This window comes from Schistocerca serialis, chromosome 1, assembly GCF_023864345.2.
Source record: "Schistocerca serialis cubense isolate TAMUIC-IGC-003099 chromosome 1, iqSchSeri2.2, whole genome shotgun sequence".
Classification (NCBI taxonomy): domain Eukaryota; kingdom Metazoa; phylum Arthropoda; class Insecta; order Orthoptera; family Acrididae; genus Schistocerca; species Schistocerca serialis.
Window position 1 is genome coordinate 758,698,649 of NC_064638.1, and position 72,089 is coordinate 758,770,737.

Below are 72,089 nucleotides of genomic sequence, written 5' to 3' on the forward strand. Positions count from 1 at the left end.
TTAGTGGCCAGGGCAGGTAACCGGAACACTAATGGCCACAAGGCAGAAAACTCCGCTGGTGCGCTTGAATTATAGTCAACCAATATAGTTGATTGTACCGCATGGCGGCTAAATTTCAGCAATAGAAACACTTGCTGTTGCTCACAGGAAAACCTCACCAATAGCGAACCACCGAAATAAACCACACAACATTAATGGACGTGCTTGGGTAGTTGAAGCCACTACTCAACTTTGACGTCCTGGGTCGGTGAACCACGAAGCTCGTAGCAATCGGACAGCTCCACACACGTTCCGAAACTGTGCAGGGACCGCCAGTGGACCCAGCCGACTGCACCACGTGGAGATAACTTCCCTGGTTCGCAGCAACCGACCGACTCACTGCCAGTACGCCGTCAACATTTAAAACAAGTTGTCAGTGGAAATGACACCAACTACACCCACAACCAGACAAACACTTGCACGAAGACCTGAACGATACCCAACAGTAACTAAGCACACACGAAGATAAATCGGGAGTCGATGCGCGCACACACACACACACACACACACACACACACACACACACAGAGAGAGAGAGAGAGAGAGAGAGAGAGAGAGAGAGAGAGGACTCATGAACGATCGGCGAGCCAAAACGCGTCGTCCGCTGGACGACCGACGATCCACCAAAACCGTGGCCTGGCTCAAGTGATGGGTGGCGGCAATGGTCGGGCGAGCCATGTCGACGCAGACTTCACTGCTGCTCCAACCCGACTGCACTAGTGCCGCATTGCAACTCCTCGACTGGCAGGCCCGGACTGCGCTCCAGAAGCGTTCCAACTGACTGGCAGACCCGAAGTCGCGACCGGAACTCCTTCCGACAGATAACGACCGGCAAGTGATAGCAGTCGAGCAAAGATACTACGAGAGGGGATATATCGATACGCGCTGCTAGCGCACTTCACGGTCAGGCAAAGCAGCAACTCAGTGACAGTAGTAATTTAAATTAACGTAGTGAGGTGGAAGTACGTTGAAAACAGGGTGTAAAATACATGATGACGGGTCGGAGCGTGTGTGGAGCTGTCACATTTTGGTATATCATACAGTCTTTTGAATTTTATCATTAACAAAACCGAAATTACATTGTTCGCCCAAAATACAAAAATTGCCTTCGATCACGTCAGTGGCATGCTTACTACTTCACTCTGCGTTAATAACAATATTCCAAGGGTTCACAATTTTTCTTCACAAATGAGTTTCTGTTAATTTCGATAATTATTTCATAAATGAAACGAGAAATAAACATAGTTAACAGTACTAGATTGCGTAATTAATAATAGAAATTTTAAGTGTGCCAAATAATTCGTAATGTCAAATGTTCCTAAAAAAATTATTTGAACTCTGCATTCAGAGCTAGTCTTATCGATTGTAAACATCGAAAATAAAGTAATCCCTTTTCATAAATTTTAGCTTGAAATATAGCATATTGTGTACAAAATTATATGAAAGTTTTCAGAAAAGCAGCTGAGATAATATTGACCTGTCCAAAGGTCGAAAAATAATACTGGTATCGACAATTACTGTTGAGGAAAAGTAATGCTAGAGGAGGATGTCCCTTTACATGCTATGGATAATAATGGAAACGAGTCTAAAGGAGACATAGAAGCCAGCTGCCGACACGTTGACACCTTCCATATTGCATCAAAGAGATCACAGATTGCGTCCCCTACTTGCGCAGGGATCACTATCACTAGCGACTCATCTCCCGCTCCACAAGGTACTGCGGAGAGGTTGACGTTTAACACGGGAAAATAGAGAACACTCTCTTGATTACGACCTGATACCACAACCTCTGTTACACTTTATAAGCCGGCCGGGGTGGCTGAGCGGTTCTAGGCGCTCCAGTCTGGAACCGCGCGACTGCTACGGTCGCAGGTTCGAATCCTGCCTCGGGCATGGATGTGTGTGATGTCCTTACGTTAGTTAGGTTTAAGTAGTTCGAAGTACTAGGGGGCTGATGACCTCAGAAGTTAAGTCCCATAGTGCTCAGAGTCATTTGAACTATTTTGAACACTATAAAATAACACTTCTTGAGCCTATAATATTCTTGCCACGTCTGCAGCTGGATCATGAAGTCATCTCTTGACACAGTATTTCCGCAATCCACCTGGCGGCCGTTTTCAGCTGAGTATGCTGTCGCACGAACTCGCCTGTGCTGAATTCACACTGAGAGCGGCAGCTTCTTTATACACCAATTAATATCAACAGCGCTTGAGTGAGAAATCGTCGTAAATGCCTTCTAGCGTAAGTGAACATACAGTGTCCCCACAATGGTGGAAGGTGGCTAAATCGATTAATCGCTATCCAAAAACTATTGCGATGGCTGAATAAAAGACCGTCGTTTTTTAATGTCTGATAAAACACGGTTTCAAATCTAACTTAAAGGATGACCGTCTCTCTGTTTATAAGATGGTGTCTTAAAACATAGTTCCAATAGCGAGACACGGGGGGAAACAATTTGTGTTTCTTCATACAGCATCTTAAGTCCTTCGGTAAGACAGTGCTCTGCCACCGCAGATTTCTCAGGCTGAGACAGACGTGTGTGGCTCAACAGATTGGTCCTGAGTGGTACGAATTCTTTGACCAGTATAAGCTTCCCCACAATGGCAAGGGATTTTGCACACACCGGGCTTCCTTAATCTCAAGTCATCCTTTACTGAGCCGAGGAGGGCTCTAGTCCTATAATTTCTTGCGCACGCCCTGTTGGCCTTCCGCAACGTACGAGGGCTGTCCAGAAAGTAAGTTACGATCGGTCGCGAAATTGAAACCACAGTGAAAACCAAGAACGTTCTATTTGCGACATTTAGGTACACCATCCACCTACTTCTCTAGATAGTCGCCGCTCCAGCTTCCAGTTTTATCGTAGTGTTGTATCAACTTTCCAATATCCTCGTCATAGAAAGCAGCCGCCTGTGCTTTCGGCCAGTTAATTGCACTGGTCTGCAGCTCGTTGTCTGTGGAAAATTTTGCCTTCATAGCCAGCGGTTCTTGCGAGCAGAGATGAGACTCAGGGGGAGCCAATTACAGACTGTATTATGGGTGATCAAACACTTCTCATTGGAAACGCTGCAGGAGCGTCTTCATTGCCCCTGCAGTGTGCGGCCGAGAAATGGCATGAAGAAGGAACTGCTCGACAGTTGTGTTATGTAGGATGCATGACACAGGCGAAACCTCTAACCAGGCCCTCATACTTGGCGGGAGACGCTATTCCCTACGCATCTTCACGTGCTCTCTGTTCACTCAAAACAGAAAAGAGCGACGCGACTCGATCGACGGGCACACTAGAGACACTGCCCAACACATCTGTGCAAAGCTTTACCGGATTTTCCCAGTGGTTTACATTTCGCGACCGATCGTAACTTACTTTCCGGACAGCCCTCGTACAAAGGAGCAGCCGCTCGCAGTCTGAATTCATCTCCGGCGTGTTGGTGGCAACAACATACTCGCCTGCCAGGTGATCCACGGAAATAGTGTGTCAAGATGACTCCATGATCCGGCTGCAGACACGAGAAAAATATTGTCAGTTATTACGCCGGAAATGCCTAGATAGTCACTTTTTCAGCTTAATTCACGTTCTTATTCCAATATTTGTGCGCTCGTCGCTTTTTGGCAGAGTTGTTAACATCATCAGGGACCTATCTATTATTTATGCATCAATTTTTATGTAACCCTCCCAGAAACGGTCCGATTCCGGAATTCGGGGAGGCGACCTACCCCGGATCGAATCCTTCCTCGAGAATTAACGACGTCGACTAGTGAGACGGCCAGACTGGATGTGGCTTTTAGGCGGTTTCCCACATCGAACGAGGAAGGTACCGGGCTGTTTCCCACCTACGGTCCAGATACGCGCTACGCAAACATTTACAAAAATCTCATAATTTAACAAGAGATTTACTCTAGATGCAGACAGATAGGGCACACGAATTTCGTCGAGGAGGGTGGCGGTGGGGGAGGCTGGGGGAGGGGGGGTTGGGGATTGGTGGCGTCAGCGAGGGCATCCGTCCACCCACTGTTACTAACGTTTTGAAAATCCATAAACAATATTGACTCCGAAGAGAATGGCAATAGGCCACGAGGAAGAAGAAGAAGAAGAAAAAGAAAAAGAAGATTGGATCAAATGGCTCTGAGCACTATGGGACTTAACATCTGAGGTCATCAGTCCCCTAGACTTACACTCCTGGAAATTGAAATAAGAACACCGTGAATTCATTGTCCCAGGAAGGGGAAACTTTATTGACACATTCCTGGGGTCAGATACATCACATGATCACACTGACAGAACCACAGGCACATAGACACAGGCAACAGAGCATGCACAATGTCGGCACTAGTGCAGTGTATATCCACCTTTCGCAGCAATGCAGGCTGCTATTCTCCCACGGAGACGATCGTAGAGATGCTGGATGTAGTCCTGTGGAACGGCTTGCCATGCCATTTCCACCTGGCGCCTCAGCTGGACCAGCGTTCGTGCTGGACGTGCAGACCGCGTGAGACGACGCTTCATCCAGTCCCAAACATGCTCAATGGGGGACAGATCCGGAGATCTTGCTGGCCAGGGTAGTTGACTTACACCTTCTAGAGCACGTTGGGTGGCACGGGATACATGCGGACGTGCATTGTCCTGTTGGAACAGCAAGTTCCCTTGCCGGTCTAGGAATGGTAGAACGATGGGTTCGATGACGGTTTGGATGTACCGTGCACTATTTAGTGTCCCCTCGACGATCACCAGTGGTGTACGGCCAGTGTAGGAGATCGCTCCCCACACCATGATGCCGGGTGTTGGCCCTGTGTGCCTCGGTCATATGCAGTCCTGATTGTGGCGCTCACCTGCACGGCGCCAAACACGCATACGACCATCATTGGCACCAAGGCAGAAGCGACTCTCATCGCTGAAGACGACACATTCGTCCCTCCATTCACGCCTGTCGCGACACCACTGGAGGCGGGCTGCACGATGTTGGGGCGTGAGCGGAAGACGGCCTAACGGTGTGCGGGACCGTAGCCCAGCTTCATGGAGACGGTTGCGAATGGTCCTCGCCGATACCCCAGGAGCAACAGTGTCCCTAATTTGCTGGGAAGTGGCGGTGCGGTCCCCTACGGCACTGCGTAGGATCCTACGGTCTTGGCGTGCATCCGTGCGTCGCTGCGGTCCGGTCCCAGGTCGACGGGCACGTGCACCTTCCGCCGACCACTGGCGACAACATCGATGTACTGTGGAGACCTCACGCCCCACGTGTTGAGCAATTCGGCGGTACGTCCACCCGGCCTCCCGCATGCCCACTATACGCCCACGCTCAAAGTCCGTCAATTGCACATACGGTTCACGTCCACGCTGTCGCGGCATGCTACCAGTGTTAAAGACTGCGATGGAGCTCCGTATGCCACGGCAAACTGGCTGACACTGACGGCGGCGGTGCACAAATGCTGCGCAGCTAGCGCCATTCGACGGCCAACACCGCGGTTCCTGGTGTGTCCGCTGTGCCGTGCGTGTGATCATTGCTTGTACAGCCCTCTCGCAGTGTCCGGAGCAAGTATGGTGGGTCTGACACACCGGTTTCAATGTGTTCTTTTTTCAATTTCCAGGAGTGTAGAACTACCTAAACCTAACTAACATAAGGACAGCACACACATCCATGCCCGAGGCAGGATTCGAACCTGCGACCGTAGCAGCAGCGTGGTTCCGGACTGAAGTGCCTAGAACCGCTCGGTCACAACGGCTGGCTGAAGAAGGAGAATTGTACGACAAATTCTCGTGAAGTGCGAAAGCACGTCAGTGAGTTTATGTCCCGAAATGTTATAGCCATACCTAGATACATCAGCTTATACACTGTCCAGTCACATTAATGTGACCACCTCTAAAAAGCCGAAATAACAACATTTTATGGCGTGGACCGCTAAAAGACGTGCAGTAAAAGAGTCATCGAAGTTCTGGAACATACCGATAGGGATTCGGGGCCATGACGATTCCAGTGCTGTGGGCAGCAGGCATGGCGCGTACAGCCCGATCAAGGTGGTCCCACAGATTCTCGATTGAGTTTCAATCCGGAGAGCTTCGTGGCCAGCGGAGTACAGTAAAGTAATACTAGCACGCTTCGAATCCTGTGCGGACACTGTGAACTGCGAGACATGTTGCATTGCCCTGCTGATAGATGCCATCATGCCGAGGGAAAAACAAACGGCATGATCCCAAAGGACAGATGCATGCTTGTGTTGATTCATTGTGCCATCCAGAATGACGAGATTACCCATTTCATGCCACGAAAACATTCCCCAGAGAACAGAGCTCTCTGTCTCGGTATGAACCCTTCCGACGATTGTTGTAAGGTGTTTGCTTTCAGACGTTTCACGCCATACACGCCAACGGCCGTCTTTCGGATGTAACGTATAACGTGATTTGTCTGAAAAGGCCAGCTGTCGCCACTCTGTGGACGTCCTTTTGTAGTACTGACGGAGAAATTCCAGAGGAAAGACTGTTGGTAGTCCATTGGTTCATCCGGGCTGTCAACTGCTCTACAGTTGCACGTCTATTTGTCTGTACATATCTCCGCAGCCATCTTTCACCCCTGTCATCTAAGGCCCAGGTTGCACCATTTTCGACTCCGCACCAGACTGGATTACCCCCACTTCACGCTGCATGGTATACTTCGACAACGACAGGAGACGAACAGTTTGATCACGAGTTGATCATGGGAAAAACATCGAATAACTAACGAAAGAATAACCTTCTGCCACTCGGAGCATGGAATATCAGAAGTTTCAACGTGGTAAGAAAGCTAGAAAATCTGAAAAGGGAAATCCTAAGGTCCAATGTAGACACAGCAGGGGTCAGTGAAGTGAAATAGCAAGAAGACTAAGATTCGTGGTCAGATGAGAACAGGGTAAATATCATCAGCAGCAGAAAATGGTATAACAGGAGTAGAATTCGTTATGAATAGAAAGTAGAGCAGAGGGTTGCTTACTGTAAACAGTTCAGTGATAGGGCTGTCCCCATCAGAATCGACAGCAAACTAACACCGACAACGATAGTTGAGGGATACATGGCGACGTCGCAAGCGGAAGATGAAACGACAGACAGAGCATATGACGATACTGAATGGATAATTCAGGATGTAAAGGGGGTTGAAAATTTAATAGTCAAGGGGTGTTGATGCAGATGGAGGGGAAGGTACAGAAGAAATAATTACGAGAGAATATGGGCTTTCTTTCAGGAATGGGAGAGGAGAAAGACTAATTGAATTCTGCAATAAATGTGCGCAAGTAGTAGCGAGTACGCTGTTCAAAAATCACAAGAAGAGGAGCTACAATTGGAAAAGGCCGGGAAATATGGGAAAATTCCAACTAGATTACAACGTGGTAAGGCAGAGATACCGAAATCTGGATTCTAAGGCATACCCAGGATCAGATATGGACTCAGATCACTATTCAGGGTGATGCAGAGCAGGCTAAGGTTTAAGAGACTAGTCAGGAAGAATCATTGTGCAAGTAAGTAGGATATGAAGATTACAAAGGAATGAAGAGACACGCTTGAAGTTCTTCAACGCTATAGATACTGCGATAAGGAGTAGCTCAGTAGGCAGTTCAGTTGAAGAGGAATGAACGTCTTTATAAAGGACAATGAAGGAAATTGGTAGGAAAAGCATAATACAAACACGGTAACTGCGAAGAAACTGATGGATGAAAGAAGGAAGTACAAAAATATTCAGAAAAATTTAGGAATGCAGAGAGACAATTCATTTAGAAATGAAATAAATAGGGAGTGCGGAGGAACTAAGGCGAAATGGGTGGATGAAAAATGTGTAAAAATTAAAAAAAAGTGTCGGAAGGAGAGACTCAAAACTATCTCGTGTGAAATTAAAGGCAAGTGGGATAACATTAAGTGCGCAACGGGAATTCCGCTGTTAAAAGCAGAGGAGAGAGCGTATAAGTGGAGAGTGTGCATTGAAAGCCTCTTTTAAGGGGAAGACTTGTCTGATAATGTGACAGAAGAAAAAACAGTAGTCGATTTAGAAGGGACAGGGGATCCAGTATTAGAAGATTTAAGATCAAATAAGGCAGAAGAGATAGATAACATTTCATCAGAATTTCTAAAATCATTCTGGGAAGTGGCAACAAAACGACTATTCACGTTGGTGTGTACAATGTATGAGTCTGGCGATATACTCTCTGACTTTTGGAAGAACATCATCCAAACAATTCCGAAGATTACAAGAGGTAATAAGTGCGTGAATTATCGCACAATCAGCTTAACAGCTCATGCATCCAAGCTGCTGACGAGAATCATACACAGTAGAATGGAAACGAAAATTGAGGTCTGTTGGATGACGACGTGTTTGGCTCCAAGAAAGGCAAAGGCGCCAGACAGGCAGTTTTGACGTCGTAGCTGATAACTGAAGAAAGATTAAAGAAAAGTCAAGACACGTTCGTAGGGTTTGTCGACCTGGACAAAGCTTTCGACAATGTCAAATAGTGCAAGAAGTTCGGAATTCTGAGTAAGATAGCAGTAAGCTGCAGGGAAAGACGGGTAATATACAATATGTACAAGAGCCAGTAAGAGTGGTAGACCAAGATCGAAGTGCTCGTAATAAAAAGGATGCAAGACACCGATGAAGCCTTTAGCCCCTGCTGTTCAATCTATACCTCGTAGAGCCGGCCGGTGTGCCGTGCGGTTCTAAGTGCTTCAGTTTGGAACCGCGTGACCGCTACGGTCGCAGGTTCGAATCCTGCCTCGGGCATGGATGTGTGTGATGTCCTTAGGTTAGTTAGGTTTAAGTAGTTCTAAGTTCTAGGGGACTTATGACCTCAGATGTTAAGTCCCATAGTGCTCAGAGCCATTTGAACCATTTATACCTCGTAGAAGCAATGACGGAAATAAAAGAAAGGTTGAAGAGTGAAATTAAATGTTATGGTGAAAGGATATCGATGTCAAGATAAGCTGATGACATTGCTATTCTCAGTGAAAATGAAAACGATTTACAGGATCTGTTCGATGGGATGAACAATCTAATGAGTACAGAAAATGGATTGAGAGTAAATCGAAGACAGACGAAAGTAACGAGGAGTGTCAGAAATGAGAGCAGCGGGAAACTTAACATCAGAATTGGTAATCGTGAAGGAATTCCGTTACCTAGACAGCAAATAATCCACGACGTACGAAGCAAGGAGGACATCAAAAACTTACCAGCACTGGCAGAAAGGACATTCCTGCCAAGAGAAGAGGAAGAACTTTCTGAGAATGTACTTCTGGAGCACAGCATTGTGTGATAGTGAAACATGTATTATGGGAAAACCGTGTATGAAAAGAATCGAGGCAGGTAAGGAATGAAAAGGTTCTCTGCAGAATAGGCGAGAGAAAGAGTGTATGGAAACCACCGGCAAGGAGAAGAGACAGGATGGTTCGGCATCTGTTAAGACATCACAGAATAGCTTTCATGGTACTAGAGGGAGCTGCTATAGACGGTGAAAACTGTAGATGAAGATCTTGGAATACATACAGCAAATAATTGAGGACGTAGGTTGCAAGTGGTACTCTGAGATGAAGAGGTTAGCACAGGAGAGGAATTCATGGCGGGCCACATCAAACAAGTCAGAAGACTGATGACTCAAAAAAAACAAAAAAAAAAAAAAAAAAAAAAAAAAAAAAAAGGCGACCTATCACGTTTGATTCAAAAACTGACGATCAGTCCCTCTTGGACGTCAGATAAACAGCTCCGTTTCCGCGTTACAACAAGTGCGCCGTTTTCCGCGTTCTCCCGACAAGCTCCGTATACCATCCACTGCTAGTGCAGCAGTCTGTGAGTGGCTATTGCACGATGAAGTCGAACATAGGCACTTTGAAATCGAAAATAGGCGGTGTTCATGTTAATCTGACTGGACCGGGTATAAACAATTTAAACTGTTGGCCAACAGTTGCTACTCCATCCAGCAATGTGCTGCGCTTGAATTTCGCAATCGTTCATCATGTCAACTGACAGAGAGCAGAAGCCGTTATCGGCCAAAACGTATTACAACAAAAGGTAAGATTTTTACATTGTTTCAAATGCTAAAAACAAGGCAAATTTTGTTTCTTATTTATAAGAGTCCCTAGTAACAACTAATCATAGTCAATATTGAATAATGAAAACATGTGTCCTCGGACACCGGAAGAAAGCAAAGACAGATGCGCGACGCGGGAGCGGCAGTTTCAAAGGTGGCGCCACCTGACGTCACCAGTGCTGCCGCGGGCAGTAGCTCCGCTAGCTGCCCGAGTCGACATACGCGCGCGCGCGCGCGCGCGTCGCATTGGGCCTATCTGATTGGCTGCTGATGATGTCATCATGCCTATATAAGTGAGAAACCTATATAAGTGAGAAACCGTAGCATCCCCGGTAGTCAGTGAACCCCTGACGACGATGGCGGAGATAGTCATCGAAAGCTCGAGGATTTTATTCGAACTGACGCGGCTTGTAGTTATGAGACTACACATGCACACATTTGCTGGCAGCAGGCGTGCTGTGGATGTGTGTTTCAAGTCTAACACCACACGAATTGATGGCCACCCTGAATGAAGAGAATGATATTCTAGATGCAAATATCATGCTATAGCCATCGGAACATTCAGATTTTAGAGACGCTCCTCCCGAAGACAAAGAGTGTGATACCAGTCATCCGATAGGACCAACAGCTTCGTGGACCTTCAGGGCTTGGCGTGAGTAAAATGTTACCAATAATGAGGGTCAACAATTAAGCACTGACGTAAATGAAGGGACAGATGATATAATTTCTCCAGTACTACGCTCTGAAATGTACAATCGGGCAGTTGTTGTGCTAACAATTATTCCACTACAACCACTTCTCAAATTTCCTCAAAAGTGTATACAAATATAAAAATAAATCACAGTTACCATCCATCCTCTTGTGAAAGCAGAAAAGCACAGAACGTACATGTAGCCAGCCAAAATGGCGACAGGAAGACATTTCACTTTAGAATAATTCTAAAAGTTTTTGATGAAGAAGTTGTTTGTTGTCATTACGTCTTGCAATTACAATTATGCCAAAGAAAATGGGAACCACTTATTCAAGGTTTCTGAAAGAAATATAAAAGGTTCGTCTATGTTTGGTGTCAACGAGCAATACCACTTGCTGACGGAACGTGGCAGCACTAGTAGTGAAGGGAATATAAAGAGTGTCACTTGTCAGGGGGTGGAGGGGGAGCGGGCGGGGGTGGAGGGGGGGGGGGGGCGGACGAGGAAGCAGTGCAGTCGTTGTCGTAATGTTGAAATGTAGTGATTTTTCTGACGTTGAGAAAGGCATGATCATTGGTTTTCTGGCCAAGGATGGAAGCATTTCCGAAATGGCTAACTTCGTAAACTGTTTGCATGATGCCGTGGTTAAAACATACCATGCACGGCAAAACGGCGCTATCCTAAACTGGCGCCAAGTCAACTGTCGTGCACCATGGACCGTACATAAGGAGGATGAACGACATCCGCGGAAATACGTACAGGTGAACAGATGTGCAACTGAGCACCTAGATGAACCAAGGGGATACCCACAGCGTCTCCTCAACGACCACTCAGGAATGCTGCTGCGTATGGACCCCTGCAGCAGGCGCCTGATACATGCACCCATGCTGACGGCTGTCCATCGACTACGAAAGCTGGAGCTGGCACGCGACTTCTGAAACTGGACATCCGCCGAGTGGCGACAGGTGGCCTTTTCAAATGAAGCACTGTTATACTCCATCAGACAAACGGCCTTTGGCGTGTACGGCCTTGCAACAATCGTCGGAAGCGTTCAGGCAGGAGAAGGGAGTTTTATAGTCTGGTGACTGTTTCTGTGGTATTCCCTGATTGATTTCGTCATTCTGGAAGGTGCAATGGATCACCACGAGCGTGCATCTATCGTTGAGGACCATATCCACTCTTATATGCAGCTTGTTTTTTCCTGGGTGCGATAGTATATACATGGGGGAGTTGGAAAAAAAGTTTCTCCTGTCGACTGCGGTCAGAGTTGTGTGTGAAAGGAAAAAAAAGAGAATGTGACTTTAAACATAAGACATTTTATTTTTCTACATAATTTCCAAGTACAGTGAGCCATTTGTCATACCGCTTTATAAAGCCTTCTAGGAAAAAATCAGGGCGTTGCATACAGAAGAAGCGTTGAACGGCTTGTTTGACGTCAGCATTGGTGCCAAAGCGCATTCCGCCGAGAGTCTTCTTCAAAGCAGGAAACAGATGGAAGTCACTTGGTGCGAGATCCGGACTATAAGGCGGATGGTGTAGGCGCTCCCAACCAAGAGTTGCAATATGGTTTTGCGTTGCTGTCGCCGTGTGTGGTCTCGCATTGTCATCCAACAACAGAACGCCAGACCTGAGAAGGCCAGGCCGCTGTTTCCGAATCATCTCTTTCAGTTTCGACAGAGTAGCACAGTACCGCGCAGCATTGGTGGTTGCATCCTCCGGAAAGTCCAGCAGCAAAAGTCCTTTCACGTCCCAGAAAACGGTGAGTAGCACTTTACCTGCAGACGGAGTGCTTTTTAACTTCTTTCGGACAGGTGATGTGGGATGTTTCCACTCCATGGATGCGGCCCTCGATTCGGGAGTGTAATGGTGGACGCACGTTTCGTCCCTCGTCACAATCCGAAACAGAAGGTCATTGCCAGATTCATGGAAACGAACGAGCTGTTCCAGGCTGAACGCGATGCGTTGTTCCATGTGTCGGGGTCAGTTGGCGGGGCACCCATCGTGCTCACACCTCCCTGTATCGAAGAATGTCGTGGATGATCTCGTGACGTCGCTCATGTCCAAGTTCTGCCGCTACTCCATCGATGGTGATGCGCCGGTTCGCTTTAATCATCTCATCCACCTTCCTGACATTTGCATCTGTAGTGGCCGTGCTGACGTCCATCACTGAATTGCTGGCACCATCTCCGCACCATTTGCCTCAACATCACACAAGACCCATTTACCTCAACAAGGTGGTTATGAATTTCTATGTCTGATACTACACGTGCCCATTCACAGCGGATAACAGCTCTCACTTCCGCCTTTGACCACGACTCCAAAACGAACCTTCTCTCCATAGCTCCTGGAAAAGACTGAGCGGCTGGCCTCCGCTTTGCGCAGGCACTGCGACAGCCTCTGCCCAATGGTGTATCGGTGTTTTGCACGTGCTCGTTCACCTGCCGTGTCGTCTTTCGCCCATATCACACAACTCTGTCCACAGTCGACACGGGAAACTTATTTTCCAACTCCACCTCGTACTACGGGGCAACGCAACGTATCACGCAGCTCACATTATACGTTAGTGATTTGTAGAGCACCAGGGTAAGTTTACCGTAGTCCCCCCGCACCAAAAAACACTGGATTAAAACCCAGTTGAGAATCTCTGGGACACCTTGATCGGTCTGTTCGCGCCATGGATCCTCAACTGAAACCTGGCGCAGGTGGCCATGGCTCTGGAGTCGACACAGCTCCACATCCCAGTCAATACCTTCCAGATCCTCAGTCTCTTCATGCACGTCCATGTTGCAAAAGGTGGTTACTCACACTTTTGACAGGTGGTCACATTAATGTGACTGATCGTGTACTATCTCACGTTGAATGACGTATTGAGAGGAATCCATTGAAATTCATCCACCATATCTCAAGAGCTATGAATAGGAATATGTTTACAGACGTTTTGAAATAGTTCTGTGCCTTTGACAAGCGTGCCACGATACGACCTTTGTCGACGGTGCTAAATGAAATTATGTTAATGATGCTGATGAAAGTCTGGTTCCTTCCTTTGGTAGTCACAGCACGAAACGACAGGTCGTCCATGGAGCGGTGGATGCAAGCAGGGGTCCGAAGGAGTCGGTCCTCGGTCCCTTGAAGTACACCCTCTACACTACCGATGAGTCGCGTGTGGTAAATGTAGAACTGGTGCTTTACGTCGACGGTATACTGCTGTTCGCCAGCAGCATAAACGTCCAGACAATGAGACGTCAAGTACAACTCTGGCGTGAGGTCAGTCGCTTAACGGCGCGTGTCGGCGCGGGCCCGCCCGTTGCCAGCGCGTCGTAAGGCACGGAGGCTCGCACTGGGGCGTATCGCTTTCCAGTCGGGTGTGCCGCGGCAGTCCTCACAGGGAAAGTGATGCGTCTCTCATAGCCTCTCCTTCCCAAGTGGCTCTTTCCGCCTTCCCGTGGTGCCAGACGTTAAGCTCGGCATTCTGCCTTGCGACAAAAGGGAGAGCTGCGACCCAACCCGATGCGAAAGCGAAGGGTGCGTGGCACAGGGGGAGCTGTGTCAAGGGACCGAACATCAGTCCCTCTCTGTTCGCAGGGCACAGACCATCAGGTGTCCTGCATGCCGGAGACCTCGTTCGTCGGCGTGGGATCGAGGCGCGATTCGGCAAGTGTGCTTCGCCGCGCCCCTGGGTAACCGGGGCGTGTTCTGCCAAACCCAGGAGGTGGTGACATCGCCTGGGCCAGGTTAGATGGGTCCAGACCGCTGAACGACTGGGTGACCGACCCACCACCTGAGTAGGAGTGGTCCTTAGCTGAGAGGTGGATGCTCGGGCTAGGAAGCGGCGAAGGGCGAGAGGTGCATCCGCCTCTCCGGAGTGCGGGGTGCACTTGCCGAGGAGCGTCGAGTGAAATCGACGACGACGGAGCCACCGATGGGGACCAGTGCGCTGGCAACGGTGCGCTGAACCCTGCAGTTCGAAGAGTGCCCTTGGCCTTGGGGCAAGGCCGGTGGGCGAGCTGCCTCATGTCCCCCCCCCCCCCCCCATGCCAGAGGAGCCGGTCCGGGGCAAGAGACGGGCTCCCATTTCTTATCACTCGTTACTCATCATGGCGGCAACTGAAACGAGTGATTCTTGTGCGTCCAAACGCGCTTCTATTGCGCCTGATCCCTCTCCCCAGGACGAGCTGGGACAGGCAGAAGGTGAATCCGTGACACGAAGACACGGTAGAATTTCACTGCTCCTTGAGCAGAACGTCAAAAACGGCAAAATAAGATAAGCCGTTTTAACAATTATAAAAAATGAACTTACCGCATGGGCCATCGCCCACGCAAAACTTGAAGGCAGAGTGGAGGAGTTAGAAAAAGAAAACAACAGACTGAGAAACCAACCGATCAAGACCTGGGCGGCGGTGGCTGCGCAAGCGCCAACTAAGCCGCACACAACAAAGGAAACAATAGATAAAGCAGCCAAAAGAACAGACACTGCGGTCTTTCTCAGGACACTGCTTGGGCAAGACACCAGTGTTAAGAAAATCCAGGAGCTGTTTACAAAAACTGTTAACCCAGCTAAAGACAAAATTAAAATAAAGAGAATTAAATGGTTCAAATGGCTCTGAGCACTATGGGACTCAACATCTTAGGTCATAAGTCCCCTAGAACTTAGAACTACTTAAACCTAACTAACCTAAGGACATCACACACACCCATGCCCGAGGCAGGATTCGAACCTGCGACCGTAGCAGTCCCGCGCCGGACTGCAGCGCCAGAACCGCTAGACCACCGCGGCCGGCAAAGAGAATTAAACCCAGTAAAAATTCAGTAATTGTGGAAGTAGCCTCAGAGGAAGACAAAGATAAAATATTAAACAATCAGAAACTAAACTCACTGGTTAAATGTGAACCACCAAAGAAAAGGAATCCCTTAGTAATCCTTTATGACGTGCCAACTATAATGACTGATGACGAACTGACAAACACAATGAAAGAGCAAAATTTTGATGATATAAACGAGGAGGAATTTCGAAAGAGCTTCAAATTGAGATTCAAGACGCGGCCTCGAGGGCGTGATGTGGTTCATCACGTTGCTGAGGTCACGGCACCAATGTGGAGGAGAATCACAGCAATGGGCAGACTATATGTAGGATTTCATTCTGTTAACGTCAGAGACTACATCGTGGTACCTCGCTGCCACAATTGTGATGACTTGGATCACATCCTAAGGCTTTGTACCAGGGAGTCGGCCTGCACGAAATGTGGCACAAGTGGACACAACCGCAAAGACTGCAAAGCAGCAGCGGTCTGCATTCCCTGCAAAAACCGCGGGAAAAAGTCATGCGGAGCCTCGGGACGCAATTGCCCAACATACAGAATGTTGGAACAACGATTAATCTCAAAAATCGACTATGGCTGATTACAGCCCACCAAACAGGATGCCAAAGCATAAATCCCCAAGCAAGAGGAGGCGGGACGCTATGAGGGCAACCAGGTTTAAGAACTTCTTGCTGGCGCTTTCGGGTGCCACTAAGACAGAAATAATAGACAAGGCCATACAAACAGAGCCATATATGGTTGATATAAGCATACAAACAGATTTTCCCGTATTGAACACAGATCCCGCCCCTCAACGCCGGGAAACAAACCCGACAATCCATCTGAAGCGGCAAGGGCATCCTATGACTGCAATATCCCAGACAAAACCCAAAGAAAACCGACCCATCCAAGATAGTGCTGTCACAAGTACAAGCCTAAAGTCCACAACGCCGAACACTCCAGTGGTCAGATTGCCACCCGTGGACCCGGTAAGGGTATACCCCAACATCGAGTACACGATGCAACTGGCCAGGCTGGAAGAGCCGATCACCCTGGCCACTGCCTTACGGCATGTGGTCCGTGTAGGACACGAAGAGGGTAAAAAGGTAACCTTCTCGCTAATGGAGGCTGTAGACAGAATACAGCTCAAGTCAGTGAATCTCCCCACTGATTTCGGAGCCCTGCGGGACTTACTGAAAAAAGTTTTCGAGAGACGTGGTGAAAAGTTTGACCTTCAGAACATTTACGAACAGGCCGTACAGGCAAACAGACCAATTGCTTTCGACTGGAATAAGACCTGGCCGGACGACCACATACACACATACTTTCCATGACGACTGAGATAATTGTTGGACAGTTAAATACGCATAACAGTCGACTTGTTATGCAGGAGCTCCGCAAAGAGGTGGAGGAGAGGAGACTGGACGTGCTCTGCCTACAGGAGCCGTACTCCGAAGCTGGGAAAATAGCTTTTGCTGCCACTACTTGGCAAATTGTCAGCAGAGGTGAGGACCCTAGAGCAGCAATAGTAGTAACAAACAAACTCTTGAGGGTAATTACGCTCTCGCAATTTACAACTCGTCACTGCAACGTCGTGGAGCTTCAGTCCCCGATGGGAGAAATCATTCTCATAAATATGTATTTTCAATACGGAGATGAGATAGAACAACACTTAGAACATCTAGCAAGAGCTACCGCGGCGTTGCGGGGTCGAAAGATAATCATAACAGCTGACATCAATGCAAAGTCCCCCCTGTGGTACAGCGGCACCAGAGACGGAAACGGTGATAAAGTGGAAGCTCGTGGTGGCCAACAGGCCGGGCAATCCTCCTACATACACAGCAGGAGGAGGACAAGGCACGAATATAGATGTGACCCTTACATCACACAATGCAGCTAACCTAATAAAGAATTGGATAGCCGTAAGCAATGCCACCACGAGTGACCACAACTTAATAACCTTTAAGTGAAAGAGAGTGCCGCTGGACCATGGGGTGGGAGGTGCAATTTAACTATAACAAAGCAAATTGGGAACTTTTAGCAAGGGAGTGCGACATTCCTGCCTTACCAGAAGGTGACGCACATCAAGACCTAGACGTAGACGAAAGAGCCGAGGAACTGGTGGGTGCAGTACATAGAGCGGTGAGGGCCGCTGTACCAACCAGGAGGAAGGCCGTGGCGGCCTCGCCATCACCATGGTCGCCCGAATTAGAGGCTAAGGAGAGGCTAAGGAGAAACTACCAGCGCAGTGTCGTCTGGCTGGAAAGACAAAGATGGCAGTTGCAATACAGGGAGGTCAAACAAAGATTCCAGAAGGAGTTACGCGAAGTGAGAATGCGTAGCTGGGAAACCTACGTGCTGAACCAGCTGGCCTTAGATCCGTGGGGTCTCCCCTATAAATTAGTAAGGGAAAAAATCCGCTCTCCCCTGGAGTTATCAACAGTCAGGCGAGGGGACGGGATGACGGAGTCTTGGCAGGAAACTGCTGAGGTCCTTCTCCAGTCCCTGCTGCCTGACGACAATGCGGATGGAGAAACTGAAATCCAGAAGCAACTGCGTGACGCATATCTAGTGGACTATAACAACAACACGGCAGTCTACCCATTCTCGGAAGAGGAGGTGGCTGCACAAATAAGATCCCTAAAAAGAGGGAAAGCTCCAGGACCAGACGGCATTGTGGCTGAGGTGGTGCAATTTCTGGCACCCCAGTTAGTCGCGCCGTTGACCCACCTATTCAACGAATGTCTAAGACAAAGAAGGTTTCCCAAGAGGTGGAAAACCGCGAACGTGATAATAATTAAAAAAGGATCGGAGAAAGATCCAACCGAAGTTAAATCTTACAGGCCAATCTGCCTATTGGACCTATTCGGAAAGCTCCTAGAGAAACTGCTGGCTGACAGATTGACGGCCCACCGAGTACTGTGGGGGATGAGCAGCAGGCAGTTCGGCTTCAGGCCGGGGCGGTCGGCATCTGATGCCATCGCTCTGGCGTCTGAGGTCTGTGGCTCGACCCCGCATAAGTACGTCGTCGGCATCATGGTGGATATCAGTGGTGCCTTTGACAACCTGTGGTGGCCTTCGCTCTTCTCCTGCTTACGGGAGAAAGAGTGTCCGGGGCCGCTTTATGGGTGTCTGAGGAGGTATTGTAAAGACAGGGAGGTTTGGCTATCATCCCCTAGCGGGAGAATTGGAAAAGTAATCACAAAGGGGTGTCCCCAGGGCTCTGTTCTGGGGCCCCTGTTCTGGGATATCCACTTGGAACCATTATTGGAAGAACTGCAACAAAGTGAGGAAGTGCTAGAGGTGATAGCCTACGCAGTTGACCTCCTCCTGCTGGTCGGCGGTCGTAGCCGAGAGGATATCGAGCCAAAGATCGAAAGGGCCATTGAAAAACTGCACCAATGGTGCCTTAACACGAAGGTGACAATATCTCCTACTAAATCCACATATTTACTGCTAAAAGGTCAGCTTATCAGCAATCCCACGGTCAAAATTGAAGGCTCACCAGTTCTTCGGCGACGAGAGGCGCGATACCTGGGAGTTATAATTGACGAGAGATGGAACTTTGGAAAACACATCGAAGCCGTAACTCAGAGAGCCCTCCAGTTACTAAATAATCTCATTTCCATTGGACATAAACGATTTCATCTCCCCCCTCATCTCATCAAACTCTATCACAATAGCATCTTGACCTCAGTAGTGGATTACGGCTCGGGAGTCTGGGCGCACAGGCTCACGCGGGTCGTGCCCACCATGATAGTGAGAAGAGTCCAAAGAAATATGATTCTAAGATCAGTAGGGGCCTACAGGACATCACCAGGAGGAGCTCTGTTAGTCATAATGGGGCTCTGCCCGTTAGACATCAAAATACGTGAACAAGCGGCTTGGTATTGGGCCAAAAAAGGGAATGGGGAAAAAATAACAGATATCATGGGTGTGAGAGTAGAGGATAAGAGGGAAATAAGGAACAGAGGGGAGGAATTGTGGCAGGGAATTTGGGAGGAAGATGAAACGGGGAGAAGAACATTCCAGTTTCTACCAGATGTTAAAGAACGCGGAACCATGAAATATTTTGAACCCACACGAGGACTCATCCACTTTCTCACTGGTCATGGACCCTATCCGACATATTTATGTTGGTTTGGGAAAAGGGCAACCCCCGAGTGTGACTGTGGCGCGGCGGAGGGAACTCCTGATCATGTGGTTTTCGAGTGCCCTCTCTTCAACGACGTGGCGATGACACTCAGAGACAGACTTCCAAACAACGAGACATACAATCTTCTAAGACAAGGAGACACTTTCCATACCCTGAATGCTCTGGCAGAAGAGGTATCGCGAAAGGTCTTAATAGAATACCTGAGGTATCAAGAATAGACACCGAACTCTTTAACCAACCGATTACGACCTGATCCCAATCCCATACCGCCTGTGCGTGGAATGGCCGACTTCCATTAGTTGGAAACCGCCACGTATGGGATTAGGGGGGTGGGATCAATCACACCGATTACGACAAGCACCAACTATGACGTAGGTTAAGCTAGTAGTAGTAGGACGTAGTTTAGAATACTAACATAGGTAACTGCAGCGATTACTAACCTTGGCCGGCCCGGTGTCAGGGGCATGCTCCCCGGGGTTAGCTCGAGGAGCCTGGCCACTCCAAGTAGCTTTGTATTTACTGGCACACCTGTGACGCTGCAGTTAGTAGTCATTTCTAGATTAGAAGTAGGTAAAAACTAAACTGCCCATTGTTGTAGGAATCTAATACTACCTTAGAAATTGTAATCTAAGCTGCAAAAAACTTAGTCTTATGTAACAATTAATGGTCCACTAATCATGTTAGGAGGTGGGTCAAATACGTATAATTAATATTGTATTATTGTTATGTCAATAAAGTACAACTCGAGTCCGACGCACTGGAAGCATGGGCGACGAAGTGGCGATTTAAGTTCAACGCATCCAGCAGCCAGGCGGTAGTCTTCACCCGAAGGATGATGCCGCCAGATCTCCCGCCTCTCAACGTCCTGGGAGGCCCCATCCCAAGGGCGGAGCCCGCGAAACAGGTGACCCACGCCAGAGACTCACATGGGCCCAGCATGTACGTGACGTGAAAGCAGAGGAGTGGAGCATGTGCGCCCCCTGTATCCTATGGTTAATCCACGGTCGTCGCTGCCTCCGCACGACGGCATTACGCGCTACTGAACACTGGACAGACCAGTGTTGGTCATGGTGTGGGGAAAGGCCGCTGACTCATACATCTCTGCAGTCCAGAGGGTGCATAACTGAGTTCTGGAATTCGCTCTCGGCCGTTCGAGTCTGTATTCAGGTCATCTGCTGCACGAAGAAACGGGCAGACTGCTCGCGCCTTCTACGAGAAGTCGGGTCAATACCGTGATTGGGTCGTCCTGGAACTGGGCCACCATCAACAACGCACGCCGACAACACGTTGGTCGGACCTGCTGCCGCAGCAGCCTGAGGACAATTACCTCCACATCACGCGAGGCCAGTCTTGCTGCGAGGATAATTTTCTCTTATGCATCTCTACTTCACCTGAGGCCAATCTAGCAAGTCAGGTAATCGTAACATCATATCGACAGCATAATACCTTCTCTAGAGTTTCAATAGGAATGACATTCTAGTTATGTGAATGTGTAGTGTCGAAAGAACGTCACCACGCTGAAACTGCAGCTGTGATACATATTATGTCAGTTGAAGGTGGAGGGGGGGAGGGGGGGGACAAATGAGGGAAAGGGCAGGGACTATTGATAGCTGCATCGAGACTTTATGAAGAATCAGCGGCGACGAGAAAAAATTTATGACGGACCGCGATTCGAACCTAGGATCTCCTGCTTACTAGGCAGATGCATATAGGTGGCGCTAGGTGGGAGTATGGAGCGGCCGAAAGGCGTACCGGAATTGTCCGCACAGTTGCGATAATTAGTGTGTTTGGGTGGCGCAGTATTTAACGCAACTGCTTAGTAAGTAAGTGAATCCCGGTGTGGCACATATTTTCTGTCGTCGCCGCTGATTCCGCATAAATTCCCGATGCAGCGGACGTCAATAGTCCCTTCCCTTTCCATCCTTTCTCCCTACTCCACCTTTAATTTACGTAACAACATTCTAATCTTTAAGCTGTACATATGCCGAGCAAGGCATGCTCGCCACATTAGCGACTTGCGACTAACCTCTAGCAGCAACGACGGCCATAACATGGCTGTAAGTGGCCGAGCGGTTCTAGGCGCTACAGTCTGGAACCGAGCGACCGCTGCGATCGCAGGTTCGAATCCTGCCTCGGGCATGGATGTGTGTGATGTCCTTAGGTTAGTTAGGTTTAAGTAGTTCTAAGTTCTAGGGGACTGATGACCTCAGAAGTTAAGTGCCATAGTGGTCAGAGCCATTTTTTGAGTCTAAGATGGCTGTAATAGGTAACACTTACTGGTATGTCGTACCATTGGGCTTCATCTGTATCATAGAGTTGATCACAACAGAAGAACACCTACCCTATCTATGGAGAACTGTACACCACGGGCAACATGCGGTCTTGCGTTATCTAGTTGAAAGAAAATTTCACGGAGACCTCGAAGATAAAGCTCTGCCACCGGTTCAAAACGCCAGAACTGGAGGGAATGCCACAAAAGTAGCGTTTCCCAACTGCGACACCTGCTGGTTAGACGCTTCTCCTTCTTACACGAGGCATAACACAGTCTTCTTCCCAACAACCAAGATTCAGCTGCGATTTCTGGAGAAAAAAACCCTCTGCATAATCCTGTTCCATAGCGTTGTAGGCAATGGCATTTAGGTTGATGCCATCTTCCCTGACTAAGTTTGATGCCACCTTCCTTGACTTCATGAAGGCGTTAGACACCGTCCAGAACTGTTGTTTGGAGAGAAATATACGAGCTTACCGAATATCGGAACAGATTTGCGACTGGATTCAAGACTTTCTTGCAGACAGAACTCAACACGTCGCTCTTAACAGAACAAAACTGGCAGACGTAATTGTAGCTTCCGGAGCACCCCAACGAAGTGTGTTAGGATCAGTACTGCTTACAATGTGTATAAATGATCTAGTATAAAGCGTCGGAAGCTCTTTAAGACCGTTCGCAGATGATGCCGTTGTGTATAAGTAGCAACTTCAGAAGACAGTATCGATTTGCAGAATGACCTGCAAAGTACTGATTAATGATGCAGACTCTGCCAGTTGACCCTGGCCGCGAATGAATGTGTCATATTGCGCATACATAAGAAAAGAAACCCACGGCTGCGCAACTACACTATTGATGACAAGCTGCTGGAAACAGTATCTAACATATCTAGGACTAGTCATCCAGTACGACCTTAAGTGGAGTGGCCACATAAAACAAACAGTAGGAAAAGCAGACGTCAGACTAAAATTCATAGGTAGAATCTTAAGGAAAGGTAACTCATCCGCGAAGGAAATGGCTTATGAGGCACTTGTTCGACCGACTCTTATTGTTCATCAATATCGGACCCTTACCAGGTAGGACTAAGAGATACAGAAGATCCAACGGAGAGCGGCGCGTTTCGTTACAGGATCGTTTAGTCGACGTGAAAGCATGTAGAGATCCTCAACAAACTCCACTGGCAGACGTTACAAGAGAGGCGTTGTGCATCACAGAGAGGTTTACTGTTGAAATTTCGGGACAGAACTTTCCGGGAAGAGTCGGACAACATATAACTTCCTCCCGCATACATCTCGCTAATTGACCACGACGACAAAATTCGAAAAAATGGAGCAAATACAAAGGCTTGGTGACAATCCTTCTCTGGCGCCAGTCGCGAGTAGAACAAGGAAGGTGCCACCGGCTAGTTGCACCAGAAGTAAGCTTCGCCACACACAGGTAGGTTGCCTGGAGTGTATGATCCAGATGAGTCAAAATGGTTCAAATGGCTCTAAGCACTATAGGACTTAACATCTGAGGTCATCAGTACCCTAGACTTAGAACTACTTAAACCTATGTAACATACGGACAACACACACATCCATGCCCGAGGCATCATTGGAACGGCGGAAAGTTCCACGGGACTGGAAGAAGGCCCAGATCATAGCAATCTACACTCCTGGAAATTGAAATAAGAACACCGTGAATTCATTGTCCCAGGAAGGGGAAGCCTTATCGACACATTCCTGGGGTCAGATACATCACATGATCACACTGACAGAACCACAGGCACATAGACACAGGCAACAGAGCATGCACAATGTCGGCACTAGTACAGTGTATATCCACCTTTCGCAGCAATGCAGGCTGCTATTCTCCCATGGAGACGATCGTAGAGATGCTGGATGTAGTCCTGTGGAACGGCTTGCCATGCCATTTCCACCTGGCGCCTCAGTTGGACCAGCGTTCGTGCTGGACGTGCAGACCGCGTGAGACGACGCTTCATCCAGTCCCAAACATGCTCAATGGGGGACAGATCTGGAGATCTTGCTGGCCAGGGCAGTTGACTTACACCTTCTAGAGCACGTTGGGTGGCACGGGATACATGCGGACGTGCATTGTCCTGTTGGAACAGCAAGTTCCCTTGCCGGTCTAGGTATGGTAGAACGATGGGTTCGATGACGGTTTGGATGTACCGTGCACTATTCAGTGTCCCCTCGACGATCACCAGTGGTGTACGGCCAGTGTAGGAGATCGCTCCCCACACCATGATGCCAGGTGTTGGCCCTGTGTGCCGCGGTCGTATGCAGTCCTGATTGTGGCGCTCACCTGCACGGCGCCAAACACGCATACGACCATCATTGGCACCAAGGCAGAAGCGACTCTCATCGCTGAAGACGACACGTCTCCCATTCGTCCCTCCATTCAGTCCGCAGCTCGTGGTCGTGCGGTAGCGTTCTCGCTTCCCACGCCCGGGTTCCCGGGTTCGATTCCCGGCGGGGTCAGGGATTTTCTCTGCCTCGTGATGACTGGGTGTTGTGTGATGTCCTTAGGTTAGTTAGGTTTAAGTAGTTCTAAGTTCTAGGGGACTGATGACCATGGATGTTAAGTCCCATAGTGCTCAGAGCCATTTGAGTCCCTCCATTCACGCCTGTCGCGACACCACTGGAGGCGGGCTGCACGATGTTGGGGCGTGAGCGGAAGACGGCCTAACGGTGTGCGGGACCGTAGCCCAGCTTCATGGAGACGGTTGCGAATGGTCCTCGCCGATACCCCAGGAGCAACAGTGTCCCTAATTTGCTGGGAAGTGGCGGTGCGGTCCCCTACGGCACTGCGTAGGATCCTACGGTCTTGGCGTGCATCCGTGTGTCGCTGCGGTCCGGTCCCAGGTCGACGGGCACGTGCACCTTCCGCCGACCACTGGCGACAACATCGATGTACTGTGGAGACCTCACGCCCCATGTGTTGAGCAATTCGGCGGTACGTCCACCCGGCCTCCCGCATGCCCACTATACGCCCTCGCTCAAAATCCGTCAACTGCACATACGGTTCACGTCCACGCTGTCGCGGCATGCTACCAGTGTTAAAGACTGCGATGGAGCTCCGTATGCCACGGCAAACTGGCTGACACTGACGGCGGCGGTGCACAAATGCTGCGCAGCTAGCGCCATTCGACGGCCAACACCGCGGTTCCTGGTGTGTCCGCTGTGCCGTGCGTGTGATCATTGCTTGTACAGCCCTCTCGCAGTGTCCGGAGCAAGTATGGTGGGTCTGACACACCGGTGTCAATGTGTTCTTTTTTCCATTTCCAGGAGTGTATAACAAGGATAGAAAATCGGATGCACATAATTACCGGCCAATTTCACTGACATCGATTTGTTGTAGAATCATGGAATATATTTTGTGTTCAGACATAATGACCTTTCTAGACTCTGAGAAGCTCATCTGCAGAAACCAGCACGGTTTTAGGAAACAGCGGTCATGCGAGACACACCTGGCCCTCTTTGTGCATGATACACAACAGGATCTAGATACCGGCTCCCAGGTTGATGCCATATTTCTCGACTTCCGAAAGGCGTTCGACTCAGTTCCGCATTGTCGCTTGCTACACAAAGTGCGCGCTTACGGTCTAACCAGTAACATATGCGGTTGGATAGAAAGTTTTCTAACAGACAGGGAGCAGTATGTCGTCCTGAACGGGGTAACTTCAACAGAAACAAGAGTTACTTCAGGTGTGCCCCAGGGCAGCGTAATAGGTCCTCTGCTTTTTACGATTTACATAAACGATCTGGTTGATGGTACTGACAGCGGCCTTAGACTGTTTGCCGATGACGCTGTAGTCTACAGGAAAGTAGTATCACACGAAAGTTGTGAACATATCAATGAGGATTTGCAGAAAATAAATGCGTGGTGTGATAACTAGCAGTTATCTCTCAATATTAGTAACTGTAACCTACTGCGTATAACAAGGCGAAAATCCCCGTTAATGTATGAGTACAAAATAAATTATCAGTCTTTGGAAGCGGTAACATCAGTCAAGTATCTGGGTGTGACTATTCGAAATGATCTCAAATGGAATGATCAGATTACACAAGTAACGGGTAAGGCGAACTCTAGATTGCGGTTTATGGTAGAATCCTGAAGCGATGCAGTCCTTCAGCAAAGGAAATAGCTTACAATACGTTAGTTCGTATAGTCTTAGAGTATTGTCCGTCTGCATGGGCCCCTTACTAGTTGCGTCTTATTCAAGAAATTGAGAGGGTCCAAAGAAGAGGGGCAAGATTTGTGACTGGTACATTTATCCATCACGAGAGCGTTACAAATCTCATAGAAAGTTTGAAGTGGGACACACTTGCAGATAGACGACGCGCTAAATAGAAGGGGCTGCTCACTAAATTCCGAAATCCAATCTTCACCGAGGATGTAGAGCATATATTATAACCAGCAAATTTCAAGTCGCGTAATGATCGCCATTCAAAGATAAGGGAAATAAGAGCTCGTACTGAGGTGTTCAGACAGTCGTTTTTCACTCGTGCGATCTGCGAGTGGAACAGAGGGGGGGAATATGACTTTGGCGCGAACTGTGCCCTCCGCCACACACCGCTTGGTGGCTAGCGGAGTATATATGTAGATGTAGGATTCGAACCTGCCACCGTAGCAGCAGCGCGGTTCCGTACTGAAGCGCCTAGAACCGCTCGGCCACAGCGGCCGGCGTAGATGAGTCCACATAGACAGAATGTATAGGGTGTCACTAGTACCTGCTTTTTGTTGTAGCCCCTGAAACACTTATCACTGGCACATCCTATCACGTAGTACGCTTCATACTAGGTTAACGTTTGTCGTACGCCATCTTCATGGTGTTGCAGTTTTAGTGCACAACATTGTACTTTTCTTTGCTGTCCATCTTCTAGCTTATTTGCGGAATACTGCTGCAAATGTGGGTGAAACTATAGCCTTATGCAACGGTTAATTTATTCTGAACAACAGTCATGCTCGCCCCCGTTGTACACATTTGGCTCTTTAAACCGAGTGTCGTTGCAGACTATGCAGCCGGCCTGAGCGGGCCGCGGCCGGAGGGAAGCGTGGGCCTTCCAACGAGGAGTGATCGCCCACTGCTGCAGGTGCGGCCCGGCGACCTCGTCCCGGCCTTGCAGACACCCACCAGCGCCAGCTTCCAGTCTGGCAGAGCCTGCTGCTGGAGGATGGCCGGCCATGTCGCCGTCTCCTCCCAACTTCTGATGGACTGTACCTTCCCACTCAATATCAGTCAAAATATATTCCACAGACCGTGTTGGACAGTTTCAATGTATTCAAAGAACGACATAACGGAACCACCCATAGCTGCTGTAGTAATGTATCCTGATTCGCGAACAACTGCACTGTCCAGTCACATTTGAGTGATCGCATGTCAAAAGCGTCAATAACCACATTTTGCACCGCGGACCGCTGCGAGACGTGTAGGAAGAGAGTCACTGAGGTTCTGAAAGGTACCGACAGGGATGTGGAGCCATGCCGACTGCAGTGGCGTGGTCAGCTGTGCTACATCTACATCTACATCTACATCTACATGGTTACTCTGCAATTCACACTTAAGTGCCTGGCAGAGGGTTCATCGAACCATTTTCATACTACTTCTCTACCATTCCACTCTAGAATGGCGCATAGGAAAAAGGAACACGTAAAGCATTCCGTTCGAGCTCCAACTTCTCTTTTTTTATTGGTTCAAAAGGCTCTGAGCACTATGCGACTTAACATCTGAAGTCATCAGTCGCCTAGAACTTAGAACTAATTAAACCTAACTAACCTAAGGACATCACACATCCATGCCCGAGGCAGGATTCGAACCTGCGACTGTAGCGGTCGCCCGGTTCCAGACTGTAGCGCCTAGAACCGCACGGCCACTCCGGTCGGCGTCTTTTTTTTTTTTATTACGATGAACATTTCTCCCTACGTAGGTGGATGTCAATAAAATACCGGCCGCTGTGGCCGAGCGGTTCTAGGCGCTGCTGCTACGGTCGCAGGTTCGAATCCTGCCTTGGGCATCGATGTGTGTGATGTCCTTAGGTCAGTTAGGTTTAAGTAGTTCTAAGTCTCGAGGACAGATGACCTGAGATGTTAAGTCCCGTAGTGCTTCGAGTCATATGAACCATTTTTATCAACAAAATATTTTCGCATTCGGTAGAGAAAGTTGGTGACTGACATTTCGTAAATAAATCGCGCCACAAAGAAAACCGCCTTTGTTTCAGTGACTGCCACCCTAACTCGCGTATCATATCGGTGACACTCTCACCTCTGTTGCGCGATAACACGAAACGAGCTGCCCTTCTTTGCACCTTTTCGATGTCCTCCGTCAATCCTACCTGGTAAGGATTCCACACCGCGCAGCAATATTTCAGCAGACAAGTGTAATATAGGCCGTCTCTTTAGTGGGCTTGTCGCATCTTCTAAGTGTACTGCCAAGAAAGCGCAGTCTTTGTTTCGCCTTCCTCACAATATTATCTATGTGGTCTTTCCAATTTAAGTTGCTGGTAATTATAATTCCTAAGTATTTAGTCGAATTGACAGCCCTTAGATTTGTGCGATTTATTGTACACCCAAAATTTATCGGATTTCTTTTAGTTCAAATGGCTCTGAGCACTATGGGACTCAACTGCTGAGGTCATTAGTCCCCTAGAACTTAGAACTAGTTAAACCTAACTAACCTAAGGACATCACAAACATCCATGCCCGAGGCAGGATTCGAACCTGCAACCGTAGCGGTCTTGCGGTTCCAGGGATTTCTTTTAGTACCCATGTGGATAACCTCGCACTTTTCCTTGTTTAGTGCCAATTTACACTTTCCGCACCATACAGAAATTCTCTCTAGATGATTTTGTAAAAGGAATTGATCGTCTAATGATTACAGCGTCATCTGCGAACAATCTAAGGGGGCTGCTCAGATTATCACCTAGATCATTTATGTAAATCAGGAACAGCAGAGGGCCTATGACACTACCTTGCGGGAAGGCAGATATCACTTCTGTTCTGCTCGATGGTTTACCGTCTATCACTACGAACTGTGACCTCTCTGAGAGGATATCACGAATCCAGTCACACAACTGAGACGATACTCCATATGCACGCAATTTGATTAATTGCTGGGTTCCTCGGCTGAGGATCCATGGTGCGAACAACCCGATCGAGATGATCCCACAGATTCTCGATTGGGTTAAAATTCCGCGAGTTGGGAGTACTGTAATCCCATCCTGGTGTTGTTCGTACCTGTCACGTGCACTGCGAGCTGTGTGACAAGTTGCATTGTCCTGATGGTCGGTGCCATTGTGCCGAGGAAAAAACTAACTCCATGTAGGGATGGACATGACCCCAAGGATAGAGGCATACTTGTGTCGATCCTTTGTGCCTTTCCATGTGTTCGCCCCTCAAATTTCTCCCTCATATCACAAAATTGTCGTCTGATGTAGCACAAACTGAAAAAATAAATTCATTTTAAAGCACAGTTTCGTATATAATTTATATTCAAAATCTTACACCTGTGTCACAGAATAAATTGTACATCGAGAATACTTTACACAAGTTTAAGGGAAGAAATGCTTCCGATAATTATTACAGTATTTAAAGAACATCAAAATATGAACAGGATGAAATGAACAAACAGTGCATGAGTCTATGTTAATCAACTCAACTGTAAAAAGCTAAGGAGCATATTATTAGCAAAATGAGAAATATGCAAAAGTGAAATGCCAAAATGAGCACTTCTCAATTGGGAGTAAATCAAAACAATCAGAATGGCTGAAAGATAGCACAATAACATAAGCCAAAACGAATAAGAGCTAAGCAAATAAGAGAATAGGCAAAAATGAGATGCCAACAAAATGAGAGCTGGCCGAACTCCGTCGGCACTTATATACGGTTGCGCTCGTGGCGGCACCTCGCGGCCCGTACGCAACACGCGCGCCTGCGATCGCAATGCACTCTTAGCGCTCGCGGCGGCGTCTAGCGGCCCGTACGCAAGTTGTGCAATTGCTGTCGCAGGTCGACCCTTAATCTATGATGTTACAAAGGCTACCTGTCGTCATTGAGTTGACGTCCAGTTGACGTCCAGTTGCCGTACTTACGTGCAAATTCCACATTTCCGCAGCCGCCGTTGAATAACAATCAGCATGGGCACATCAACCAGGCGTCGGCTGCCGAGGCTGTTGGTAGACCCTTCGTTCATTCGGGCGGCCAGTTGCTCACCAGTAGCACGTCTCATTTTCAAAAAACGGCTTCAGCTGTAAGTACTTTATTTAGGAGGGTAATCCCAAAAGTAAGATCTTTTAGTTTTTTATAAGTACATAGACCTGTTTATTTCTACAATGGTTTACATCAGTTTACAGCTTGAACACTTAGCTACTTTTCGACATAATCACCATTTCTGTAGATGAATTTTTGTAGACACTGTGGAAGTTTTTGTATGCCCTTGTCATACAGCTCGTCGCCATGCTGTTCAGAAAGTTATGAACCACTTCTCTCACCTCGCCGTCGGTACTGAATCGCCGGGACCACAATTAACGCTGACAGGTACTGTGATACTGTGAAAAAACTCAAACGGGCAATTCAGAACAGGAGAAGAGGAATGTTGAGCAAGGGCGTACACATTCTCCATGACAACGCTCGCCCACACATCACTCGGCAAACCGTTGCTCTCCTGCAACAGTTTCAGTGGAACATAATTACCCACCCACCCTATAGTCCTGACTTGGCGACCAGTGACTATCACCTGTTCCCTAGGTTAAAAGAACATTTGGCTGGAAACCGACTGAGCTCCGACGACGAGGTGAAAGAAGGGGTTCATAACTTTCTGAACAGCATGGCGGCGAGCCAGTATGACATGGGCATACAAAAACTGCTACAGCGTCTACAAAACTGCATCGATAGAAATGATGACTATGTCGAAAAATAGTTAAATGTTCACGCTCTAAACTGATGTAAACCATTGTAAAAATAACCAGGTCTATGTACTTATAAAAAGATAGGAGACCTTACTTTGGGAATTACCCTCGTATAAACTCGACCGGTTTTGCAGCATTTACAAAACAATACGAAGTTTTCGGTAGTTGTGCGCCTATTCGCCTGTACACATCTCCGCAGCCGCCTTTCACCGCTGTCATAGGTTGCACGTGATGCGCCACTACAGCCAAGGCGCCTGTTTTGGATAGCGTCATTTTACCATGCACGGCATACTTTAACCGAGGTGGCAAGTGAACAGTTGAAAAACTTAGCCATTTCGGAGATCCTTGCACCCTTGGCCCGAAAACCATTGACCATAACCTTCTCGACGTCAGATAAATCGCTCCGTTTCCGCATTACAACGACTGCATTATTTCCGCGTCCCCCCGACACGCTTTATACTCCCTCCACTGCTAGCGATGTCATCTGCCACGTCTGAGAGGTTATTGCACGTTGACGCCGATCGTAGGCGGTGGTCACATTGACGTGACTGGACTGTGTACTTTCGGTCAAATGACATTCTCCAAGTTAAGGAGGAACATTACATAAGGTCAAAGGAAGGTTTCTTTGTGTCAAATGCATAACTATTGGTCCGTGCTTTATTGATGGTCGATGTCCGAAACTAAACGTTCTTCAGGGTCCGTCAGTGCGCATCCATAGATTCTGTCAGCTTGTCAGACTGCCAGACGAGAAAAGCGACTTCGACCCTCAATTAATTTTTCTTACGGAAGGACTGGAACTGAACCCACAACTAGGGAACTCCTGCACTGAGATACGAAGGATCATGCTTCGGAAGCCATCCTAAACGGTGTTATAATATGCCATGCTGCTCCATTATACGTCCAATGACACCGTGTGAAATAGATGACCATGCGCTCTGCCGGCAGATCACTCTAACTAATGTAGCCTGTGTAGCACATTATTATTTTTATAATATTCATGCGTACATTTGGTAATACAATAAAAAAGAAAAACAAGAACGATGAAAAGTAGGTCCTTTCGAAAAACACGCATTTCCAATTTTATACTGTTGCTGTCTAACATGTAATGTGGTCAGCTGAAGCACAACAACCATCACCAAATAGTCGATTCTCGATCATCTCAGGTTCAGGGGGCCTCAGGAATAGTTCGAATAATTGAGACTCCTACTTAATCAAAGTCTGAGACATTGGGGTGGAATCTGGGAAAAGTCGAAATAAGGGTAGCCCCACAAACAGAACGTTAAAATACAGTACTGTAATTTCAATGACATCCGCTTACCTTTAGAAAAGAGAAGCAGAGAGTAACACCTAGGACTCAAAGTTGGTATTTTAAATGTTTTATTACATTTTATTACTGTAAAATTTCAACAGAAAGATAAATTCCTTTACAAAATAAAATAATAGTTCCGTTATGTACTTTTGGAAGTTTGTTTTTAGCAAAAAGAAAAAAATTCAACTATCTTTCTCTGCTTCAGTGACCTGCAGCGTGTCTGGCCAATCGCATTTTCTGTGTGACCAAACCTGAAAATACATCATCATCTACTGTTCGAAGGATGTACATGCTCGACGACTTTGCCGCTTTTGGCTCACGGATGGAATCGGCTCTACTTCTTCTTCTTCTTCTCGAGGTCGATTTTGTCAGCCCGAACAGCCTACGTTTCAACGTCAGTCAGGGTACCATAGAAATGGCAGATCAGACGCGCTCTCGGCCCCACCTCTACAGTACAGCGTGTGGAAACGGAAGAAGTCACGCAGGAAGAGATGGTCACTGCCTATATACCGTATACTGGCGCATTGTCGGGGAAATACGACGAATTTTGAGGGAACACTGAATAGGAACTGTCTTTTGGCCACCCAATAAAACACAAGCATTATTGGGAAGTGTGAAAGACGATCTCGGTTTGCGGAAGACTTTATTACAACAGGAATTAATATACGATCAGAAAGTATAACTTTAGACCAAACATATACCAGATTCCATTTCAGTGTTGGAAGACTTATATTGGACAGACAGTGCCCACCATCGAAGATCGTTGCCGAGAACATCAGAGGCACACTCGACTTAGGTACGCCAACAAGTCGGCGGTCGCAGAGCACTGGCCGGCCACGTTGGCCGAGAAGTTCTAGGCGCTCAGTCCGGAACCGCACGACTGCTACGGTCGCAGGTTCGAATCCTGCATGTCCTTAGGTTAGTTAGGTTTAAGTAGTTCTAAGTTCTAGGGGTCTGATGACCACAGAAGTTAAGTCCCATAGTGCTCAGAGCCATTTGAAGCATTTTTTTGCAGAGAACCGTTTGTCCGAAAATCACGAAAAGGACTACCAACATACCAAGGTCTTGGCACAGATATCTAAATACTGGGACAGCTTCGTTAGAGAGGCTATCGAAATTCGTACCAGAGACGGCCTCATCAACCGAGATTGCGGCTATAACCTCAGCAAGGCATGGGAACCAGCATTTAGTCTAATTAAAAATACGCTCAGCAAAGAATACTAACGAGCGACCACGGCGGACGAGGCAGTTACACCGGCGCCACCACAGACGCCGACGCCAGCGTCACAGCGACTGCCAACGCGCGGCCGCTGGCGCGGAGCGCGGAGAGAACGCCTTGCAGGGGGGGGAGCCGCTCGCCCTCAGGAGAACCTGTCCCATGGAGTGGGACGGCGAAATACCTAGGGGTTACCCTAGACCGCAGGCTCACCTGGAAGCATCACATCCGTGATGTGAAAGGGAGAGCAATAGGACGCCTTCACGGCCTGTATCCGCTGCTAAACCCGCAGTCGTCATTGCCACCGCAACACGGCATCACGCATTACCTAACATTGGTTCACGCACTGTTAGAGTATGCGGCCGTGGTCTGGGGGAAAGCAGCAGATGCTCACATTGTGACTCTGCAGCGGATGCAGAACTGCGCCCTGAAGACTGCTATGCATCTTCCGAGGCGCTTCTCGACGCGCCAACTCCACGAGGACACCGGGATCCTGCCTCTCCGAGAGAGGTTTCGCGCCATCGCCAGGAAGTTCTACGAGAAGACGGGACGCTCCCGCAACCGGCTCATCCGTGAACTGGGCCAACAACCTCATCACAGGCCAACCACGCGTTGGCCTGACATGCTGAGGGATTAAGTTTTATTAATCCCTCAACAGAGTGTGTCTTTCTCTTTTTCAGGTTACACCAGCTAGGACCAGAGTGGTGATGTATCTTTCTCTCTTTTACAGGAACCGCAGGAAGGACAAACCTTGTCTAAACTGCGTCACCTCGAGCCAAGGACGGGCTCGTCTTTGCAGCGTCAGCGTCAATGTCAGGAGCTCAGCCTGCGTCATGCACTCCGCTGATCGACTCCCTGCGGCTCACTTCGTTACCGTAGGTCGCTTACGCCACTAGCCCATCGCAATGTCCGGACGTAGGAAAGAAAGAAGAGGCAAGATCGCTGCCGCCGTCGAGCTCCTGCTAAAGGCAGTCGGAAGCAACGGTAGCGGCAACAAGAAGAAGAAGCCTGTGGCGCAATTACAGTGCTATAAGTGTCACAAGATCCGGTAGTGTGTGTGAAGTGCGGGAAACCGCACGATACACGCAACTGCGACAAACCAAGCGGCACCGCGTGAATTGCAGCGGCGCGCACGCCGCAAACTCGCGCGCAGCTGCGGCTACCTGAAGTAATGGCAGCGCAGAATGGGGTTACCACACATGAAGAGGTGGCCCAAGAAGACAAGGTGGACACCCCGCCCTCCTGCTCAAGCAGGGGAAGCGAGCCGCACCACAGCTAAGATGACGACGGCGTGTTCCGCGAAATGTTGCGGAAAGCCAGCGATGACGCCATTGCCGCGCTCAAATCCGCCATGGCGGAAGAGAGGGTGGCCCTGAGGGCGGGACTCGATGAGATGCGTCGCGAGCTGACACAAGTGACGGTAGTCATGTACCTCGCATCTCGCTCGAGACCTGAAGAGGCGCTGACACCCCACCCCCCTCCACCCCAGTATGGGGGTAAATGCGGAAACGCAAACGACCTTCTCCCTGGTCTACGCGGAAACGCAGTCTGCTAGGGAGGTGGTCATGGAGCCGGGGACACACGCCGATAGTACGAAGACGGTTCCCTTGGAAACAACCACCCCTTCTGACTCTGCAGATACGCAGACAGCAGAAGAGACGCCCACGGAGACAGAGAGAGGAGAAGACGAGCCGTACTTCGAGTGCCCGCCCTCCCCAACAAGAATTGTGTGGGGGAGGTACTCACCAAGATTGCAGACTCCCTTCGAGATGGCAGCTATCCCCACCACCCGCACTGTTCACGGAAACCGATATCCCTCCCCTCCCACACAAACCCTATTCATCCAATGGGAGTGTGAACCCCTAAACCAGAAGATCAAAGGGAGGGAACTCGTCTGGCTTGCGGATCTGGAGCTAATAAACTGCTACCCGATCTTCACCGACGCCGACTGGAGGTACATGACGAAACAAGCCATCCTGTACGTCAAACAGTACTCGCCGCCAGTGGACCACTCAAGTCTGACCAAAATAGAGTTTGGACAGCCAGGAAACAACAACAAGAAGAAGAATAAGAAGCCGCTAGAGACATCTGGCCGTTTATTCTTTGTTCCAGATAACCCAGAGGCCCAGCCAAAACAAGAGGAAAAACATCTCGACCAATCAGGAGTAGGGGAGGAACAGCTTCTCACAGCTTAAACTCCTATGAGTCGGGTCAAGGATAAGGCCCGTCATGTTAGCGCTAGCTCAGGAGCTCAGTTCGTCAGCACACCAGACGATGGCGACATGTCCGAAATATTGTGCACGTTGGACACCCATGGACTGAAATACGCCACAAACGTAAATTTTCCTAGGACTAGCGGAAAGAAACTTTCTGGACTGCCCTTATGTACCGTTAAGGTAAACGTACTGAACGAAAGTGCCACTGGCGTAGTGACCAAGGTATTTGGCTTAGGAGAAAAGCTGTGTTCGATTCCTAAGTGCATTTTATTTTTTTTAATTGATATATCTTCTTTTACAAAATCGGTAGGAAAATAACGGTTAATAAAGTAAGTAAATCAATAAAGAATAACAAGGTAAGCGGTTAAATTCCTCAAACTACTTGGATTAGCGAACAATTAAAATTCTAAGCCTCGTTATATGTAAACACTTCCGAGTAAGAGTGCTTAGAAGACGAGCATTAGCCGGCCGAAGTGGCCGTTCGGTTCTAGGTGCTGCAGTCTGGAACCGTGAGACCGCTACGGTCGCAGGTTCGAATCCTGCCTCGGGCATGGATGTGTGTGATGTCATTAGGTTAGTTAGGTTTAACTAGTTCTAAGTTCTAGGGGACTCATGACCTCAGAAGTTGAGTCCCATAGTGCTCAGAGCCATTTGAATCATTTTTGAACAAGACGAGCATTCTACGCACTTGATCGCACAAAGGAGAGAAACGATCTCTTACCGCAGTTGCGATACAGGGCGCAGAAAAATTGTGCCACGAAATTTTAACCCTGCATAGCTGATGCCAGTAGGAACCAAAATTACTAATGTTGTGTAGGTCGCCAAGCACAATTTTTAAACTACGGAAACTTGACGCGACGCGCTCCGATTGGCCGCGGGACTGCCCTGTTGCCGGATGCTCTGGACAACACTTGTCCGCGAATGCTTTGCCTGCCGGAGATCGCGATGTATCCAAGCGGCCCGCACGCTCGTTGGCAGCGCGCCAGCCTTCCACTCTGGGGGCCAGGGGGCGAATCCGCCGGGGTCCCGACACATCTACTGTAGCTTCATGATAAGACGTACTGAGAACAAACCCATCAACAGCTGTTATTTTGCGTACAGAAAGTCTTTCACTTATTGTGTCGTTCCTGAAAAGACCCTTTCTTGTAGCTAGGACATTTTTTACTTAAAGCAGGTGCTCAAAATGGCGACCGGTGTTCGAACTGGTGACCCTCTGACGCAACACAAGCTTGGTAACGTCGAACGGTGTTTTGCCGAACTCTTTCAAAGATTCCTGGCGTTGCCCTGATGTGATTGGTGGCATATTGAATGCGATCCATTAATTCCTCTTCGTTTCTAGTTGGTTCGCATCCGGGTGGGTGAACTAGAACCTTGAAGAATCCCCGCAGGAAAAAGTCTAGTGGCGTGAGGTCTGGTGATCGCGGAGGCCATGTCCTACGACACCTCTGCCAGCTACCCAGCCGTCGAAGAGTTCACTTAACCCTTTCGGCCACGAATTAGTTTCTTCTGAAAATAAAAATCATGGCTTTGTTGTCCAGTTCTTCGAGTTAAATTATGATTTTTCAGATGTATACAATACTCAGAGGTGCCTCTCCCCCCATCCCCCCCCCCCCTCCTCAAGGTTGGATACAACATTGTGTTCAAGTGGGTGCAGTATAAGTCGAAAAGTTAAAGTATTTTATTTGATTTTTTTTCACCACAATACATAAATTACGCAAAGCTTACTTATTGATTACATACAGAAACTATGCTTTTACAATTGTGAAGAATGATAATCAAAGAAACAACTTTTTTATACCCAGACATTACATTTTACACTATAAAATTTGGTATTGCCTTTGCAACCCGGTTTCTTCCACCTGTCAAATGATTTTTTATCGCTGAGCGCTGGAAGATGCCCAACGTTGTCCAAACGAACATCAGCTTCTGGACGAACTTCCGCATTGACTCGTTTTGAAGTACTTGGAGATGGCATTGGACTCTCACTAATGTGCCGCCTCCTTTTCCCGGCTGCTAGCTTATCGATACTACTGGCCATTAAAATTTCTACATCACGAAGATGACGTGCTACAGACGCGAAATTTAACCGACAGGAAGAAGATGCTGCTATATGCAAATGATTAGCTTTTCAGAGCATTCACACAAGGTTGACGCAGGTGGCGACACCTAAAACGTGCTGACATGAGGAAAGCTTCCAACCGATTTCTCATACACAAACAGCAGTTTAACAGTGGACGTTACATTTCAGATGTGTTACGACCCGTGGCTCTACCCTTCATTCGATCTCTGCGAAACCCTACATTTCAGCAGGATAATGCACGACCGCATGTTGCAGGTCCTGTACGGGCCTTTCTGGATACAGAAATTGTTCGACTGCTGCCCTGGGCAGCACATTCTCCAGATGACTCATCAATTGAAACTCACCAATTGAAAATGTCTGGTCAGTGGTGGCCGGGCAACTGGCTCGTCACAATACGCCAGTCACTACTCTTGATGAACTGTGGCGTCGTGTTGAAACTGCATAGGCAGCTGTACCTGTACACGCCATCCAAGCTCTGTTTGACTCAATGCTCAGGCGTATCAAGGCCGTTATTATTGTGAGAGGTGGTTGTTCTGGGTACTGATTTCTCAGGATCTATGCACCCAAAAAAAGGTTCTCTGCAGAATAGGCGAGAGAAAGAGTGTATGGAAACCACCGGCAAGGAGAAGAGACAGGATGGTTCGGCATCTGTTAAGACATCACAGAATAGCTTTCATGGTACTAGAGGGAGCTGCTATAGACGGTGAAAACTGTAGATGAAGATCTTGGAATACATACAGCAAATAATTGAGGACGTAGGTTGCAAGTGGTACTCTGAGATGAAGAGGTTAGCACAGGAGAGGAATTCATGGCGGGCCACATCAAACAAGTCAGAAGACTGATGACTCAAAAAAAATAAAAAAAAAAAAAAAAAAAAAAAAAAAAAAAAAGGCGACCTATCACGTTTGATTCAAAAACTGACGATCAGTCCCTCTTGGACGTCAGATAAACAGCTCCGTTTCCGCGTTACAACAAGTGCGCCGTTTTCCGCGTTCTCCCGACAAGCTCCGTATACCATCCACTGCTAGTGCAGCAGTCTGTGAGTGGCTATTGCACGATGAAGTCGAACATAGGCACTTTGAAATCGAAAATAGGCGGTGTTCATGTTAATCTGACTGGACCGGGTATAAACAATTTAAACTGTTGGCCAACAGTTGCTACTCCATCCAGCAATGTGCTGCGCTTGAATTTCGCAATCGTTCATCATGTCAACTGACAGAGAGCAGAAGCCGTTATCGGCCAAAACGTATTACAACAAAAGGTAAGATTTTTACATTGTTTCAAATGCTAAAAACAAGGCAAATTTTGTTTCTTATTTATAAGAGTCCCTAGTAACAACTAATCATAGTCAATATTGAATAATGAAAACATGTGTCCTCGGACACCGGAAGAAAGCAAAGACAGATGCGCGACGCGGGAGCGGCAGTTTCAAAGGTGGCGCCACCTGACGTCACCAGTGCTGCCGCGGGCAGTAGCTCCGCTAGCTGCCCGAGTCGACATACGCGCGCGCGCGCGCGCGCGTCGCATTGGGCCTATCTGATTGGCTGCTGATGATGTCATCATGCCTATATAAGTGAGAAACCTATATAAGTGAGAAACCGTAGCATCCCCGGTAGTCAGTGAACCCCTGACGACGATGGCGGAGATAGTCATCGAAAGCTCGAGGATTTTATTCGAACTGACGCGGCTTGTAGTTATGAGACTACACATGCACACATTTGCTGGCAGCAGGCGTGCTGTGGATGTGTGTTTCAAGTCTAACACCACACGAATTGATGGCCACCCTGAATGAAGAGAATGATATTCTAGATGCAAATATCATGCTATAGCCATCGGAACATTCAGATTTTAGAGACGCTCCTCCCGAAGACAAAGAGTGTGATACCAGTCATCCGATAGGACCAACAGCTTCGTGGACCTTCAGGGCTTGGCGTGAGTAAAATGTTACCAATAATGAGGGTCAACAATTAAGCACTGACGTAAATGAAGGGACAGATGATATAATTTCTCCAGTACTACGCTCTGAAATGTACAATCGGGCAGTTGTTGTGCTAACAATTATTCCACTACAACCACTTCTCAAATTTCCTCAAAAGTGTATACAAATATAAAAATAAATCACAGTTACCATCCATCCTCTTGTGAAAGCAGAAAAGCACAGAACGTACATGTAGCCAGCCAAAATGGCGACAGGAAGATATTTCACTTTAGAATAATTCTAAAAGTTTTTGATGAAGAAGTTGTTTGTTGTCATTACGTCTTGCAATTACAATTATGCCAAAGAAAATGGGAACCACTTATTCAAGGTTTCTGAAAGAAATATAAAAGGTTCGTCTATGTTTGGTGTCAACGAGCAATACCACTTGCTGACGGAACGTGGCAGCACTAGTAGTGAAGGGAATATAAAGAGTGTCACTTGTCAGGGGGTGGAGGGGGAGCGGGCGGGGGTGGAGGGGGGGGGGGCGGACGAGGAAGCAGTGCAGTCGTTGTCGTAATGTTGAAATGTAGTGATTTTTCTGACGTTGAGAAAGGCATGATCATTGGTTTTCTGGCCAAGGATGGAAGCATTTCCGAAATGGCTAACTTCGTAAACTGTTTGCATGATGCCGTGGTTAAAACATACCATGCACGGCAAAACGGCGCTATCCTAAACTGGCGCCAAGTCAACTGTCGTGCACCATGGACCGTACATAAGGAGGATGAACGACATCCGCGGAAATACGTACAGGTGAACAGATGTGCAACTGAGCACCTAGATGAACCAAGGGGATACCCACAGCGTCTCCTCAACGACCACTCAGGAATGCTGCTGCGTATGGACCCCTGCAGCAGGCGCCTGATACATGCACCCATGCTGACGGCTGTCCATCGACTACGAAAGCTGGAGCTGGCACGCGACTTCTGAAACTGGACATCCGCCGAGTGGCGACAGGTGGCCTTTTCAAATGAAGCACTGTTATACTCCATCAGACAAACGGCCTTTGGCGTGTACGGCCTTGCAACAATCGTCGGAAGCGTTCAGGCAGGAGAAGGGAGTTTTATAGTCTGGTGACTGTTTCTGTGGTATTCCCTGATTGATTTCGTCATTCTGGAAGGTGCAATGGATCACCACGAGCGTGCATCTATCGTTGAGGACCATATCCACTCTTATATGCAGCTTGTTTTTTCCTGGGTGCGATAGTATATACATGGGGGAGTTGGAAAAAAAGTTTCTCCTGTCGACTGCGGTCAGAGTTGTGTGTGAAAGGAAAAAAAAGAGAATGTGACTTTAAACATAAGACATTTTATTTTTCTACATAATTTCCAAGTACAGTGAGCCATTTGTCATACCGCTTTATAAAGCCTTCTAGGAAAAAATCAGGGCGTTGCATACAGAAGAAGCGTTGAACGGCTTGTTTGACGTCAGCATTGGTGCCAAAGCGCATTCCGCCGAGAGTCTTCTTCAAAGCAGGAAACAGATGGAAGTCACTTGGTGCGAGATCCGGACTATAAGGCGGATGGTGTAGGCGCTCCCAACCAAGAGTTGCAATATGGTTTTGCGTTGCTGTCGCCGTGTGTGGTCTCGCATTGTCATCCAACAACAGAACGCCAGACCTGAGAAGGCCAGGCCGCTGTTTCCGAATCATCTCTTTCAGTTTCGACAGAGTAGCACAGTACCGCGCAGCATTGGTGGTTGCATCCTCCGGAAAGTCCAGCAGCAAAAGTCCTTTCACGTCCCAGAAAACGGTGAGTAGCACTTTACCTGCAGACGGAGTGCTTTTTAACTTCTTTCGGACAGGTGATGTGGGATGTTTCCACTCCATGGATGCGGCCCTCGATTCGGGAGTGTAATGGTGGACGCACGTTTCGTCCCTCGTCACAATCCGAAACAGAAGGTCATTGCCAGATTCATGGAAACGAACGAGCTGTTCCAGGCTGAACGCGATGCGTTGTTCCATGTGTCGGGGTCAGTTGGCGGGGCACCCATCGTGCTCACACCTCCCTGTATCGAAGAATGTCGTGGATGATCTCGTGACGTCGCTCATGTCCAAGTTCTGCCGCTACTCCATCGATGGTGATGCGCCGGTTCGCTTTAATCATCTCATCCACCTTCCTGACATTTGCATCTGTAGTGGCCGTGCTGACGTCCATCACTGAATTGCTGGCACCATCTCCGCACCATTTGCCTCAACATCACACAAGACCCATTTACCTCAACAAGGTGGTTATGAATTTCTATGTCTGATACTACACGTGCCCATTCACAGCGGATAACAGCTCTCACTTCCGCCTTTGACCACGACTCCAAAACGAACCTTCTCTCCATAGCTCCTGGAAAAGACTGAGCGGCTGGCCTCCGCTTTGCGCAGGCACTGCGACAGCCTCTGCCCAATGGTGTATCGGTGTTTTGCACGTGCTCGTTCACCTGCCGTGTCGTCTTTCGCCCATATCACACAACTCTGTCCACAGTCGACACGGGAAACTTATTTTCCAACTCCACCTCGTACTACGGGGCAACGCAACGTATCACGCAGCTCACATTATACGTTAGTGATTTGTAGAGCACCAGGGTAAGTTTACCGTAGTCCCCCCGCACCAAAAAACACTGGATTAAAACCCAGTTGAGAATCTCTGGGACACCTTGATCGGTCTGTTCGCGCCATGGATCCTCAACTGAAACCTGGCGCAGGTGGCCATGGCTCTGGAGTCGACACAGCTCCACATCCCAGTCAATACCTTCCAGATCCTCAGTCTCTTCATGCACGTCCATGTTGCAAAAGGTGGTTACTCACACTTTTGACAGGTGGTCACATTAATGTGACTGATCGTGTACTATCTCACGTTGAATGACGTATTGAGAGGAATCCATTGAAATTCATCCACCATATCTCAAGAGCTATGAATAGGAATATGTTTACAGACGTTTTGAAATAGTTCTGTGCCTTTGACAAGCGTGCCACGATACGACCTTTGTCGACGGTGCTAAATGAAATTATGTTAATGATGCTGATGAAAGTCTGGTTCCTTCCTTTGGTAGTCACAGCACGAAACGACAGGTCGTCCATGGAGCGGTGGATGCAAGCAGGGGTCCGAAGGAGTCGGTCCTCGGTCCCTTGAAGTACACCCTCTACACTACCGATGAGCCGCGTGTGGTAAATGTAGAACTGGTGCTTTACGTCGACGGTATACTGCTGTTCGCCAGCAGCATAAACGTCCAGACAATGAGACGTCAAGTACAACTCTGGCGTGAGGTCAGTCGCTTAACGGCGCGTGTCGGCGCGGGCCCGCCCGTTGCCAGCGCGTCGTAAGGCACGGAGGCTCGCACTGGGGCGTATCGCTTTCCAGTCGGGTGTGCCGCGGCAGTCCTCACAGGGAAAGTGATGCGTCTCTCATAGCCTCTCCTTCCCAAGTGGCTCTTTCCGCCTTCCCGTGGTGCCAGACGTTAAGCTCGGCATTCTGCCTTGCGACAAAAGGGAGAGCTGCGACCCAACCCGATGCGAAAGCGAAGGGTGCGTGGCACAGGGGGAGCTGTGTCAAGGGACCGAACATCAGTCCCTCTCTGTTCGCAGGGCACAGACCATCAGGTGTCCTGCATGCCGGAGACCTCGTTCGTCGGCGTGGGATCGAGGCGCGATTCGGCAAGTGTGCTTCGCCGCGCCCCTGGGTAACCGGGGCGTGTTCTGCCAAACCCAGGAGGTGGTGACATCGCCTGGGCCAGGTTAGATGGGTCCAGACCGCTGAACGACTGGGTGACCGACCCACCACCTGAGTAGGAGTGGTCCTTAGCTGAGAGGTGGATGCTCGGGCTAGGAAGCGGCGAAGGGCGAGAGGTGCATCCGCCTCTCCGGAGTGCGGGGTGCACTTGCCGAGGAGCGTCGAGTGAAATCGACGACGACGGAGCCACCGATGGGGACCAGTGCGCTGGCAACGGTGCGCTGAACCCTGCAGTTCGAAGAGTGCCCTTGGCCTTGGGGCAAGGCCGGTGGGCGAGCTGCCTCATGTCCCCCCCCCCCCCCCCATGCCAGAGGAGCCGGTCCGGGGCAAGAGACGGGCTCCCATTTCTTATCACTCGTTACTCATCATGGCGGCAACTGAAACGAGTGATTCTTGTGCGTCCAAACGCGCTTCTATTGCGCCTGATCCCTCTCCCCAGGACGAGCTGGGACAGGCAGAAGGTGAATCCGTGACACGAAGACACGGTAGAATTTCACTGCTCCTTGAGCAGAACGTCAAAAACGGCAAAATAAGATAAGCCGTTTTAACAATTATAAAAAATGAACTTACCGCATGGGCCATCGCCCACGCAAAACTTGAAGGCAGAGTGGAGGAGTTAGAAAAAGAAAACAACAGACTGAGAAACCAACCGATCAAGACCTGGGCGGCGGTGGCTGCGCAAGCGCCAACTAAGCCGCACACAACAAAGGAAACAATAGATAAAGCAGCCAAAAGAACAGACACTGCGGTCTTTCTCAGGACACTGCTTGGGCAAGACACCAGTGTTAAGAAAATCCAGGAGCTGTTTACAAAAACTGTTAACCCAGCTAAAGACAAAATTAAAATAAAGAGAATTAAATGGTTCAAATGGCTCTGAGCACTATGGGACTCAACATCTTAGGTCATAAGTCCCCTAGAACTTAGAACTACTTAAACCTAACTAACCTAAGGACATCACACACACCCATGCCCGAGGCAGGATTCGAACCTGCGACCGTAGCAGTCCCGCGCCGGACTGCAGCGCCAGAACCGCTAGACCACCGCGGCCGGCAAAGAGAATTAAACCCAGTAAAAATTCAGTAATTGTGGAAGTAGCCTCAGAGGAAGACAAAGATAAAATATTAAACAATCAGAAACTAAACTCACTGGTTAAATGTGAACCACCAAAGAAAAGGAATCCCTTAGTAATCCTTTATGACGTGCCAACTATAATGACTGATGACGAACTGACAAACACAATGAAAGAGCAAAATTTTGATGATATAAACGAGGAGGAATTTCGAAAGAGCTTCAAATTGAGATTCAAGACGCGGCCTCGAGGGCGTGATGTGGTTCATCACGTTGCTGAGGTCACGGCACCAATGTGGAGGAGAATCACAGCAATGGGCAGACTATATGTAGGATTTCATTCTGTTAACGTCAGAGACTACATCGTGGTACCTCGCTGCCACAATTGTGATGACTTGGATCACATCCTAAGGCTTTGTACCAGGGAGTCGGCCTGCACGAAATGTGGCACAAGTGGACACAACCGCAAAGACTGCAAAGCAGCAGCGGTCTGCATTCCCTGCAAAAACCGCGGGAAAAAGTCATGCGGAGCCTCGGGACGCAATTGCCCAACATACAGAATGTTGGAACAACGATTAATCTCAAAAATCGACTATGGCTGATTACAGCCCACCAAACAGGATGCCAAAGCATAAATCCCCAAGCAAGAGGAGGCGGGACGCTATGAGGGCAACCAGGTTTAAGAACTTCTTGCTGGCGCTTTCGGGTGCCACTAAGACAGAAATAATAGACAAGGCCATACAAACAGAGCCATATATGGTTGATATAAGCATACAAACAGATTTTCCCGTATTGAACACAGATCCCGCCCCTCAACGCCGGGAAACAAACCCGACAATCCATCTGAAGCGGCAAGGGCATCCTATGACTGCAATATCCCAGACAAAACCCAAAGAAAACCGACCCATCCAAGATAGTGCTGTCACAAGTACAAGCCTAAAGTCCACAACGCCGAACACTCCAGTGGTCAGATTGCCACCCGTGGACCCGGTAAGGGTATACCCCAACATCGAGTACACGATGCAACTGGCCAGGCTGGAAGAGCCGATCACCCTGGCCACTGCCTTACGGCATGTGGTCCGTGTAGGACACGAAGAGGGTAAGAAGGTAACCTTCTCGCTAATGGAGGCTGTAGACAGAATACAGCTCAAGTCAGTGAATCTCCCCACTGATTTCGGAGCCCTGCGGGACTTACTGAAAAAAGTTTTCGAGAGACGTGGTGAAAAGTTTGACCTTCAGAACATTTACGAACAGGCCGTACAGGCAAACAGACCAATTGCTTTCGACTGGAATAAGACCTGGCCGGACGACCACATACACACATACTTTCCATGACGACTGAGATAATTGTTGGACAGTTAAATACGCATAACAGTCGACTTGTTATGCAGGAGCTCCGCAAAGAGGTGGAGGAGAGGAGACTGGACGTGCTCTGCCTACAGGAGCCGTACTCCGAAGCTGGGAAAATAGCTTTTGCTGCCACTACTTGGCAAATTGTCAGCAGAGGTGAGGACCCTAGAGCAGCAATAGTAGTAACAAACAAACTCTTGAGGGTAATTACGCTCTCGCAATTTACAACTCGTCACTGCAACGTCGTGGAGCTTCAGTCCCCGATGGGAGAAATCATTCTCATAAATATGTATTTTCAATACGGAGATGAGATAGAACAACACTTAGAACATCTAGCAAGAGCTACCGCGGCGTTGCGGGGTCGAAAGATAATCATAACAGCTGACATCAATGCAAAGTCCCCCCTGTGGTACAGCGGCACCAGAGACGGAAACGGTGATAAAGTGGAAGCTCGTGGTGGCCAACAGGCCGGGCAATCCTCCTACATACACAGCAGGAGGAGGACAAGGCACGAATATAGATGTGACCCTTACATCACACAATGCAGCTAACCTAATAAAGAATTGGATAGCCGTAAGCAATGCCACCACGAGTGACCACAACTTAATAACCTTTAAGTGAAAGAGAGTGCCGCTGGACCATGGGGTGGGAGGTGCAATTTAACTATAACAAAGCAAATTGGGAACTTTTAGCAAGGGAGTGCGACATTCCTGCCTTACCAGAAGGTGACGCACATCAAGACCTAGACGTAGACGAAAGAGCCGAGGAACTGGTGGGTGCAGTACATAGAGCGGTGAGGGCCGCTGTACCAACCAGGAGGAAGGCCGTGGCGGCCTCGCCATCACCATGGTCGCCCGAATTAGAGGCTAAGGAGAGGCTAAGGAGAAACTACCAGCGCAGTGTCGTCTGGCTGGAAAGACAAAGATGGCAGTTGCAATACAGGGAGGTCAAACAAAGATTCCAGAAGGAGTTACGCGAAGTGAGAATGCGTAGCTGGGAAACCTACGTGCTGAACCAGCTGGCCTTAGATCCGTGGGGTCTCCCCTATAAATTAGTAAGGGAAAAAATCCGCTCTCCCCTGGAGTTATCAACAGTCAGGCGAGGGGACGGGATGACGGAGTCTTGGCAGGAAACTGCTGAGGTCCTTCTCCAGTCCCTGCTGCCTGACGACAATGCGGATGGAGAAACTGAAATCCAGAAGCAACTGCGTGACGCATATCTAGTGGACTATAACAACAACACGGCAGTCTACCCATTCTCGGAAGAGGAGGTGGCTGCACAAATAAGATCCCTAAAAAGAGGGAAAGCTCCAGGACCAGACGGCATTGTGGCTGAGGTGGTGCAATTTCTGGCACCCCAGTTAGTCGCGCCGTTGACCCACCTATTCAACGAATGTCTAAGACAAAGAAGGTTTCCCAAGAGGTGGAAAACCGCGAACGTGATAATAATTAAAAAAGGATCGGAGAAAGATCCAACCGAAGTTAAATCTTACAGGCCAATCTGCCTATTGGACCTATTCGGAAAGCTCCTAGAGAAACTGCTGGCTGACAGATTGACGGCCCACCGAGTACTGTGGGGGATGAGCAGCAGGCAGTTCGGCTTCAGGCCGGGGCGGTCGGCATCTGATGCCATCGCTCTGGCGTCTGAGGTCTGTGGCTCGACCCCGCATAAGTACGTCGTCGGCATCATGGTGGATATCAGTGGTGCCTTTGACAACCTGTGGTGGCCTTCGCTCTTCTCCTGCTTACGGGAGAAAGAGTGTCCGGGGCCGCTTTATGGGTGTCTGAGGAGGTATTGTAAAGACAGGGAGGTTTGGCTATCATCCCCTAGCGGGAGAATTGGAAAAGTAATCACAAAGGGGTGTCCCCAGGGCTCTGTTCTGGGGCCCCTGTTCTGGGATATCCACTTGGAACCATTATTGGAAGAACTGCAACAAAGTGAGGAAGTGCTAGAGGTGATAGCCTACGCAGTTGACCTCCTCCTGCTGGTCGGCGGTCGTAGCCGAGAGGATATCGAGCCAAAGATCGAAAGGGCCATTGAAAAACTGCACCAATGGTGCCTTAACACGAAGGTGACAATATCTCCTACTAAATCCACATATTTACTGCTAAAAGGTCAGCTTATCAGCAATCCCACGGTCAAAATTGAAGGCTCACCAGTTCTTCGGCGACGAGAGGCGCGATACCTGGGAGTTATAATTGACGAGAGATGGAACTTTGGAAAACACATCGAAGCCGTAACTCAGAGAGCCCTCCAGTTACTAAATAATCTCATTTCCATTGGACATAAACGATTTCATCTCCCCCCTCATCTCATCAAACTCTATCACAATAGCATCTTGACCTCAGTAGTGGATTACGGCTCGGGAGTCTGGGCGCACAGGCTCACGCGGGTCGTGCCCACCATGATAGTGAGAAGAGTCCAAAGAAATATGATTCTAAGATCAGTAGGGGCCTACAGGACATCACCAGGAGGAGCTCTGTTAGTCATAATGGGGCTCTGCCCGTTAGACATCAAAATACGTGAACAAGCGGCTTGGTATTGGGCCAAAAAAGGGAATGGGGAAAAAATAACAGATATCATGGGTGTGAGAGTAGAGGATAAGAGGGAAATAAGGAACAGAGGGGAGGAATTGTGGCAGGGAATTTGGGAGGAAGATGAAACGGGGAGAAGAACATTCCAGTTTCTACCAGATGTTAAAGAACGCGGAACCATGAAATATTTTGAACCCACACGAGGACTCATCCACTTTCTCACTGGTCATGGACCCTATCCGACATATTTATGTTGGTTTGGGAAAAGGGCAACCCCCGAGTGTGACTGTGGCGCGGCGGAGGGAACTCCTGATCATGTGGTTTTCGAGTGCCCTCTCTTCAACGACGTGGCGATGACACTCAGAGACAGACTTCCAAACAACGAGACATACAATCTTCTAAGACAAGGAGACACTTTCCATACCCTGAATGCTCTGGCAGAAGAGGTATCGCGAAAGGTCTTAATAGAATACCTGAGGTATCAAGAATAGACACCGAACTCTTTAACCAACCGATTACGACCTGATCCCAATCCCATACCGCCTGTGCGTGGAATGGCCGACTTCCATTAGTTGGAAACCGCCACGTATGGGATTAGGGGGGTGGGATCAATCACACCGATTACGACAAGCACCAACTATGACGTAGGTTAAGCTAGTAGTAGTAGGACGTAGTTTAGAATACTAACATAGGTAACTGCAGCGATTACTAACCTTGGCCGGCCCGGTGTCAGGGGCATGCTCCCCGGGGTTAGCTCGAGGAGCCTGGCCACTCCAAGTAGCTTTGTATTTACTGGCACACCTGTGACGCTGCAGTTAGTAGTCATTTCTAGATTAGAAGTAGGTAAAAACTAAACTGCCCATTGTTGTAGGAATCTAATACTACCTTAGAAATTGTAATCTAAGCTGCAAAAAACTTAGTCTTATGTAACAATTAATGGTCCACTAATCATGTTAGGAGGTGGGTCAAATACGTATAATTAATATTGTATTATTGTTATGTCAATAAAGTACAACTCGAGTCCGACGCACTGGAAGCATGGGCGACGAAGTGGCGATTTAAGTTCAACGCATCCAGCAGCCAGGCGGTAGTCTTCACCCGAAGGATGATGCCGCCAGATCTCCCGCCTCTCAACGTCCTGGGAGGCCCCATCCCAAGGGCGGAGCCCGCGAAACAGGTGACCCACGCCAGAGACTCACATGGGCCCAGCATGTACGTGACGTGAAAGCAGAGGAGTGGAGCATGTGCGCCCCCTGTATCCTATGGTTAATCCACGGTCGTCGCTGCCTCCGCACGACGGCATTACGCGCTACTGAACACTGGACAGACCAGTGTTGGTCATGGTGTGGGGAAAGGCCGCTGACTCATACATCTCTGCAGTCCAGAGGGTGCATAACTGAGTTCTGGAATTCGCTCTCGGCCGTTCGAGTCTGTATTCAGGTCATCTGCTGCACGAAGAAACGGGCAGACTGCTCGCGCCTTCTACGAGAAGTCGGGTCAATACCGTGATTGGGTCGTCCTGGAACTGGGCCACCATCAACAACGCACGCCGACAACACGTTGGTCGGACCTGCTGCCGCAGCAGCCTGAGGACAATTACCTCCACATCACGCGAGGCCAGTCTTGCTGCGAGGATAATTTTCTCTTATGCATCTCTACTTCACCTGAGGCCAATCTAGCAAGTCAGGTAATCGTAACATCATATCGACAGCATAATACCTTCTCTAGAGTTTCAATAGGAATGACATTCTAGTTATGTGAATGTGTAGTGTCGAAAGAACGTCACCACGCTGAAACTGCAGCTGTGATACATATTATGTCAGTTGAAGGTGGAGGGGGGGAGGGGGGGGGACAAATGAGGGAAAGGGCAGGGACTATTGATAGCTGCATCGAGACTTTATGAAGAATCAGCGGCGACGAGAAAAAATTTATGACGGACCGCGATTCGAACCTAGGATCTCCTGCTTACTAGGCAGATGCATATAGGTGGCGCTAGGTGGGAGTATGGAGCGGCCGAAAGGCGTACCGGAATTGTCCGCACAGTTGCGATAATTAGTGTGTTTGGGTGGCGCAGTATTTAACGCAACTGCTTAGTAAGTAAGTGAATCCCGGTGTGGCACATATTTTCTGTCGTCGCCGCTGATTCCGCATAAATTCCCGATGCAGCGGACGTCAATAGTCCCTTCCCTTTCCATCCTTTCTCCCTACTCCACCTTTAATTTACGTAACAACATTCTAATCTTTAAGCTGTACATATGCCGAGCAAGGCATGCTTGCCACATTAGCGACTTGCGACTAACCTCTAGCAGCAACGACGGCCATAACATGGCTGTAAGTGGCCGAGCGGTTCTAGGCGCTACAGTCTGGAACCGAGCGACCGCTGCGATCGCAGGTTCGAATCCTGCCTCGGGCATGGATGTGTGTGATGTCCTTAGGTTAGTTAGGTTTAAGTAGTTCTAAGTTCTAGGGGACTGATGACCTCAGAAGTCAAGTGCCATAGTGGTCAGAGCCATTTTTTGAGTCTAAGATGGCTGTAATAGGTAACACTTACTGGTATGTCGTACCATTGGGCTTCATCTGTATCATAGAGTTGATCACAACAGAAGAACACCTACCCTATCTATGGAGAACTGTACACCACGGGCAACATGCGGTCTTGCGTTATCTAGTTGAAAGAAAATTTCACGGAGACCTCGAAGATAAAGCTCTGCCACCGGTTCAAAACGCCAGAACTGGAGGGAATGCCACAAAAGTAGCGTTTCCCAACTGCGACACCTGCTGGTTAGACGCTTCTCCTTCTTACACGAGGCATAACACAGTCTTCTTCCCAACAACCAAGATTCAGCTGCGATTTCTGGAGAAAAAAACCCTCTGCATAATCCTGTTCCATAGCGTTGTAGGCAATGGCATTTAGGTTGATGCCATCTTCCCTGACTAAGTTTGATGCCACCTTCCTTGACTTCATGAAGGCGTTAGACACCGTCCAGAACTGTTGTTTGGAGAGAAATATACGAGCTTACCGAATATCGGAACAGATTTGCGACTGGATTCAAGACTTTCTTGCAGACAGAACTCAACACGTCGCTCTTAACAGAACAAAACTGGCAGACGTAATTGTAGCTTCCGGAGCACCCCAACGAAGTGTGTTAGGATCAGTACTGCTTACAATGTGTATAAATGATCTAGTATAAAGCGTCGGAAGCTCTTTAAGACCGTTCGCAGATGATGCCGTTGTGTATAAGTAGCAACTTCAGAAGACAGTATCGATTTGCAGAATGACCTGCAAAGTACTGATTAATGATGCAGACTCTGCCAGTTGACCCTGGCCGCGAATGAATGTGTCATATTGCGCATACATAAGAAAAGAAACCCACGGCTGCGCAACTACACTATTGATGACAAGCTGCTGGAAACAGTATCTAACATATCTAGGACTAGTCATCCAGTACGACCTTAAGTGGAGTGGCCACATAAAACAAACAGTAGGAAAAGCAGACGTCAGACTAAAATTCATAGGTAGAATCTTAAGGAAAGGTAACTCATCCGCGAAGGAAATGGCTTATGAGGCACTTGTTCGACCGACTCTTATTGTTCATCAATATCGGACCCTTACCAGGTAGGACTAAGAGATACAGAAGATCCAACGGAGAGCGGCGCGTTTCGTTACAGGATCGTTTAGTCGACGTGAAAGCATGTAGAGATCCTCAACAAACTCCACTGGCAGACGTTACAAGAGAGGCGTTGTGCATCACAGAGAGGTTTACTGTTGAAATTTCGGGACAGAACTTTCCGGGAAGAGTCGGACAACATATAACTTCCTCCCGCATACATCTCGCTAATTGACCACGACGACAAAATTCGAAAAAATGGAGCAAATACAAAGGCTTGGTGACAATCCTTCTCTGGCGCCAGTCGCGAGTAGAACAAGGAAGGTGCCACCGGCTAGTTGCACCAGAAGTAAGCTTCGCCACACACAGGTAGGTTGCCTGGAGTGTATGATCCAGATGAGTCAAAATGGTTCAAATGGCTCTAAGCACTATAGGACTTAACATCTGAGGTCATCAGTACCCTAGACTTAGAACTACTTAAACCTATGTAACATACGGACAACACACACATCCATGCCCGAGGCATCATTGGAACGGCGGAAAGTTCCACGGGACTGGAAGAAGGCCCAGATCATAGCAATCTACACTCCTGGAAATTGAAATAAGAACACCGTGAATTCATTGTCCCAGGAAGGGGAAGCCTTATCGACACATTCCTGGGGTCAGATACATCACATGATCACACTGACAGAACCACAGGCACATAGACACAGGCAACAGAGCATGCACAATGTCGGCACTAGTACAGTGTATATCCACCTTTCGCAGCAATGCAGGCTGCTATTCTCCCATGGAGACGATCGTAGAGATGCTGGATGTAGTCCTGTGGAACGGCTTGCCATGCCATTTCCACCTGGCGCCTCAGTTGGACCAGCGTTCGTGCTGGACGTGCAGACCGCGTGAGACGACGCTTCATCCAGTCCCAAACATGCTCAATGGGGGACAGATCTGGAGATCTTGCTGGCCAGGGCAGTTGACTTACACCTTCTAGAGCACGTTGGGTGGCACGGGATACATGCGGACGTGCATTGTCCTGTTGGAACAGCAAGTTCCCTTGCCGGTCTAGGTATGGTAGAACGATGGGTTCGATGACGGTTTGGATGTACCGTGCACTATTCAGTGTCCCCTCGACGATCACCAGTGGTGTACGGCCAGTGTAGGAGATCGCTCCCCACACCATGATGCCAGGTGTTGGCCCTGTGTGCCGCGGTCGTATGCAGTCCTGATTGTGGCGCTCACCTGCACGGCGCCAAACACGCATACGACCATCATTGGCACCAAGGCAGAAGCGACTCTCATCGCTGAAGACGACACGTCTCCCATTCGTCCCTCCATTCAGTCCGCAGCTCGTGGTCGTGCGGTAGCGTTCTCGCTTCCCACGCCCGGGTTCCCGGGTTCGATTCCCGGCGGGGTCAGGGATTTTCTCTGCCTCGTGATGACTGGGTGTTGTGTGATGTCCTTAGGTTAGTTAGGTTTAAGTAGTTCTAAGTTCTAGGGGACTGATGACCATGGATGTTAAGTCCCATAGTGCTCAGAGCCATTTGAGTCCCTCCATTCACGCCTGTCGCGACACCACTGGAGGCGGGCTGCACGATGTTGGGGCGTGAGCGGAAGACGGCCTAACGGTGTGCGGGACCGTAGCCCAGCTTCATGGAGACGGTTGCGAATGGTCCTCGCCGATACCCCAGGAGCAACAGTGTCCCTAATTTGCTGGGAAGTGGCGGTGCGGTCCCCTACGGCACTGCGTAGGATCCTACGGTCTTGGCGTGCATCCGTGTGTCGCTGCGGTCCGGTCCCAGGTCGACGGGCACGTGCACCTTCCGCCGACCACTGGCGACAACATCGATGTACTGTGGAGACCTCACGCCCCATGTGTTGAGCAATTCGGCGGTACGTCCACCCGGCCTCCCGCATGCCCACTATACGCCCTCGCTCAAAATCCGTCAACTGCACATACGGTTCACGTCCACGCTGTCGCGGCATGCTACCAGTGTTAAAGACTGCGATGGAGCTCCGTATGCCACGGCAAACTGGCTGACACTGACGGCGGCGGTGCACAAATGCTGCGCAGCTAGCGCCATTCGACGGCCAACACCGCGGTTCCTGGTGTGTCCGCTGTGCCGTGCGTGTGATCATTGCTTGTACAGCCCTCTCGCAGTGTCCGGAGCAAGTATGGTGGGTGTGACACACCGGTGTCAATGTGTTCTTTTTTCCATTTCCAGGAGTGTATAACAAGGATAGAAAATCGGATGCACATAATTACCGGCCAATTTCACTGACATCGATTTGTTGTAGAATCATGGAATATATTTTGTGTTCAGACATAATGACCTTTCTAGACTCTGAGAAGCTCATCTGCAGAAACCAGCACGGTTTTAGGAAACAGCGGTCATGCGAGACACACCTGGCCCTCTTTGTGCATGATACACAACAGGATCTAGATACCGGCTCCCAGGTTGATGCCATATTTCTCGACTTCCGAAAGGCGTTCGACTCAGTTCCGCATTGTCGCTTGCTACACAAAGTGCGCGCTTACGGTCTAACCAGTAACATATGCGGTTGGATAGAAAGTTTTCTAACAGACAGGGAGCAGTATGTCGTCCTCAACGGGGTAACTTCAACAGAAACAAGAGTTACTTCAGGTGTGCCCCAGGGCAGCGTAATAGGTCCTCTGCTTTTTACGATTTACATAAACGATCTGGTTGATGGTACTGACAGCGGCCTTAGACTGTTTGCCGATGACGCTGTAGTCTACAGGAAAGTAGTATCACACGAAAGTTGTGAACATATCAATGAGGATTTGCAGAAAATAAATGCGTGGTGTGATAACTAGCAGTTATCTCTCAATATTAGTAACTGTAACCTACTGCGTATAACAAGGCGAAAATCCCCGTTAATGTATGAGTACAAAATAAATTATCAGTCTTTGGAAGCGGTAACATCAGTCAAGTATCTGGGTGTGACTATTCGAAATGATCTCAAATGGAATGATCAGATTACACAAGTAACGGGTAAGGCGAACTCTAGATTGCGGTTTATGGTAGAATCCTGAAGCGATGCAGTCCTTCAGCAAAGGAAATAGCTTACAATACGTTAGTTCGTATAGTCTTAGAGTATTGTCCGTCTGCATGGGCCCCTTACTAGTTGCGTCTTATTCAAGAAATTGAGAGGGTCCAAAGAAGAGGGGCAAGATTTGTGACTGGTACATTTATCCATCACGAGAGCGTTACAAATCTCATAGAAAGTTTGAAGTGGGACACACTTGCAGATAGACGACGCGCTAAATAGAAGGGGCTGCTCACTAAATTCCGAAATCCAATCTTCACCGAGGATGTAGAGCATATATTATAACCAGCAAATTTCAAGTCGCGTAATGATCGCCATTCAAAGATAAGGGAAATAAGAGCTCGTACTGAGGTGTTCAGACAGTCGTTTTTCACTCGTGCGATCTGCGAGTGGAACAGAGGGGGGGAATATGACTTTGGCGCGAACTGTGCCCTCCGCCACACACCGCTTGGTGGCTAGCGGAGTATATATGTAGATGTAGGATTCGAACCTGCCACCGTAGCAGCAGCGCGGTTCCGTACTGAAGCGCCTAGAACCGCTCGGCCACAGCGGCCGGCGTAGATGAGTCCACATAGACAGAATGTATAGGGTGTCACTAGTACCTGCTTTTTGTTGTAGCCCCTGAAACACTTATCACTGGCACATCCTATCACGTAGTACGCTTCATACTAGGTTAACGTTTGTCGTACGCCATCTTCATGGTGTTGCAGTTTTAGTGCACAACATTGTACTTTTCTTTGCTGTCCATCTTCTAGCTTATTTGCGGAATACTGCTGCAAATGTGGGTGAAACTATAGCCTTATGCAACGGTTAATTTATTCTGAACAACAGTCATGCTCGCCCCCGTTGTACACATTTTGCTCTTTAAACCGAGTGTCGTTGCAGACTATGCAGCCGGCCTGAGCGGGCCGCGGCCGGAGGGAAGCGTGGGCCTTCCAACGAGGAGTGATCGCCCACTGCTGCAGGTGCGGCCCGGCGACCTCGTCCCGGCCTTGCAGACACCCACCAGCGCCAGCTTCCAGTCTGGCAGAGCCTGCTGCTGGAGGATGGCCGGCCATGTCGCCGTCTCCTCCCAACTTCTGATGGACTGTACCTTCCCACTCAATATCAGTCAAAATATATTCCACAGACCGTGTTGGACAGTTTCAATGTATTCAAAGAACGACATAACGGAACCACCCATAGCTGCTGTAGTAATGTATCCTGATTCGCGAACAACTGCACTGTCCAGTCACATTTGAGTGATCGCATGTCAAAAGCGTCAATAACCACATTTTGCACCGCGGACCGCTGCGAGACGTGTAGGAAGAGAGTCACTGAGGTTCTGAAAGGTACCGACAGGGATGTGGAGCCATGCCGACTGCAGTGGCGTGGTCAGCTGTGCTACATCTACATCTACATCTACATCTACATGGTTACTCTGCAATTCACACTTAAGTGCCTGGCAGAGGGTTCATCGAACCATTTTCATACTACTTCTCTACCATTCCACTCTAGAATGGCGCATAGGAAAAAGGAACACGTAAAGCATTCCGTTCGAGCTCCAACTTCTCTTTTTTTATTGGTTCAAAAGGCTCTGAGCACTATGCGACTTAACATCTGAAGTCATCAGTCGCCTAGAACTTAGAACTAATTAAACCTAACTAACCTAAGGACATCACACATCCATGCCCGAGGCAGGATTCGAACCTGCGACTGTAGCGGTCGCCCGGTTCCAGACTGTAGCGCCTAGAACCGCACGGCCACTCCGGTCGGCGTCTTTTTTTTTTTTTATTACGATGAACATTTCTCCCTACGTAGGTGGATGTCAATAAAATACCGGCCGCTGTGGCCGAGCGGTTCTAGGCGCTGCTGCTACGGTCGCAGGTTCGAATCCTGCCTTGGGCATCGATGTGTGTGATGTCCTTAGGTCAGTTAGGTTTAAGTAGTTCTAAGTCTCGAGGACAGATGACCTGAGATGTTAAGTCCCGTAGTGCTTCGAGTCATATGAACCATTTTTATCAACAAAATATTTTCGCATTCGGTAGAGAAAGTTGGTGACTGACATTTCGTAAATAAATCGCGCCACAAAGAAAACCGCCTTTGTTTCAGTGACTGCCACCCTAACTCGCGTATCATATCGGTGACACTCTCACCTCTGTTGCGCGATAACACGAAACGAGCTGCCCTTCTTTGCACCTTTTCGATGTCCTCCGTCAATCCTACCTGGTAAGGATTCCACACCGCGCAGCAATATTTCAGCAGACAAGTGTAATATAGGCCGTCTCTTTAGTGGGCTTGTCGCATCTTCTAAGTGTACTGCCAAGAAAGCGCAGTCTTTGTTTCGCCTTCCTCACAATATTATCTATGTGGTCTTTCCAATTTAAGTTGCTGGTAATTATAATTCCTAAGTATTTAGTCGAATTGACAGCCCTTAGATTTGTGCGATTTATTGTACACCCAAAATTTATCGGATTTCTTTTAGTTCAAATGGCTCTGAGCACTATGGGACTCAACTGCTGAGGTCATTAGTCCCCTAGAACTTAGAACTAGTTAAACCTAACTAACCTAAGGACATCACAAACATCCATGCCCGAGGCAGGATTCGAACCTGCAACCGTAGCGGTCTTGCGGTTCCAGGGATTTCTTTTAGTACCCATGTGGATAACCTCGCACTTTTCCTTGTTTAGTGCCAATTTACACTTTCCGCACCATACAGAAATTCTCTCTAGATGATTTTGTAAAAGGAATTGATCGTCTAATGATTACAGCGTCATCTGCGAACAATCTAAGGGGGCTGCTCAGATTATCACCTAGATCATTTATGTAAATCAGGAACAGCAGAGGGCCTATGACACTACCTTGCGGGAAGGCAGATATCACTTCTGTTCTGCTCGATGGTTTACCGTCTATCACTACGAACTGTGACCTCTCTGAGAGGATATCACGAATCCAGTCACACAACTGAGACGATACTCCATATGCACGCAATTTGATTAATTGCTGGGTTCCTCGGCTGAGGATCCATGGTGCGAACAACCCGATCGAGATGATCCCACAGATTCTCGATTGGGTTAAAATTCCGCGAGTTGGGAGTACTGTAATCCCATCCTGGTGTTGTTCGTACCTGTCACGTGCACTGCGAGCTGTGTGACAAGTTGCATTGTCCTGATGGTCGGTGCCATTGTGCCGAGGAAAAAACTAACTCCATGTAGGGATGGACATGACCCCAAGGATAGAGGCATACTTGTGTCGATCCTTTGTGCCTTTCCATGTGTTCGCCCCTCAAATTTCTCCCTCATATCACAAAATTGTCGTCTGATGTAGCACAAACTGAAAAAATAAATTCATTTTAAAGCACAGTTTCGTATATAATTTATATTCAAAATCTTACACCTGTGTCACAGAATAAATTGTACATCGAGAATACTTTACACAAGTTTAAGGGAAGAAATGCTTCCGATAATTATTACAGTATTTAAAGAACATCAAAATATGAACAGGATGAAATGAACAAACAGTGCATGAGTCTATGTTAATCAACTCAACTGTAAAAAGCTAAGGAGCATATTATTAGCAAAATGAGAAATATGCAAAAGTGAAATGCCAAAATGAGCACTTCTCAATTGGGAGTAAATCAAAACAATCAGAATGGCTGAAAGATAGCACAATAACATAAGCCAAAACGAATAAGAGCTAAGCAAATAAGAGAATAGGCAAAAATGAGATGCCAACAAAATGAGAGCTGGCCGAACTCCGTCGGCACTTATATACGGTTGCGCTCGTGGCGGCACCTCGCGGCCCGTACGCAACACGCGCGCCTGCGATCGCAATGCACTCTTAGCGCTCGCGGCGGCGTCTAGCGGCCCGTACGCAAGTTGTGCAATTGCTGTCGCAGGTCGACCCTTAATCTATGATGTTACAAAGGCTACCTGTCGTCATTGAGTTGACGTCCAGTTGACGTCCAGTTGCCGTACTTACGTGCAAATTCCACATTTCCGCAGCCGCCGTTGAATAACAATCAGCATGGGCACATCAACCAGGCGTCGGCTGCCGAGGCTGTTGGTAGACCCTTCGTTCATTCGGGCGGCCAGTTGCTCACCAGTAGCACGTCTCATTTTCAAAAAACGGCTTCAGCTGTAAGTACTTTATTTAGGAGGGTAATCCCAAAAGTAAGATCTTTTAGTTTTTTATAAGTACATAGACCTGTTTATTTCTACAATGGTTTACATCAGTTTACAGCTTGAACACTTAGCTACTTTTCGACATAATCACCATTTCTGTAGATGAATTTTTGTAGACACTGTGGAAGTTTTTGTATGCCCTTGTCATACAGCTCGTCGCCATGCTGTTCAGAAAGTTATGAACCACTTCTCTCACCTCGCCGTCGGTACTGAATCGCCGGGACCACAATTAACGCTGACAGGTACTGTGATACTGTGAAAAAACTCAAACGGGCAATTCAGAACAGGAGAAGAGGAATGTTGAGCAAGGGCGTACACATTCTCCATGACAACGCTCGCCCACACATCACTCGGCAAACCGTTGCTCTCCTGCAACAGTTTCAGTGGAACATAATTACCCACCCACCCTATAGTCCTGACTTGGCGACCAGTGACTATCACCTGTTCCCTAGGTTAAAAGAACATTTGGCTGGAAACCGACTGAGCTCCGACGACGAGGTGAAAGAAGGGGTTCATAACTTTCTGAACAGCATGGCGGCGAGCCAGTATGACATGGGCATACAAAAACTGCTACAGCGTCTACAAAACTGCATCGATAGAAATGATGACTATGTCGAAAAATAGTTAAATGTTCACGCTCTAAACTGATGTAAACCATTGTAAAAATAACCAGGTCTATGTACTTATAAAAAGATAGGAGACCTTACTTTGGGAATTACCCTCGTATAAACTCGACCGGTTTTGCAGCATTTACAAAACAATACGAAGTTTTCGGTAGTTGTGCGCCTATTCGCCTGTACACATCTCCGCAGCCGCCTTTCACCGCTGTCATAGGTTGCACGTGATGCGCCACTACAGCCAAGGCGCCTGTTTTGGATAGCGTCATTTTACCATGCACGGCATACTTTAACCGAGGTGGCAAGTGAACAGTTGAAAAACTTAGCCATTTCGGAGATCCTTGCACCCTTGGCCCGAAAACCATTGACCATAACCTTCTCGACGTCAGATAAATCGCTCCGTTTCCGCATTACAACGACTGCATTATTTCCGCGTCCCCCCGACACGCTTTATACTCCCTCCACTGCTAGCGATGTCATCTGCCACGTCTGAGAGGTTATTGCACGTTGACGCCGATCGTAGGCGGTGGTCACATTGACGTGACTGGACTGTGTACTTTCGGTCAAATGACATTCTCCAAGTTAAGGAGGAACATTACATAAGGTCAAAGGAAGGTTTCTTTGTGTCAAATGCATAACTATTGGTCCGTGCTTTATTGATGGTCGATGTCCGAAACTAAACGTTCTTCAGGGTCCGTCAGTGCGCATCCATAGATTCTGTCAGCTTGTCAGACTGCCAGACGAGAAAAGCGACTTCGACCCTCAATTAATTTTTCTTACGGAAGGACTGGAACTGAACCCACAACTAGGGAACTCCTGCACTGAGATACGAAGGATCATGCTTCGGAAGCCATCCTAAACGGTGTTATAATATGCCATGCTGCTCCATTATACGTCCAATGACACCGTGTGAAATAGATGACCATGCGCTCTGCCGGCAGATCACTCTAACTAATGTAGCCTGTGTAGCACATTATTATTTTTATAATATTCATGCGTACATTTGGTAATACAATAAAAAAGAAAAACAAGAACGATGAAAAGTAGGTCCTTTCGAAAAACACGCATTTCCAATTTTATACTGTTGCTGTCTAACATGTAATGTGGTCAGCTGAAGCACAACAACCATCACCAAATAGTCGATTCTCGATCATCTCAGGTTCAGGGGGCCTCAGGAATAGTTCGAATAATTGAGACTCCTACTTAATCAAAGTCTGAGACATTGGGGTGGAATCTGGGAAAAGTCGAAATAAGGGTAGCCCCACAAACAGAACGTTAAAATACAGTACTGTAGTTTCAATGACATCCGCTTACCTTTAGAAAAGAGAAGCAGAGAGTAACACCTAGGACTCAAAGTTGGTATTTTAAATGTTTTATTACATTTTATTACTGTAAAATTTCAACAGAAAGATAAATTCCTTTACAAAATAAAATAATAGTTCCGTTATGTACTTTTGGAAGTTTGTTTTTAGCAAAAAGAAAAAAATTCAACTATCTTTCTCTGCTTCAGTGACCTGCAGCGTGTCTGGCCAATCGCATTTTCTGTGTGACCAAACCTGAAAATACATCATCATCTACTGTTCGAAGGATGTACATGCTCGACGACTTTGCCGCTTTTGGCTCACGGATGGAATCGGCTCTACTTCTTCTTCTTCTTCTCGAGGTCGATTTTGTCAGCCCGAACAGCCTACGTTTCAACGTCAGTCAGGGTACCATAGAAATGGCAGATCAGACGCGCTCTCGGCCCCACCTCTACAGTACAGCGTGTGGAAACGGAAGAAGTCACGCAGGAAGAGATGGTCACTGCCTATATACCGTATACTGGCGCATTGTCGGGGAAATACGACGAATTTTGAGGGAACACTGAATAGGAACTGTCTTTTGGCCACCCAATAAAACACAAGCATTATTGGGAAGTGTGAAAGACGATCTCGGTTTGCGGAAGACTTTATTACAACAGGAATTAATATACGATCAGAAAGTATAACTTTAGACCAAACATATACCAGATTCCATTTCAGTGTTGGAAGACTTATATTGGACAGACAGTGCCCACCATCGAAGATCGTTGCCGAGAACATCAGAGGCACACTCGACTTAGGTACGCCAACAAGTCGGCGGTCGCAGAGCACTGGCCGGCCACGTTGGCCGAGAAGTTCTAGGCGCTCAGTCCGGAACCGCACGACTGCTACGGTCGCAGGTTCGAATCCTGCATGTCCTTAGGTTAGTTAGGTTTAAGTAGTTCTAAGTTCTAGGGGTCTGATGACCACAGAAGTTAAGTCCCATAGTGCTCAGAGCCATTTGAAGCATTTTTTTGCAGAGAACCGTTTGTCCGAAAATCACGAAAAGGACTACCAACATACCAAGGTCTTGGCACAGATATCTAAATACTGGGACAGCTTCGTTAGAGAGGCTATCGAAATTCGTACCAGAGACGGCCTCATCAACCGAGATTGCGGCTATAACCTCAGCAAGGCATGGGAACCAGCATTTAGTCTAATTAAAAATACGCTCAGCAAAGAATACTAACGAGCGACCACGGCGGACGAGGCAGTTACACCGGCGCCACCACAGACGCCGACGCCAGCGTCACAGCGACTGCCAACGCGCGGCCGCTGGCGCGGAGCGCGGAGAGAACGCCTTGCAGGGGGGGGAGCCGCTCGCCCTCAGGAGAACCTGTCCCATGGAGTGGGACGGCGAAATACCTAGGGGTTACCCTAGACCGCAGGCTCACCTGGAAGCATCACATCCGTGATGTGAAAGGGAGAGCAATAGGACGCCTTCACGGCCTGTATCCGCTGCTAAACCCGCAGTCGTCATTGCCACCGCAACACGGCATCACGCATTACCTAACATTGGTTCACGCACTGTTAGAGTATGCGGCCGTGGTCTGGGGGAAAGCAGCAGATGCTCACATTGTGACTCTGCAGCGGATGCAGAACTGCGCCCTGAAGACTGCTATGCATCTTCCGAGGCGCTTCTCGACGCGCCAACTCCACGAGGACACCGGGATCCTGCCTCTCCGAGAGAGGTTTCGCGCCATCGCCAGGAAGTTCTACGAGAAGACGGGACGCTCCCGCAACCGGCTCATCCGTGAACTGGGCCAACAACCTCATCACAGGCCAACCACGCGTTGGCCTGACATGCTGAGGGATTAAGTTTTATTAATCCCTCAACAGAGTGTGTCTTTCTCTTTTTCAGGTTACACCAGCTAGGACCAGAGTGGTGATGTATCTTTCTCTCTTTTACAGGAACCGCAGGAAGGACAAACCTTGTCTAAACTGCGTCACCTCGAGCCAAGGACGGGCTCGTCTTTGCAGCGTCAGCGTCAATGTCAGGAGCTCAGCCTGCGTCATGCACTCCGCTGATCGACTCCCTGCGGCTCACTTCGTTACCGTAGGTCGCTTACGCCACTAGCCCATCGCAATGTCCGGACGTAGGAAAGAAAGAAGAGGCAAGATCGCTGCCGCCGTCGAGCTCCTGCTAAAGGCAGTCGGAAGCAACGGTAGCGGCAACAAGAAGAAGAAGCCTGTGGCGCAATTACAGTGCTATAAGTGTCACAAGATCCGGTAGTGTGTGTGAAGTGCGGGAAACCGCACGATACACGCAACTGCGACAAACCAAGCGGCACCGCGTGAATTGCAGCGGCGCGCACGCCGCAAACTCGCGCGCAGCTGCGGCTACCTGAAGTAATGGCAGCGCAGAATGGGGTTACCACACATGAAGAGGTGGCCCAAGAAGACAAGGTGGACACCCCGCCCTCCTGCTCAAGCAGGGGAAGCGAGCCGCACCACAGCTAAGATGACGACGGCGTGTTCCGCGAAATGTTGCGGAAAGCCAGCGATGACGCCATTGCCGCGCTCAAATCCGCCATGGCGGAAGAGAGGGTGGCCCTGAGGGCGGGACTCGATGAGATGCGTCGCGAGCTGACACAAGTGACGGTAGTCATGTACCTCGCATCTCGCTCGAGACCTGAAGAGGCGCTGACACCCCACCCCCCTCCACCCCAGTATGGGGGTAAATGCGGAAACGCAAACGACCTTCTCCCTGGTCTACGCGGAAACGCAGTCTGCTAGGGAGGTGGTCATGGAGCCGGGGACACACGCCGATAGTACGAAGACGGTTCCCTTGGAAACAACCACCCCTTCTGACTCTGCAGATACGCAGACAGCAGAAGAGACGCCCACGGAGACAGAGAGAGGAGAAGACGAGCCGTACTTCGAGTGCCCGCCCTCCCCAACAAGAATTGTGTGGGGGAGGTACTCACCAAGATTGCAGACTCCCTTCGAGATGGCAGCTATCCCCACCACCCGCACTGTTCACGGAAACCGATATCCCTCCCCTCCCACACAAACCCTATTCATCCAATGGGAGTGTGAACCCCTAAACCAGAAGATCAAAGGGAGGAAACTCGTCTGGCTTGCGGATCTGGAGCTAATAAACTGCTACCCGATCTTCACCGACGCCGACTGGAGGTACATGACGAAACAAGCCATCCTGTACGTCAAACAGTACTCGCCGCCAGTGGACCACTCAAGTCTGACCAAAATAGAGTTTGGACAGCCAGGAAACAACAACAAGAAGAAGAATAAGAAGCCGCTAGAGACATCTGGCCGTTTATTCTTTGTTCCAGATAACCCAGAGGCCCAGCCAAAACAAGAGGAAAAACATCTCGACCAATCAGGAGTAGGGGAGGAACAGCTTCTCACAGCTTAAACTCCTATGAGTCGGGTCAAGGATAAGGCCCGTCATGTTAGCGCTAGCTCAGGAGCTCAGTTCGTCAGCACACCAGACGATGGCGACATGTCCGAAATATTGTGCACGTTGGACACCCATGGACTGAAATACGCCACAAACGTAAATTTTCCTAGGACTAGCGGAAAGAAACTTTCTGGACTGCCCTTATGTACCGTTAAGGTAAACGTACTGAACGAAAGTGCCACTGGCGTAGTGACCAAGGTATTTGGCTTAGGAGAAAAGCTGTGTTCGATTCCTAAGTGCATTTTATTTTTTTTAATTGATATATCTTCTTTTACAAAATCGGTAGGAAAATAACGGTTAATAAAGTAAGTAAATCAATAAAGAATAACAAGGTAAGCGGTTAAATTCCTCAAACTACTTGGATTAGCGAACAATTAAAATTCTAAGCCTCGTTATATGTAAACACTTCCGAGTAAGAGTGCTTAGAAGACGAGCATTAGCCGGCCGAAGTGGCCGTTCGGTTCTAGGTGCTGCAGTCTGGAACCGTGAGACCGCTACGGTCGCAGGTTCGAATCCTGCCTCGGGCATGGATGTGTGTGATGTCATTAGGTTAGTTAGGTTTAACTAGTTCTAAGTTCTAGGGGACTCATGACCTCAGAAGTTGAGTCCCATAGTGCTCAGAGCCATTTGAATCATTTTTGAACAAGACGAGCATTCTACGCACTTGATCGCACAAAGGAGAGAAACGATCTCTTACCGCAGTTGCGATACAGGGCGCAGAAAAATTGTGCCACGAAATTTTAACCCTGCATAGCTGATGCCAGTAGGAACCAAAATTACTAATGTTGTGTAGGTCGCCAAGCACAATTTTTAAACTACGGAAACTTGACGCGACGCGCTCCGATTGGCCGCGGGACTGCCCTGTTGCCGGATGCTCTGGACAACACTTGTCCGCGAATGCTTTGCCTGCCGGAGATCGCGATGTATCCAAGCGGCCCGCACGCTCGTTGGCAGCGCGCCAGCCTTCCACTCTGGGGGCCAGGGGGCGAATCCGCCGGGGTCCCGACACATCTACTGTAGCTTCATGATAAGACGTACTGAGAACAAACCCATCAACAGCTGTTATTTTGCGTACAGAAAGTCTTTCACTTATTGTGTCGTTCCTGAAAAGACCCTTTCTTGTAGCTAGGACATTTTTTACTTAAAGCAGGTGCTCAAAATGGCGACCGGTGTTCGAACTGGTGACCCTCTGACGCAACACAAGCTTGGTAACGTCGAACGGTGTTTTGCCGAACTCTTTCAAAGATTCCTGGCGTTGCCCTGATGTGATTGGTGGCATATTGAATGCGATCCATTAATTCCTCTTCGTTTCTAGTTGGTTCGCATCCGGGTGGGTGAACTAGAACCTTGAAGAATCCCCGCAGGAAAAAGTCTAGTGGCGTGAGGTCTGGTGATCGCGGAGGCCATGTCCTACGACACCTCTGCCAGCTACCCAGCCGTCGAAGAGTTCACTTAACCCTTTCGGCCACGAATTAGTTTCTTCTGAAAATAAAAATCATGGCTTTGTTGTCCAGTTCTTCGAGTTAAATTATGATTTTTCAGATGTATACAATACTCAGAGGTGCCTCTCCCCCCATCCCCCCCCCCCCCTCCTCAAGGTTGGATACAACATTGTGTTCAAGTGGGTGCAGTATAAGTCGAAAAGTTAAAGTATTTTATTTGATTTTTTTTTCACCACAATACATAAATTACGCAAAGCTTACTTATTGATTACATACAGAAACTATGCTTTTACAATTGTGAAGAATGATAATCAAAGAAACAACTTTTTTATACCCAGACATTACATTTTACACTATAAAATTTGGTATTGCCTTTGCAACCCGGTTTCTTCCACCTGTCAAATGATTTTTTATCGCTGAGCGCTGGAAGATGCCCAACGTTGTCCAAACGAACATCAGCTTCTGGACGAACTTCCGCATTGACTCGTTTTGAAGTACTTGGAGATGGCATTGGACTCTCACTAATGTGCCGCCTCCTTTTCCCGGCTGCTAGCTTATCGATACTACTGGCCATTAAAATTTCTACATCACGAAGATGACGTGCTACAGACGCGAAATTTAACCGACAGGAAGAAGATGCTGCTATATGCAAATGATTAGCTTTTCAGAGCATTCACACAAGGTTGACGCCGGTGGCGACACCTAAAACGTGCTGACATGAGGAAAGCTTCCAACCGATTTCTCATACACAAACAGCAGTTTAACAGTGGACGTTACATTTCAGATGTGTTACGACCCGTGGCTCTACCCTTCATTCGATCTCTGCGAAACCCTACATTTCAGCAGGATAATGCACGACCGCATGTTGCAGGTCCTGTACGGGCCTTTCTGGATACAGAAATTGTTCGACTGCTGCCCTGGGCAGCACATTCTCCAGATGACTCATCAATTGAAACTCACCAATTGAAAATGTCTGGTCAGTGGTGGCCGGGCAACTGGCTCGTCACAATACGCCAGTCACTACTCTTGATGAACTGTGGCGTCGTGTTGAAACTGCATGGGCAGCTGTACCTGTACACGCCATCCAAGCTCTGTTTGACTCAATGCTCAGGCGTATCAAGGCCGTTATTATTGTGAGAGGTGGTTGTTCTGGGTACTGATTTCTCAGGATCTATGCACCCAAATTGCGTGAAAATGTAATCACATGTCAGTTCTAGTATAATATATTTGTCCAATGAATACTCGTTTGTCATCTGCATTTCTTCTTCTTGTAGCAATTTTAATGGCCAGTAATGTATTTTTGTCAGTACTTTCACCACACTTGCCGTAAAGTGAAGTAAATCAACGGTCTTATTTTTAGGATACCTAAGCCTGACGGTAAGGGGATCTCCAGAACCCATAATAAAAAATGCTGTTAAAAAAAGAGAAACTCGTAAAGAACGCACATCTGAGTAGCCCAGATGAAAATGCCGCTAAATTCATTTTATGTCTATTTTGAGGTGGGCACACGGCCGTGTCTATTTTTCAGCGCTTACATGATGGAATTAAGGTAGCAAAACCGGCTATAAACCGTCGAAAACGGTTGTCGAAAGTAGTGTTCGGTTTCAAGAGCAGCTAACTGCATGTTGTCGGGATGCAAAGCCCGCTAAATGCTCAATAGGCGTGGCTGTTGCCCTGCCATGTCTGGATGCAAAACATGTGAACAGACATCAGACTTACCAATCTGGACATTCAACGCTACCTTGCGGTCTGTTACGATTAGAATGGATATTTTTCTTATTCAGCTTTAGGTTGGCTGCGTTGTAACAAATTCGTAAACAACAATAACATTCTCGCTGCCAATGCATTGTCGTTTGGATGGGACGAATGTTTCGTGATTATCTCAGTTTCACTTATCATGCAGTTAGCGAGCTTTGCGTCTAGGCTACTCAACTTACAAGATACCGTATGATATGAAACGTCTGATATTACCTCCATCGTTGTCCTCTTGTTAAAAATTATCGCAAAAATCATCGGATAGGTAGTCACCTCAGATGAAGTAAGGAGCTCTATAACTTCTTCTTCTTCTGTAAATGGCCTTTGACTATGTTGGACTCGAGTCCGAGTGAAATCACCGTAAGATGACTAAAAAAACAGTGAAATAATGTCCTAAATTTCTATTCTGTTACAACCTTTCAATCACAATGTCCTCATTGAACCGCGACGAAATGTCACGGTTGGTTCTCTGCGTTTCCTCCTTGTCTGTAGCGCGTTCCTTTTGAAATTCTCGATTCGCGCTCTTCTGATTTCTTACCCGGCTGCCTGCCGTGTTTGCGTGAGAGCGTCGGTCAGGAAGAGGAAATCTGATTGAACGTCTGGGAGTGTTCAGGGGGCCACGCCGTTTTGTTGATGGTTTGGCGTGACTCGTGTCAGCTGTGATGCATCCTTAAAGACGTGATACCAGCCAATGTTACAGTCTTGGTCGCAGGTGGATCCAAGGGGATAACGCTTGGCTGTCCATTGAAACTCCTATCCTACGGATGTCATCGGACTTAAAGTACGTGCTTTTGACCGTTTTTTGCGTAATTTCCACGCAACTGGGGATTCCGGCGTTTGCAGTGATTCGGCGAAGATTATTACTTTCGTCGGTGTGTAAATGATTGAACAAGGAGCAGTTTATTTAATGCTCACCTTATGCTCGTGTTCTGCGTGTGCTGCTTGAGAGTGTAAACTTGACTCTCATCTGTCTGTCGATTTTAAGCGCATCGTCAAATACTGAATCCAAGTAATGACTTTCAATTAATTAGCTGGATTCTTTCTTTCTTCGACACGCCTCGTGTTAAATGGCAAAGTAGAATTGTAGACCTTAACTTGCTACCTCTTTTGCGTGACATCAGTAACAGAGCCTAACATATTAACTTATTAAGGCTTGTGGTAAACGAAGGTATTTAAGTATGTTGTTTTAAAATATTATCTGAAGGAAAAAAGAAATGAATGCACTTGGGAAGCGAATGTAGGTTTTCTGCTCCCCAGCCAAATGCCTTGGTCGCTATGCCAGCGGTGTTTTCGTTGTACGGCATTTACCATACTGGTACATAAGCGGCAGTTAAAAAAGTTTTTTTCTGGATTTATGGGAAAACGGTCATCAACAGTAAATGCTCTTTCGAGAACAAGTTACTGTCTTCGTATACATCATGAGAAATATTCAGATTTCAGTTACCTATCTATCCCGTCAACGTTGAGTCGATTGTGCGTCATGAACTTTAGGCCTGGTTTTGTCAAAAACAGGGGGGGTGTTGAGCCAAAATGTCTTAAATTCATTCATTTTATATTATGCACAAACGACCTGCCAATTACGAGCAGAATCTGTTGGCCATGTCTCAAGTGTTATCCTTCTAGGCATTCCGCAGCCCCATCCGCTTTACACTGATGGTCAGCAGGTTGCATAACTTGTATCAGTATAAGGCTTGGGCATTGTACTGTGCTTGGACGCGCCGATTCCTTAACAAGTGGAAAGCAGTGGACCCTACGCCAATGGAGCAATGTGACTGATATACAACATCTCATCAATGTTGCCCACCCCTACAGACAAACCTGTCTGCCAGCTCGTGAATGTTGAGGAAGAAGTTTTGCGTATCCACTGTTCACGAGTGCCCAAGACGAAGTACTTTTGTATTCGATATCGTCTTCTGACTAGCTCGAACAACCTGTGTTCGTGCCAGACAGTCAGGGACCAGACCTCCTTCCATGCTGTTTAGCTTTTAATGCCATTTTGTGTTAACGGCAGCTCTGAAAAAGTTGAAACTATGGTAAAAACAGGTTAATTACCAAGTGGAGCGTGCTGGCGGAGTTGCTCACTAAAAATAACATTTCTTTCAAAACACATTTTTACTTATCAACGCGCTCTAACTGCTTGTTCATAGATGCGACTGTTACAAGTAAGGTTACTTACAATTTCAATTATCCTCAGAAAATACTAAATTTTTAAAATGTGGTTTTGTTACATGCTTATTCGTAATAACATTTACTGAATACTTTAGCTCTTAGAGTAAATAAAGCATCACACATTTAATGCACAACAAGAAAACATTCAACCGTCAAGATTATAAACAAACAGATTTCTTTAAAATTTCCCTAAGAGACAGTTGGTATGTACACAGCCGAGCAGTATTCAATTAATTAATGGAACAAATCAGAGCGCTATTGTCTACCTTTTACGTTCTATTAAATTCCAGATCAGATTTTAAACAACATCTGTCCTCTGGCAGAAACGTAAATGCTGTGGTATAAAAATAGAATCTTACAATTCGGCCTACAAGTGACCAGATAATAATTACAAAATTATTGGAACAACTGCTCTGAAAGTGATCAGCTACTTACAAAATAATTCCAACAACAGCTCTTGACCCTGAACAATAAATGAAGAACTCAAGAACGCAGTATTCTTTTAAGCACAAACGTTACCCACAGTGACATAGATTATAATAGGCTTAGTACAGTTGATTTCAAACGACTGCCGTTGCTCCAACGAAGATCGATTAATTCACCTAAATTCTGTATTTTCCAGATATTGGACTTCCGCTTCTTTTTGCTGCACAATTATCTTTGAACGTGTTTCGTCTCCGACCATTGCAGCACTAGCTTTGGTCATGCTCTGTAGAATGTAAACATTGCAGGAATTCTTTTGAATATTAAAATGTGTAGTTTACGTCCTGCAACGCCATGAAAATATCGTCAAAATGCCTTTTCACTTCCTTCCTAAAAGTAATGTTTGGTTATATCGTTTACCTTTCGGCTACGTGCTGTGTAGGTTCACCTCCGCAGCTCAGAGGGTAGCGTTTCTGGCTGCTACGCAAAAAAACCGGGTTCGATCTTCAGTACTTCGAAGGATTTTTTTCCCTTGGTGGGAAGACTAGACTGGGGTGCACTCAGCCTCGTGATAACAACTGAGGAGCTATTTAAGTTACAAGTAGCGGCTCCAAGGTGAAGAAAACCGACAACGGCCGGGACAGGGGTGTGCTGAAGCCACCTCCCTCCGTACCGCATCCAATCGGCGATCGTCAGTCGGGAGGTCCCGACTGGCTTATAAGGGCCAGAAGACGGAGCTTTGCTTGGCTGCTACTTTCATTAAATTTTGGTGTCATGTAGTAACTACAGAAATATGTGGACCTGATTAACGCGTGGTGCGAAAACTAGCAATTGATTCTAAAGAATAAATAGTGTAAGGCCCTCCATACGAATACTTAAAAATATTCGTCAAATTTCGGTTACCAATTGAATCACAAAAATTTAAAAATTGTTCAAGTAAATACCTCGTAATTACCAACAACTTACATTGGAAACATCGATCATCACACAGAAAATACTGCGGCTACCGCGAATCAAAGACTGCGTTTTATTAGCTGAACATTCACAAGATGCAGCAGTATCCTAAGCAGACTGTTTACACTATGCTTGTGCGTCACTTTCTGGAATACTTCTGCGTGCTGTGGGATCCTTACCAGTTAGGACTGACAGAAAACCGAGAAAGTTCGAGGGACAGCTTGTTATGTATATTTATGAAATATGAATGTTACGGATATGATAAGAGAGTTGGGGTGGCAACCATTAAAACAAAGGTTTTTTCCGTTTCGACGATTTCTTATCACAAAATTAAAATTGCCAACTGTCTCCTTCGAAAGCAAAAACATTTTTTACTCCAACCTACATGGAGAGAGCTAGACTATAGTCATAAAATAAGAGAAATCAGAGCTCACACAGAAAGATTTAAGTGTTAATTTTTCCCACATGATATTCGAGTGTGGCGATGGAGAAACAGTTCGACGGTAGATGTATCAACCATATGAAGAGTAACCATATAGGTGGAGACGCAAAGTACGAGTACATAGTGTACATCTTCGCAAAGTATGGATATAATTTGTGCATGACTACACGCCATCCCAATATTTACTCCTTGCACGGCAACATCTAATACATATGATTAACAAGAAAAGGATTCATTAAAAGGCGCTAGTAGCATGGCATCCTCCTACCTACGAGTATTTTCTTGCACATGTGTGAGACACTTCTATCTGAATCCCTGTATACTGTGTTACCTTCGAC